The sequence below is a fragment of the Pipistrellus hanaki genome (genome assembly GCF_964339955.1).
Source record: "Pipistrellus hanaki genome assembly, chromosome: 2".
Lineage (NCBI taxonomy): Eukaryota > Metazoa > Chordata > Mammalia > Chiroptera > Vespertilionidae > Pipistrellus > Pipistrellus hanaki.
Window position 1 is genome coordinate 146,129,754 of NC_140504.1, and position 72,089 is coordinate 146,201,842.

Sequence of the window (72,089 nt, forward strand, 5' to 3'; positions counted from 1 at the left end):
CTTGTTTTATTGTTTGAGATCAACTATAGTCCAGATTAGGAAAACCAGTCTAAGAAGTTTTGATTTAATGTTATGTAGCTGAAAGGAACCCATTTTAAATCTCTGTGAAAGAAACACCAAGTCATGATTTTATACCAATTTACCATAGTAATTAATTTGCAAACTCTCAGCTCTTAGAAAATAATCCTAAATCAAATATAAAATTAAAATAGAAGGAGCATAGCACTATAAGCAAAATGTTTCTCTTATTCCACAGATTGTTATTTTGCTGTTCAAATTAATTTACGTGTAAGTAGGTTCAAAATGTCATTATTCAGAAGTAATTAATTGAGGATCACATTTATAAAAAGCAAAAGGCAAACATATTCATTTTATGTGTTCACTGATCACCTTACACCGTGGTTATAATAATTCAAATTCCTATTCTGAAAGTTAACAAACATGCTACAATAACATGAACTCACGTTAGCTTGAAATGCGAATAGGCATGAATATAATGCCAGAAATAAGATTTTTAAAATGTAACACAGAACACAGCATTTCCAAATACTATCACATAATCAACACAAAGAGCAAATTATTACCATTTAAATATGGCATACCTTTTACAAAATTATGCGTTTTTAAAGTTTTCTGTTGTGATTTCTCTTTTAAGAATTAGAAACCTTAGCAGCTTTTACTCCAGCTTCCAAGTTTAGCCTTCAGCATTCTCTTCATATATCAATAGTAAAGCACTGGCCACTAGGGGGCAGACTTGACCACGCCATTTAATATGCCTCAATTTAAATTTTGAATTTGAGCTACTGTATGATCTTGAAGTCAAAGGTGTATTTTTCTTTAAAAATGAATATCACAACAAACAAAATTAAACTTTGATACTTTAACTTTCAGCTTATTTCATTTTCTTATGAGCTACCAAGTTTAAGTCTTATCTTTGTTATTAATACAATAAAATTAAATTCAGTAAGTTTTCAGTTTGCTGTTATATAGGATTAACAATGTTTATCAGAACCTGATTCTATGTACCTACGTATGTACACTGATAATCTAATTACATATACTATCTGATTTAATTCTTAATTAAGAGCTATCATCCTCATCCATAAAATGAAGAAATTAGAAATTTCAAAAGATCAGAAATTATGAGACAGAGTAGAGATTCAGACCCATTTTGTATAGCTCCCAAGTTTTTTTTTATGATATGAATCTTATTTTTTTTCTGTTTTAATTATGAAATACTAGAGGCCCTGTGCACGAAATTCATGCACGGGGGCTGGGGGGTGTCCCTCAGCCCAGCCTGCACTCTCTTCAATCTGAGACCCCTGGAGGGATGTTAAACTGCCATTTAGACCCTATCCCACCAGGCAGTTGGACATTCCTCTCACAATCTAGGACTGTTGGCTCCCAACTGCTCGCCTGCCTTCCTTCCTGATTGCCCCTAACCGCTTCTGCCTGCCAGCCTAATCACCCCTAACCACTCCCATGCCAGCCTGATTGATGTCTAACTGCTCCCCTGCCAGACTGTTTGCCGTCCACTTCTCTCCTCTGCCAGCCTGACCACCCCTAACTATTCTCCCCTTCAGGATTGATCACCTCCAACTGCCTTCCCTTGCAGACTTGGCATCCCTCTCACGATCCAGGACTGCTGGCTCCTAACCGATCACCTGCCTGCCTGCCTGATTGCCCTTAACAGCTTCTACTTATCATTCTGATCACCCCTAACCATTCCCTTTCCAGCTTGATTGACACCTAACTGCCCTCCCCTGCTGGCCTGGTCACCCCTGAAGGCCTGGTGCCTCCCAACTGCCCTCCCCTGCTGGCCATCTTGTGTCCACATGGAGGCAGGATCTTTGACCACATGGGGGCAGCCATATTGTGTGTTGGAGTGATGGTCAATCTGCATATTACTCTTTTATTAGATAGGATAGAGGCCTGGTGCATGGGTGGGGGCCAGCTGGTTTGCCCTGAAGGGTGTTCCAGATCAGGGTGGGGGTTCCTTTGGGGCGTGGGGCAGCCTGGGCGAGGGGCCTGTTGGTGGTTTGCAGGCCAGCCAGCCCCTCCCCCGCTCCACTGGCAACCCAAGTGGAGGCCCTGGTATCTGGAATTTTTTTATCTTTTACAATTGAAACTTTGTAGCCTGGAACAGAGCCAAGCCTCCTGTTTGCTCCCTGGCTGTTGCTGTTTCTGTTGGATTTCATGTATCTTCTATAATTGAAACTTTGTAGCCTTGAGTGGAGGCCTAGGCCAGCCAGGGCAGGTGGAAAGCTTGGCTTCCTCAGTTGTTGGAAACTCTGCTCTCTCCAGCTCCGTGACTGCTGCCATTTTTCTTGGGATTTATCTTCTATAATTGAAACTTTGTATCCTTGAGTGGAGGCCTACACTTGCCAGGGTGTGTGGAAAGCTTGGCTTCCTCTATTGCTGGGGAAACCCAAGCCTCTCAACTGCTCTCTGTGGCTGCAGCCATCTTGGTTAGGGTTAATTTGCATACTCGCTATGATTGGCTGGTGGGTGTGGCTTGTAGGCATGGCTTGAGCAGAGTGATGGTTAATTTGCATATTACTCTTTTATTAGGTAGAATAAAACACATGCAGAGAAGTCCATAATATACAAACATACAACTTAAATATAACTGTGTAGCAAATATCAACTTTACCACCACCCTGTTCAAAAAAGAGGACATTTTTAGCTCCTTCAGAAGCACCAGGTAAGCTGCTCACTCTTCACGATCCCTTCTTGAAAAGCAATTACCGTCTTCATTTGTATAGTCATCATTCCTTTCTTTTATTTAGAACTCTGTGAGATTCACATAAATCTATTCAACGCATATAGATTCATTCATGGCTGTCTTCTTTTGTCATTATTAAAGGGACCTTGCATGGTTCTCCTTGTCTTCTTGCAGTTCTGCCACACAATAAGAAACCCAACCCTACCCTATCCCTCCACCCCTGTACCAGGTGACTGTTTCTCCAATCTGGGCCTCAAAACGCACACCTGTAGAGTGGAACAGCCCCTACCAACTAATTCTAACAGCAGTAGCCGGAAGCAGAACCCCTTAGCTAAGCCCATCCTGGGATAACCTCTCTGCAGCCAACCCTCAGACACAGATAATGAGAAATAATTCTCTTTCAACACAATATTTTGGAGTAATTGTGTAGGTAGCAAGAATCAATAAAATATAAGGTCCCTTCTTTTTATTGCTGAAAGATCAAATTTCTTATATCTCTCCTTTAAAATATCTAATTGAGTAATTAATTTGAACTTGTGGACTTAAGTTAAAATCTTATTAAAATCATGTTATAGATTTTGAAATTTAGAATAACTTCAAGTTTATTGGGATTTTGGAGTCAAAATATTAGATCTGTAAAAGTCAGTTAGTACTCAAGAAGGTTTAGTAAAGCAATTGAACCACTAAAATGGGAAATTAAATATATTAATTTCTGGATAGTTTTTAAAATTTGAAAAAGTATATTTCCTTAAATTGTTAAATGGCACAAAATATGTTCAAACATTCTTAGCTAACATTCTTTTAAAATTCTCAATATATATTATTTTTCATTATTATTATTTATTTTTTAAATTAAATTTATTGGGTGACATAAATTTCATTGTGGTTTTCTATATTACAAGATTTGTATATTGTACTGTGTGCCCTCCACTCTCTCAATATATATTAAAGCTAAGCATGTACATTCTATATGACAAACAATTTGGTCCTATTATATATCTAACTGAAATGTTTCTATATGTCTTCCAAAGAAATATGTATTGGAATGTTTATAGTAGCACTATTTGTAATAGCCCCCACACTAAAACTATACAAATGCCCATCAATGCTAGTTTAAATGAGAATAAATATTTTTTATCTATGTGAAAAAAGATGAATCAAGTAAATACGCTATCACATGAAAATCAGACTCCAAAAAATAAATAGTGAATAACTTATATAAGAGATAAAGACAGTCAAGAGTAATCTATACAATTAGAAGTTAGAATAGTGAATATTACCTAAGACCTAGGCAATAACTAATCTGTGGCATAAAAAAGACTTTCAGGAACTGACAATGTTTTGCTTTTTATTTGAGTTCTAGTTTTATTGATTTGGGAGACTGGAAGACCAAATCAATAAAATCAATCTAGCAAACCAACTTGTCTGTCATCAGTTGAAAAAGAAACAAACAAACAAACAAATAAAAACACTAAATTTCTTAATCTTCAGCTTTGTAGCCCCTACACAAAACCTACCTGCCTCTCTCATTACTATAAAAAAAAAAATAAAAACAAACAAAAACAGTCCATTGGCAAATGGACTGTTATAAACTTCAGTGCTCCAGACAACTCTATTTCCCTAATCAATCTTCCCAATGCTTCTAATTGGTGAACCAACCACATTATCAAAACTCAATTGGCAAAATTTATGGAAACCCTCCAAATGCCTAGGCCATTGGCATTGCCGTTAATCCTTCTAAATCTTAGATCCAACCCTTTTGGAGCTCATAAACTCTCAAACTTCGAAATAATTTTTGGGCTCCCTTACATCTAATGCCTGCCTCTTTTGATCCACAACTAATAAAAGCAAGCATCCACTGAAAAGAACCGGGCTTCAGTAGAGCAATCTTCTCAGTGTAGGAGGCAGCTGATCAATGACTTTAGTTTCATAGATTATTAGTCAGTATGCAAGGAGTTGAAAACTTCAAACAACAACACGCTTTATAACCTTCATATCTTTTTCCCCCCCTTTTTGCTTATCTCATTCCTAATGCTACTGCTAATTTTGCCCAATTTCCGTGTGATGTCACTTCAAAAGGAAGACTCCTTCACACAGTCCCCCACACCCTGTTTTGATGAATCCATAGCAGTAGTCTTATGGGCACTACCTGGTTTGTGGGTCGCAAATGACACTCTCAATGGGCCTATGAATGCCTAGATAGCTAATGGATCAGAGGCCAATGCTCACTGAGAGCTTGATTATTCGTATTGGCATCCATAATAAATCTTAAGTCTCACATTTATCCTGTCCTTGGTCCTCTCCACCAGATCTTCACAGCCACCCCAAGTGGAAACTTTCAAGAGGTATTCAGACTTATTTCCTCAGGGAGAGTACTCTTCCCTCATGCCAGTGAATCTATGATCATAAGTCTCTCTCTGACACTGGGAAAACTTGCCAATTCCACCACCAAGGAAATAGCTGCTGATTATTTAGTCAAACTAGTTTTACACCATAAAATAGCTTTTGATTATTTACTTAGGAAGTGTATGTGCCATAGCAAAACCTACCTGTTGTGCTTGGATAAATTCCTCTGGGAAAGTAGAAACTTAACTACATAAAATTAGGCAATAAACCAATTGGTTGCAACAATCTTTACCTGATGACTCCTGGTCTTTCAATCTATTTAGGTGGTTACCTTTAGGTTTGGGCTTTTGATTTAGGGGATTAAAACCATTTTACAAATGGGATTTATTATTCTGTTCCTCATTTTGTGTGTGTATGTAATAATTTTATCATATATATAATTGATTTCAGAAAGGTAGGGAGACAGAGAGAGAAAGATAAAAGCATCAATGATGAGAGTCATTGATCGGCTGCCTCCTGCAAGCCCCACACTAGGGATTGAGCCCGCATGTGCCCAGGCTAGAAATCAAACCATGACCTCCTGGTTCATAGGTCAATGATCAACCACTGAGCCACACTGTGTGTAATCATTTTTAAACTCTGTGCCTGTTTGTTAATCAAATCTCTGTAGAAGCAATACACTGAATAGGATGATGTTAGCATAATACTTCAAGATGATTTCTGATACTTGCAAGATGTAAACATTAAGTGGGAAATGCCTAAGAGTTCCCTTTTCTACCTTCTTTGTTATTCAAATGTGGCCTTAAATGGTTTCGAATCATTCTGTTCTTTTCTTCTGACATGGACATGACAACCAGGAAAGGTCCTTCCTAGCACCAATACAGACACTTAGCACTAAATACAGACAAACCTGACTCTTGATCACCAATGCTTTCTAAGAAAGATCTTGATCAAAGGGAGAAAAATGTGAAAATGGAACCTTCATTAAAAATGTACTTAGGGCCGAAACCGGTTTGGCTCAGTGGATAGAGTGTCAGCCTGAGGACTGAAGGGTCCCGGTTTCAATTCTGGTCAAGGGCATGTATAATACCTTGGTTGCGGGCATATCTCCAGTAGGGGGTGTGCAAGAGGCAGCTGATAGATGATTTTCTCTCATCAGTGTTTCTAACTCTCTATCCCACTCTCTTCCTCTCTGTAAAAAATCAATAAAATATATATTTTTAAAAAATGGATTTAGGAAGCCATGAAGGGAGAGCTCTCATGCACTTACCCCACAACATTTATGTAACCAGCACCTATAGCTTATACAATCAAGAGGGGGGAAAAAATCCCCTCCCTGTTTGCCTCCTTAGTGACCAGCAGCTTAGCTTCCTATCGGAGCAATAGCAGTCAGCTGACTACTAGCCAGCCATATGACACCCCTCATCCTCGTCCTAATTTTCTCCTAAAACTCATAAAAGCTGACCTCTTTTTTGTCTCCTCAGACTTGCCTATGGTTTGCCACATGTGTAACCTCTGCTATCTCAAACTAAATTGTTGCTTAAATAGCTGTTTAATTCTGAGAGAGAGAGAGAGAGAGAGAGAGAGAGAGAGAGAGAGAGAGAAGCTTTTGAATCCCTAGATTCGACCATCTCTGAGGCACGTTCAGTTCAATCCCAGCGTTTTCTATGGTTTGGTTCCTTAATCCAATACTATACTACTCTTTTTTTAATTTTTTTTTTTTATTCACGTATCTCAGGTTGCGTTTTGTCACGTAGCTAAAATAGTTGTAATTTCAGCTCTAACTGGTTTGGCTCCATGAATAGAGCGTCAGACTGCGGACTGAAGGGTCCCAGGTTTGATTCCGGTCAAGGGCATGTACCCTGGTTGCAGGCACATCCCCAATAGGGGGTGTGCAGGAGGCAGCTAGTTGATGTTTCTCTCTCATGGATGTATCTGGCTTCCTATCCCTCTCCCTTCCTCTCTGTAAAAAAATCAATAAAATATATTTTTTTAAAAAATGCTTAAAATAGTTGTAATTTCAGAGCAATCAAATTATAGTTTCTTTCAGCTGTGGTCCTAAGAAACTCATTAATATTAATAGCCACATACTACAAGAGAGGCTTGGATATTAAACAAAACATGGCTTTGGGTTAAAGCATAAAGCATTAATTGAGGACCTAATGAGATACTTGAGAAATAAAATAAGAAGGCAAAAATAGGATGACATGGGTAAAGATCAAAAGATGCTGATAAGCCATCTATATATATATAAGGCTAATATGCTAAGTGTTCCTCCCTCCATCCGACCAGTCGCTATGATGTGCACTGACCACCAGTGGGCAGACACTCAATGTGGGAGCTGCCAAGTTGCAGTGACTTGGCAGTGGTGGTTCTCGGGTGATGCACCCGAAAATCAGGGAGGCAGGGAGTTCGATTCCTTGCAGGGCTGCACGATTTCACCTTTAGCCATAGATTATGATGTTGCTGGGGCACTGTCGGCCCCACACCTGATTTACTGCATTTGTGTTCCACACCCTGTATGACAGCAATTTTTCAGTTTCCTCTTGCACTTTGGGACTCCTTGGGGGATATTGGAGAGCAGGTTTTGGCACAATCCTCATAGGCCAGGCCGAAGGACCCCACCTGCTAGAGGGACCCCACTTACTCTTCAGATGCCTTTCTATTAATGGCTCTGCCCCAGGTGTGGCTAGCCAGGGAGGGACTAAAGGAGGTCAGCTCCAGAGTGTGTCTAGCCCATTTCACCCAGTCCCACACCACTGACCACCTTCTAATTAATTTTCTTTCAATGTGCATGAATCTGTGCATCAGGTCACTAGCATCAAAATAAATTTTTTCCAAAATTATACACACACACACACACACACACACACACAGATTTTATAAGAAGAAACTTTAATTTTTCACCAGTATAGAACATATATCCAAAAAGATTATGATTGTTTTTTACAACTTTAAATTCAGCTGTTCCAAGTTATTTCTATGTATTATGAATTTTTTATGCATCTTCATCCAAGCCATAAGTAAAATATGGCTTTTTGCTCCATCTATTTGTCTTTTTCCAGTTTTCCTGGCTAATGCTTTTCTCTGATTGCTGAGAAAAGAGAAACAAAATATTCTTAATACATTATTTAGAAAATGCAACCAGAAGGAAGAGGAACATTGGCCTACTAGAGGTCTAAGCCAATCCTGACTTTGGAGTGCATGCACCATGAGGAGAGAAGAAATGGAGAAACCAAGATGGCACAGAGTCAGGACAGCAAAGTTAGTTTGAGGGTTTCCCAATAGTTTGTGAATAAGAGAACTAGAGAGGATATGATATTCTAATATGATTTCTCACAACTAAAATAATATTTGACAATAAACTGAAACTCTATCTCAACTTTGATTAGAATAGTACAGTGTGTATTTGCACAGATTGGTACTAAAGAATACACATAATGCTAAAATCTGAGGCATGCATATGAAAGGTACTTCCCTCTACCTAGCACAGTCACACTTCATTGACAGGCTTCAAAGGAGGGAGAGTTTTCAAGTCAAGTCAAAGAGACAGAAGCATAAGATCTTAAGGAGAGGCCAAATAATCAAAGATCACATCTGATGAGGATTACTCACAGAGCAGTAACTCACAGACACAGAATTGTCATGTACCCAATAGATCCAAGCAGGAAGTAGCCACAAAACTGACATCTTCAAGTTCCTATACCACCCAATGCATTTACCTGTTTTTTCTCAAGAGGCAGATCCTCTAAGAAGTCATCTGCTGCCCACAGCATCTGTCTCAGTGCAGAGAGGTTCAGAACGTCCTTAATAGGGTCCAGATTCCACTCTGAGGTATAATTACTGACCACCAAGATGTCAGAAAGAACAAATCCAAGTTTTTTGTGGACTTTCTCTCGCTGAAATACAGAAATTAAAACCCAGAAATCTCGAAACAATGGAAAACACTACTTAATGCCAATATAAATCATCAAAGCAATATCAAAGGTAGGCACTTGGCAACATTTTTCCTACTGTGAGAAACAGAGATAGAGATCTGGCCCATAACACACTTTTTTTAAGAACTTCCCAAGTCAAGCTCTAACATCACTGCTAATTGTCAGTTAGAATACATATAACAGAGATTCAATATGAATTAAAATATTAAGGTAACATGGTTCTATATAAACTACTTTGAAATGGAAGCATTTTAAATATACTTACATTAAAGTCCATAACTTCCATGTTTTCTTTTAAAAGTTATTCTTAGGATAAGGTGATTTTACTAGTTTAATGCTGATATTTAATTTACTTTTTCAAATTTTATTTTTCAATTACAACTGACATGGGATAATTTTTATATTAGTTTCAAGTTCATGGTGCTGATGTTTAATTAGACTAGTTTATCTGTACAACCAGATTGCCTGGGATCAATATAGGGCTCTGTCACCGCTTGGCACTGTCCATAAGCGTCCGTTGGCAAATGTTTTGCTCTGTGCACTTGTGTTTTCTTTTGACTCTAATCTATTCTTCACATAGGTGTCAGATGAAGTTTGTGAAGCAGACTTTGTTCACATCACTACGCTTTCAAAATGTTGCTATGCTTCCCCATAATGCACCTGGTTAAGAAAAATCACCTCATGCAAATGTTTCTTTCTCACTTTATCTTTCCTTACAATGATTCAGCCCTCCACTAAACTGAACACTCTATGTGCCTCCTGAAATGCTTTTTCCTACATTGATGAATTCACTTATGCTGTCCCCTTGGCCTGAGTTTTTCCCCCTAAAAATACTCCTCCACTGTAAAAGTCATTTCCTAGTGCCACCCCAGGAACAAAATCCCTCCCTCCCTCTTTCCACCCCCCACCCCAGCCCTTTAGCTCAATATTTTCCTAATCTAAACTTTCACCACATTTTATATTTCATTATTTCAGATATTTATTATACTCAATAATATCATATCATATTCTTTTGTCAACTTTTTCCCCTCCAATTCCCCTATCCCCTCACCTCCACCTATAAAGCTGCAAGCTTTTTAGAACAGGGAAATTATTTCACTTATCTGTGTATCTGATTAGAGACTATCACACGATCATTGCAGGTAATCAACAAATATTTGTTGAATTGAACCTCAATGAATTATTTATAATAAATACAAGTTACCTGTCAACGGAAAGATAAATAGTTAATATTTAAAACTTAGAAAATAAGTCTGAATTATCCAAGCAATTGTTTCAAACCTTAAACTTCACACATAGCTATTTTTATTATTTATACAAAATAATATCATGTGATTATAGTGACAAACCAGAAAATGTGTTTACAATGACATCGTTTAATACCTTGAGTTTCACAGGCATACATTTGTATATGTCTATAAGATCTCCTCTCGTAATCAGATCCATGGTATCCACACAAGTGAGTAAAACCACAGGTGCCACACCTATGCCAGATAGATAGATATTGTTTTTATTATCATAGGCAGCATCAGTATTTTTTCAGTTCATCAGCTATCAATTATGCAATAAACCAGTGGTTGGAAAACGGTGACTCACGAACCATATGAGGCTCTTTGTCACTTTGAGTTTTTAGCAAAGGCCAACTTAGGAGTACCCTAATTAAGTTAATAACAATGTACCTACCTATATAGTTTAAGTTTAAAATATTTGGCTCTCAAAAGAAATTTCAATCGTACTGTTGATATTTGGCTCTGTTGACTAATGAGTTTCCGACCACTGCAATAGACTAACAATTTCAGAAATTTGGGAATGTTCCCTAACCACCCCCTCACCACTTTCTCCCCCTCCACACACATACACAAAATCCCTCTGAACTACTCACTGGTACCTGGAATTTTCCTAACATAGGAAGTCCCTTTATTGTTTCCCATGATAAGAAGTCAGGCTTCAAATGAAACCACTCCTCGGAATAGGTAACTAAAATGTATGCTACAGTATTACTCATTGATTTTATATCTTATCCAACTGTTGTGTTTTTATGAAAACTATAGAAAAGGCCAAAGGACTCTAATAAACAAGATGGAGAAGAGGCCTCAAGGAAAAAATATGTCAAAATACTGCAATTAAACTTCTATATCCCAATGGTAGCCGGCATATCTCTGCACACCACCCTTTCAAGGTTTAAAATTTCAGTGAGCAAGTAAGCCAATCATTCCCTGCTTCTAACATTATAAAAGTTGTGATAAACTGACTCTTTCCCAAACAGAATAAATAATAAGGCCAGGAAAAGCTGGTGTGGCCTGGCCTGCGAGGCTCAGTGGTTGTGCATCCATCTGAACCAGAAGGTCAAGGTTTGATTCCCAGTCAAGGCACATGCCCAGATTGCAGGCTCCATCCCCAGTAGGGTGCGGGCAGGAGGCAGCCAATCAATTATTCTCTCTCATCACTGATGTTTCTATCTCTTGCTCTCTCTCTGTCTTCCTTCCTCTCTGAAATCAATAAAAATATATTAAAAAAGAAAAGACAGTGGGGGGGCACTTTAATTCCCTACTCTTGCTTACCTTCTCCAAAGCCTTTATGCTACCTCTCTTTACCAAGTATCTTATTTTCCTCTCTTTTTCTTACTAAAATGATTCTTCCTCTTTCTAATTCTTTAAGGCCCAAGAGGAAGTTTAGGACTGTTGGTAAATAAATGCATGCTAAGATGCAGTGAGGACTGTACTAAACTCTACATATATATTAATTTGTTTAATCCTTACATTAGAACCTCCATTGTTACACTAATTTTATAGATTAAGACACTGTGGCATAGAAAGTTTAAATCACTTGCACAAAGACATACAGCTAGTGAGGACTTGATTTGGATGAACCACACTGATGGGCCAGGGAATATTTAAATATGCATTTTCATAAGTTCTTCAACCTGTTCAAATCTATTCTACAATATACAGTAGTCTAATCAGTTAGCCTTAGAAGTACAGTGGAATAAGACTCACCACACTTTATCACCTTCCTTCGAGCTTTCTTAACCTTTGCTACCATCTCATCAGAGAGTTGCTCAATAGAGTTGGCATCAAACACAAATGCCACACAATGGATTCTGTTCTCCAGCGATAGGAAGTTTATATAGCTCTCATGATCTGGTGTGATTGGTTTCATGAAGTTAAACTGTATGGTAAACATAAAGGAACATATTAATTCAACAAATATTTATAAGCACATACTATGTACCAGGCACTGTGCAAGTGAACAAAACAGTGAACATAAACAAGTCTTTAATAGAATGTAGCTAACAATCTGGTAGAGGAGACGTCATTAGGCAAGTAGATAGCAGTCCTTTCATGTAGGAAAAGCTTCTGTGAAGAAGGGACATGTCATATGAAGGTTAAAAAAAAAAAAAAAAAAAAACAAAAAAAAAAACCACACACACAGGTGAGTTTATCTGAATAAGGGAATAACAATATGACAGAAAGTATCCTAGACAGAAAAAGCAAGGTGGACAAAGGTGGAATTGGTATCATCAGGCAGAGTGCAAGGGGGAAAGTGGGACAAAATGAGATGCATTTACTCTTAAACTAGAAATCCTTTGCTGGTGATCTGTCCCACAAATGTATGTACAAGGCTATTAACTTCAGGACTATTTGTAGCAGCAAAATTATGTGACATCAATGACATGTATTATTCTATCACTTCTCTAAAAAAGAGGAAACCACAAATCTGTATTTTCTAATATATTAAAAAATTGAAGTAAATCATAAATTTTTATATGGATACTTATAAGAAGCAGGAAGAAATGCAATTTAACTGATAGAGAATGAAGATGGATTCTTTGAATACACCTTATTTTGTAGTTTTGACTTTAGAACCATATAAATTATACATATATATATATAACAAAATTAAATTTAAAAAGTAATCTCTAAATTGAATTAAATATGTGAACTTTTGCATGCAACTGGGGTCATATCTAAAAATACAGAAAGAAACTATGTCTGACTGACTTTAAAACACAGTAATTTGTATACACCTACTACATGATATGTGCTAAACGTAATATGAAAAATATGCTAAAAATTTTAAATTGTTTCTAATTTTTACTTGCTATTTTTATTCTATTGATATTAAATATAATTACAATTAGGTTATTCATGGTAGTGTTAGATAATTATTTCTGAGATTAGAGTGAATATTATGTAATATACAGCAAATGAGTGGTGACATATTTTGTCATCTCTGGTATCCTTGAGACTAGAGATTTTCTGTTCAGATAAAGCAGATACTGATGCAAGATAAAAGATGCAGAAAACTGATCATTGTCTCTAATAGAGAGATGTGGTCAGGGAATCCCGAAGGCTGGTCAATCTTAATTGCTCTGAAAGGTTGGAGCTATTCACTCATTGTTTAGTTGAGACATTGGTAGTTAAAGCAGCCTTTATCTGTTACTCTCATGTAAATTCTTGATGATTGGCTATTATTGGAATTTCCTGCCTATAGAATATGGGTGTATCGCATAACCTTAATAAAAGAGATAGCAAAACCAGAGCAGGGTGTAGTCCTCCCCCTAGAGGTAGACTCCCTCCTGGCCCCCAATATTCCCAAATTAATACTTTTATAGTCTCTTTCATTTGTGTGTGGCCTTCTCCAGAACCCGAACCCTGAACCAGAAGCCTAAACCACGCTGGCTGTGAAAGGGGTTCCTACAAAAAGAGATTAAGTAAAAACTATATAATCCTGTATCTGAATATAGTTAGATAGATAGATTTGATATTTTTAGATTTGTCCACTAAAAAAAGCAAGAACCAACAATCCACTAAGTAGTAATGAACAGTTCTTATGACCCAAACCAAACCAAACCAATATATCTTAGAGAAATAACTGGTTCGAAATCTGGACTGTAAAAATACAAAATATGGTTTATATTTATAGTCATATAAAGACTCAAGAGATATAACAGATTTTTATGTCAATAGGACTCAGAATCCAAATTGCAGGAGCTCCTAGTACTCAAAGATGCTACATTTGACATCTTTATGTAGATAAACTACAGTGCATTGAAACTCACCAAGTATGTTCAATTCATGAGTTCATAATGATAATAAAATAATCACTGGTCAATATTGGCAGATGTAAAGAAACCAACTAATTATTCCTGAAGTTTATAAAAAAAAATCAAGCAGATATCTTGACCATCCATATTAATGTTATTAACTGTACCACTAACTAAACAAATAGTGGATGAGGGAAAGTTGTCTTTCAAATGTGAAATGAAAAAGTAATGATAGAGATAGAATATCACTGTTTTCATACCCTAATAAATAAAGGTATCTAGATGTTGAATGTTAACGAAACCTATATTACAGAAGTGAGAAAGTATAAAATTATGTAGCTTTCATGGAAGAGCACAACACCATCTTATGAAGCAGACCTGAAACTAAACGTGTGTCTACATTCATCTATCATTTTTCAGGGTACATAAAAACTAAAACTATATCAAGTGTGAAAACAGCACATTTCAGACTATGGGGAAGTATATGTCTATAGGATAACCAAACAGATTTCCCAAAAATCTCCCCTTTTCTATTGCCTGGAACACTAACAGTGCTCAGCATGAGGATCTTGAGAACAATTGGATAAAAGTCACATGTCAGTGCCCGGCTGGTATGGCTCAGTGATTAAGCATTGACCTTTGAACCAAGATGTCACTAATTCCCTGGTTGTGGGTTCAGTCCCCAGTAGAGGGCGTGCAGGAGGCAGCCAATTGAAGTTTCTATTTCACTATCCCTCTCTTTAAAATCAATAAAAACATATTTTTAAAATAAAAAAGTCACATGTTTTAGCCATCTTGGGCTGCCATAACAAATTATGATATTGTGTGGCTTACACAACAAATACTCACTTTTCATAGTTCTGGGGATCATGGTTTTGCTAACAGATTTTTATCTAATGAGAGCTCCCTTCCTAGTTGGTAGACAGCCACCTTCTTGCTATATCCTCATGTGGCTAAGAGAGACCATGTCTCTTGTGTGTCTTCTTATATAAGGACATTAATTCCATTCATGAGGACTTTACTCCATGATTTAATCATCTTCCAAAGGTCTACCTCCAAATATCATCACATTGTGGAGTATGGCTTTAACATATGAATTTTTAAGAAACACATTCAATCCATAGCACTCTATGATGAGGATCTCAGAACAAAAAATCAGAAGGACCTTGAAAATAATAATCTCAAAGAGCTGACACACTGGCACAAAGCTACCTACCTCCAGACTTCCTGCTACATAACAAAAATTACCTATGTAAGTTGAATATCCAAAAACAATTGAGTATGCAACAACATTCAGAATTGTTATGACAGCTATGATAGAAAAGACTTTTGGATGTTTTAATTCCTTGTAAAATATCAAAAAGAAACAAAGGATCTTGAACAACTATACTTTAAGAAAATAAATGCTGATGCACCAACTAGACTGGAGTCTTTTGTCCTAATAGTAGGCATTTAAAATATAAACTATAACTCCTTAATAATTAGCCAAATTATACCTGATATCTGTCAGGAACATGGCCCTTTAAAATGTAGGGTATGTCATCCAGGCACAGCCCTTCTTCCTCACTCAGCCCCACTGAGTCACACAGAATAAATGGCAAGGGCATGACAGTCTTCCCATCATTAATGGAATATGTCCTGTACTGCAAAGGAGAAAAAAAGAAACTCTAGGAGTTCATTTTTTAAATACACATTACACACACACACAAATATACACACACTAATAAAAGAGTAATATGCAAATTGGTCAGGATGCCCTCACAGTAACAACTGACCAGCAGGCTGAGTGGGGTGACCAGGCCAGCGCGGGGAGGGAGGATAGTGAGGGTGACCAAGTCAGCAGAGGGGGAAGTGGGAGCAACCAGGCCAGTACAGGGGGGCAGTTAAGGGTGACTAGGCTGGCAGGGGGGCAGTTAGGGGTGATCAGGGTGGCAGCGGGGGCAGTAAGGAGCAATCAGGCAGGCAGGCAGGTGAGCAGTTAGGAGCCAGAGATCCCAGATTGTGAGAGGTATCATGGATTGGGGAGGGTGTGGGCTGAGCTGAGCTGACCCCCACCTCCATGCACAAGTTTTGTACACTGTGCATCTAGTATCTTATATAATAAAAAGGTAATATGCAAATTGACCATCACTCCAACACACAAGATGGTCACCCCCATGTGGACACAAGATGGCTACCACAAGATAGCCAGAAGGGGAGGGCAGTTGGGAGGGACCAGGACTTCAGGGGAGGGCAGTTGGGGGCAACCAGTCTTGCAAGGGAGGACAGTTGGAGGTAACCAGGCCAGCAGGAGAGGACAGTTAGGTGTCAATCAGGCTGGAAGGGGAGTGGTTAGGGGGAGATCAGGATGATAAGCAGAAGCTGTTAGGGGAAATCAGGCAGGCAGGCAGGCGATCAGTTAGGAGCCAGCAGTCCTGGATTGTGAGAGGAATCCCAGATTGGAGAGGGTGCAGACTGGGCTGTGCCCCCTCCCACCCCATGCACAAATTTCATGCACCAGGTCTGAATATGTATGTACATGTGTGTGTGTATGTTTGTGTGTGTGTGTGTATATATGTATGTGCATGTGTGTATACGTATATATGTATATATGTGTGTGTGTATATATGTATACATGTATGTATATATGTATATAAATTGAGATAAAGTCTACTTGTAATGAAGTTGATCAGGAAAAAAAACAAAACCTTTCAAATCTAACTTGAACAAAGTAGCAAAGGCTGAATGACCTACAATGGACTCACCTGCTTAGATATCCCAGTTCTGTCAGAGCCAACCACAGCCTGGTGGGTTACATAGCCTCGGAAAATAGATTTTACTGAGTTGAAGAAGCTAGACTTCCCTGCTCCAATCGGACCCAGGAGCAGAATTCGAATTTGGTGAACCAGGTTCCCAGATGGTTTGTAAGTTCTTATGGCAGATAATAAGTTCTCCCTGAGCCTGTTTAGATAAGACCATTTTAACAGTTAACTGAGATTAGATCACAAGACCTTACCATAAATTTTCCTTGATTTTTTTTATTTACTTATACATTATTATTTATTTTTGATTATCAATTTGCCTTCTTATATAAGAAGATATAAAACTATCCTACCTTAAATCTTATTATAAAAGAAAAAAATAGACTTCTAACTAAGGCAATTTGGACATAAAAATCTTTCAGATTTAAGCAACCAGACCATATAAACTTAGAATTCAATATCAACTATGTTAAACATGAAAATAAATTAGATAGATGATAGATAGATAGATAGATAGATAGATAAAGTATAATGTGCAAATTGACCAGACAGCAGAATGACTGGTTGGCTATGATGCTCACTGACCACCAGGGAGCAGATGCTCAATGCAGAAGCTGCCCCCAGCCCGCAAGCCCCCAGCTCACCTGATAGGGGCCTGATAGCCAACCTCTCAGTCCCTCCCCCCAACTGACAGGATCCAATCGCTCTATGGAGAACCAGAACCAGGAGTGGGTGGTGGCAGATGCAGGCAGTGCCTGGGCCCTGATTGCTCCGCCAATCACCCTACACACAGAGGGCAATGGCAGTGGTGGGGGAGGGACCAGTGAACAGGTCGGAACAACCAACCTCTTGGCCCCTTCTCCCCTTGGTCAGCAGGCTCCAATCGCCTGATGGGGAACTGGAAACCAGGGGTGGGTAGCATTGAACGTGGGCAGCACAAGGGCCCTGATTGTCCCTTCGGTCACCCCACACACAGAGGGAGATAGGCAGCGGCAGAGGGATCAGGGCCAGATGACAGCAGCCAAGGAAGATTGGCCTTGATCTCAGACCAGGCCTAGGGACCCTACCCATGCAAGAATTTCATGTGCCAGGCCTCTAGTCTATCCTACCTAATAATAGAGTAAGATGCAAATTAATCATCACTCTGCTACACCCACAAGCCATGCCTACAGGCCAAGCCCACCAGCCAATCAGAGTGAGCATGCAAATTAACCCAACAAAGATGGTGGTTAATTTGCATATGTGGAGGGAGGGAGGAGTGAACACTGAAGACAGCATAGAAGGAAGAGGAAGGGAAAGTGGAAAGCAGGGTGGCTGCAGCTGCTGAAGGGAATGCACTGGCAGCTCATGCGGGGTGAGGTGGAGCGAGGAACACAGCGGTAACGCCCACGGCCATGGAGGCAGCAACGGGAGGCAGTGGGGGTGGCGGGTGTGGTGGGTCAGGTGGGCAGGGCAGGGCATGTAGCAGTGGCATGCAGGGCCCCAGAGGCAGCAGCAGCTGGCGGAGCAGGTCAGGGCTCACAGCGATGGCAGCAGATGCCATGCACTGCTGAGGAGGCAGTGGCGGTTCTGGGCGAGGTGTGGTGGGTGAGACGGGCAGGCTAGGCACATAGTGGTGGTGGCAGCACGCAGCCACTAAGATGGTAGCAGTGGTGGCTGTGGGTGCGGTGGGATGGGTGGGATGGGTGGGATGGGTGGGGCACGGAGGAGAGGTGGAAGAGCGGAAGAGGTGGCAGCACCAGGAAGGAAGCCTGCCAGAAGTCTTGCAGGAATATTCCTGCAACAGGTCCCTAGTACATATATATAAAAGGCTAATATGCAAAGTTTCCCCTAGGGAGTTTGATCACTCGCTATGACTAGGGGGCAGTATGGAATGAAGGGAGGCTCAGGCCACAGCTAGCAGCTAGGGAAGAGAGGCCCCAGCCAGCAGCCCCAATTAGCTCTGATTGCTGGCCAGGCCTAAGGACGTTACCTGTGCACGAATTTCATGCACTGGGCCTCTAGTCAATAATAAAACTCAAAACCACAACATAGTAAGTGACTTTTGAAGTTTATGGAAGGAGATTATTCCTACCATGTTCTTGAAATTATAACCAATCACCTCTTCAATAGAAAATACCTAAAAGTTGAAAAAGCAACTACAAGAATCCTAGCAAATAAAAAAAATAAAAAAATAAATGCACATATACAGCTAAATAATTATTTTCCTTCAAGTATATCAAAAATTAGAAATGCATTCCCTCTATTGGTATTCTTTTTGTTTTCACATTAGTATTATTAAATGGTTTTATAATTATATAGTTTATTCTTGTTGATAGTGATCCACAAGTTATCTGTCATAATTTGTGCTATTAATTTTATTAACAGAACCTATAATATAATAAGTTTAAGATAATGAACAGAATAATGGAACTAAAAACACTGACTTACTCAGCAACCCCATTCATCTTCCTTGTGTCCAATAAATCTGAGGAAAGAAAGAATAATGAAGGTTACAAGTTGTTGAATGGTTGGCTGACTGAATAAATGTCAATGAATTCACTAGGAAAAAAAGTACCAAAATAGCCTTTCTGTGAGAACAGCACACTATATTGAAAAGCACTTGAAGAAAATTATGGCAAATATTCTGAACATCACCTCATTTGAAGAGGTGAGAGACAAGGTGAGCACCACATGACTACAGTAAGATTGTTTCTTACCCAATTACCCAGTAATAGTGTGTGGTCCACTCCAACATGGGAGGTGAGGGTGGAGATTCTTTCTGAATCAGAGAAACAAGGCCTAGAAGTGTGGACAGGTAAGGAAAACTGTGAATGCTCTACTTTCTCCTCAATAGACCAATGTCTGAAAGAGATAATGTACAGGCACACACGGGGGGAAAAAACAACCACCACACAGGCACAAGATTTTTTTCCAAAAGTTACTGTCAATAGCGGGGCTTCTGGAATTTATAATTTTATTACTGACTTCAGAAGAGTATGTGGGGCTCATGTCTATTCAAGCAGAGCACAGTGAGAGGTCCCGGGTGGGCTGAGGACTTCATTTGTACCAATGAGACTCAGGCCCAGAATTATTTTGGTGCTTTAAGGGGAGACTCTTATGGTGGATTTAAAATTGAAACAATTAGGTGTAATGATGCAATCCTCTAAAATTAGGAATACTGTGTGGGATATCCTATCTAATAAAAGAGTAATATGCAAATTGACCATCACTCTAACACACACGATGGCCGCCCCCATGTGGTCAAAGATGGCTACCCCCTTGTGGACACAGGATGGCTGCCACAAGATGGCCAGCAGAAGAAGGCAGTTAGGAGTGATCAGGCCAGCAGTGGAGGACAGTTGAAAGGGACCAGGCCTACAAAGAAGGGCAGTTGGGGGTGATCAAGCCTGCAGAGGAGGGCAGTCAGGGGCAACCAGGCCTGCAGGGGAGTGCAGTTGGGGGTGACCAGGACTGTAAGGGAGGAAGTTGGAGGCAATAAGGCCTGTAGGGGAAGTCAATTAGGAGTGACTGAGCCAGTAGAGAGCAGTTAGGGGCAACCAGGCCTACAGGGGAGGAAAGTTGGGAGGGACTAGGCCTATAATGAAGAGCAGTTGAAGTTGATCAGGCCTGCAGGGGAGGGCAGTTAGGGATGATTGGGTTGGTAGAGGAGGGAAGTTGGGGACAACCAGACCTGCATGGAAGGGCAGTTGGGGGGGACCAGGCCTGCAAGGGAGGGCAGTTGGGGGCAATCACAGTGCAGAGGAAGGCAGTTAGGGGTTACCGGGATGGTAGAGGAGGGCAGTTACGGGCAACCAGGCCTGCAGGGGAGGAAATCTGGGGGGACCCAGGCCTTCAGGGGAGGGCAGTTGGAAGGGTCCAAGCCTGCAAGGGAGGGCATTTGAGGGGACGAGGCCTTCAGGGGAGAGCAATTAGGAGTGACTGGTGCTGGCAGGGAAGGCCAGTTGGGAGCAACCAGGCCTGCAGGGGAGGACAGTTGGGGACAACCAGGCCTGTATGGGAGGGCAGTTAGGGGTGACCAGGCTGGCAATGGAGGACGGTTTGGGGTTGCTGGGTCAGCAGGGAAGGGCAATTAGGGGCCATGTGGCTGACAGGGAAGCAGTTAGGCATCAATTAGGCTGGCAGGGGTGTGTTTGGGGGTGATCAGGCTGGCAGGCATAAGTAGTTACAGGCAATCAGGCAGGCAGGCAGGCAGGCGAGCGGTTGGGACCAGCAGTCCTGAACTGTGAGAGGGATATCCGACTGCCCGTTTAGGCCCGATCCCAGGCAGTTGAACATCCCTCAAGGTGTCACAGATTGGAGAGGGTACAGGCTGGGCTGAGGGATACACACACCCACACACACACACACACACACACACACACACACACACACTGTGCACGAATTTCATGCACCAGCCCTCTAGTTTATAAATATAGCTATATGTATAGTTACAAAGAAAACCTTTTTTAAATTACAAGAAGGAAATAGTAAAGACTGAACTCAATGACTGTAATATAGTAAAACTAGAAAAAACTGGTTAAACAAACAAAAAAGCTAACTCTTGGAAATTTAAAAAGCATTCTCTCAAATAATTTTAACATCCAAAAGAAACAATGCACATAGACTTATTAATAATGAAGGTTAAGGGAAGAGAGAGAGAAATATCATCTTTTGACCATCAAATTGGCAAATTTCCTGAAGTTTGGCAAAGAATGCAGGAAAATAGGCATTTCTTAACATTCTTAGGGATACTATAGACAACTGAAGCTTTTGAAAAGTCTATCAAAATTTAAATGTGAATAATTCTTAAACACAATTGCAGTTCCAGAAAGTTATCCTAAAGTAATTTTGTCCACAGCTTTATGCATAAATACATCATAGGAGCATTGTTTACAGCAGCAAATGTTGGAAACAATTTAAATATTCTTAAGTAGAAAAAAGGTAAATGAATTTTCGTCTTTTGATATATGGGAAACTGCATCAGAAAGGATTGATTGATCCCAGCCTCTGCAGCAATTAACAGAAGCTCAAGCTCTATTTTTTGTGGGTGTTGGTTTTTTTGTTTGTTTTTTTGTTGGTTTTTTATTGTTGCTTCTTGTGTTTGTTTGTTTTGTTTTTTTTCAAGAGAATCTCACAATATTTGTGTTTGCTTCTCTCTCTCTTTCTCCATCCACATTTGCTCCTCCTCTCCTACCTCTTCCTCCATACAAACACACTTCAAAAAACTGTATATGCTACTTTGGACTATGATTGTGTCTTAGCCATCAATTTGTGGCCAGGTTTCAGTCTGAGTTGCCTAGAAATAAGGACAAGTAAAAGGTCATTTTTTCCTTAAGGTCAGCATGTAGAAGAGAACTCTAAGGTTATGTAACTTACCTTCACATCGAAAAGCTTCACATTCTTCCAAAGATATTATCTGATGTTGAAATACTTTTAATTTTTTTAATGTATCTAAGCTCATATTCACTTCTTTTCCGGGTAGATTAATCTGGAATTCCCTTTCTTTAGAAAAGTAAATAATATTGGTCAAATCACATGGTCCTATTTCACATCCTAAAATTTCAGTCTCTTCAAAGGCAAAAAGGAGGCAGGAATCTGTGGCTTTATTTTTGTCATTCTGGGGCATATATAACCCAAAAACATGATCAGAACTATAAATCACTATTAGAGTGGGTCCTTGACAAAAGCATCTTGAGTATATATCTTTACAACAAAATCCATGGACACTAGCCTTAAAGAGAAGGCTAAACTGCTTCCCTCCCAAATGGTTTTGCAGTTTCTTTTCTTGCAGCCACGTCAAACGAGTTTTCATGTTTCTCAACCTAGTGAATAATCAAACATATTTTCCATAAATATTAGAAAACAGACAATATATACTTTCACAAAACTTGCATTTATGCCTCATATTTACTCTACATGTCACATGGAATGTGTAAATGAGGGTGGACAGATAGCAAGAAAAAAAACATTCTAAATTATTATTTTTAGAAAGATTTTTTTAAACCTATTTTATTGATTTTGTACAGAGAGGAAGGAAGAGAGACAGAGAGCTAGAAACATCGATGAGAGAGAGTCATCGATCAGCTGCCTCTTGCACACCCCCACTGGGGGTATGCCCGCAACCAAGGTACATGCCCTTGACCGGAATCAAACCTGGGACCCTTCAGTCCACAGGCCGACGCTCTATCCACTGAGCCAAACCGGTTTTGGCTAGAAAGATTTTTTTTAAGGCAATTGTTTATAAGTGGCTAGGAAAAGTGGAAAGCAGCAGGTCTTTTACCTGTTTGTAGAATCCATACGGGGGCTGAGGCTGAGAGTAGTTGCTCTCTGGACAGCGAGGCAGGAACAAAAAACAAAAAAATAGCAGAGGCGTCAGAGATTCAGAGAAAAGGAAACAGAAAGTCAATGGGGCCCAGCCCAGTTGGCAGTATGCCAGCTTCCCTCTGTGAGTAGCGTAAACTAATCCAGTTCATTTTAGATGATACATTCCTATGAAAACAAACTGGGGGAATCAAAGAATCACTGTCAAATTTTTAAAAAATCACTACCTTTAAAAGTGACTTTATAAAAACTTTTAAGAAAATTCAATCAATTTTTAATGTGGACATACAAAGAAATGTCTATTCTAACTTCAGAACATATCTCAAATGCATCCACTTCTTTCCATTTGCACTCCCCATTTATTTTAAACCAACCTATTCCCTTTTGTAACTTGTTATTGTTATAATAGCTTTCTAATTGGTTCCATTACTTTTCTGCTTGCTCCCTTCCCATCTATTCTTCTTAAAACAGCCAAAATTAACTTTGTAAAATATAAACTAAATCATGTCCATCTCTAACTGAAGCTCCTTCCCTAACTTCACAATGTTGGGGTCAAAAAACTTATGATCCATATATCCTGTGGATTTGTTTTGCAGGGCCAGCATAATTCTTTTTCTTCTTTTCTTAAATTTTAAATTTGAAAGCTTTTATATGATTGAGCATCCACTCTTAATTGCCCATTGTCTTCACAAATCCCCTATTCCTGCTTCTGGCAAATTTAAATTCCCCACCTGGAGAAGAAAAAAATATAAGTTTTGAGTTTATTAAAAATCAACAGCAACATCAATTTAAAATATTTAAGCAGCTTTTGAGTATTATTTACTTAGACTTTAAAAAAAAAAAAAGCACTAGAAGTTATAATATGCTTATTATTTGCCAAACACTTTAAATGTATCTTAGTATTAATATTATTGCCAGTTTTCAGATAAACAAACAGAATTTTGGAATTAAATTATTTGCCAAAGATTGAACAGCAGAGCTAAAATTGAACTATAATCTAAGTGAAAACAGAGGAATGATGGATTTATATTGTTAAAAATGATAAAATTATACACTTGTTAAAAATAATAAAATTATACACTTGTTAAAAATGATAAAATTATACACTTTAAACATGTGTACTTCAATATTTTAATGATCTCAATTATACTTTACTATAGTTGTTGTTTTTTTAAATATTCCAAAACTTTCCAAATGACATGTTTTTTTCTGTATTGTAGGGAAGTTTGTAATAATATTAAACTGGCCAGTTTTAGGGAAATGGCATTCATAAATATGTTAAGTAGTGTATTCCATTACTATGAGAGTAACAGCTAAGAGATCACTGAATTTCCACTTGAATAGAAGCTCCTTCCAAAAAGTCATTAATTATCTGTTAACTCCAATGTCTCCAATTGGTGTTGCTAAATATGGTTCTTTCATTCATTTGTTTTTTCAATAAAAAATGAATACCTACTATGTATCTCCACTGTTTTGGAGGCTAGCCATATAGCAACAAACAAGACAGACTTAGTTTCTGTCTTCATGATGATATACCGTACATTTCTCTGGCAGGCAGGCAGACAACACAAATGTCTTCTAGAAAACACGTGTTTTGAGGAAAATAAATGAGAATAAGAGAAAAAAGAAGTGATAAGCGAAAGTATCTGCCACTTTAGATCAAATGAAGTGGAAGATCTCTCAAATGACATGACATTGGATATATGTCATTGGACCCAAATGAAATGAGGGAGGGTGTCATGGGAAAATTTAGGGGAAGAGTATCATAGGCAGAGTGTATTAACAATCTTGGGTGGCTGTTTGTTGCAATAGTTAGAGTAAGATTGGAGGAGAACTAAATCAGTGATCACCCTGGTAAAGAAAAGAGTATAGAACAATTAAAAGGCTGTTACAATATCAAGTGGGAGATTAACATCCTGCAGACCAGAGTGACAATGGTGGAAGTAGTTCAAGAGTGGTCAGATTCAAGATGTCTTTAAGGATAAAAGAAAGTCAAGAGAACTTATTTCTGGACTTGGGGTTGGGAGTCAGGAATAAAAGAAAAGGAAAAGTTTAGTGTGACCTCAATAATTTTTGGCTTGAGCATTGGTGGAGCTATTTATTGAAATAAGTACACTGGAAGAAGATTTTTTAAAGGGAAACCAAGTATTTTGTCTTCCTTGAAATATGTAAGTGTATATATAATACATGTAGTTATGTAGAGGAGATTTAAAAAAAAAAAAAAAAAAAGGAGAAGGGTCAGAATCAGAGATTAAATTTGAGAATCATCAACATATAGAAATTAGAGGCCCGGTGCACAAAATTCGTGCATGAAGGGTGATATCCCTCAGTCCAGCTGTACCTTCTCCAATCTGGGACCTCTTGAAGGATGTCTCACTGCACATTTAATGGGCAGTCAGACATCTCTCTCACAATCCAGGACTGCTGGCTCCGAACTGCTCACCTGCCTGCCTGCCTTCCTGATTGCCCCTAACCAATTCTGTCTGCCAGCCTGATCACACCCTAACCACTCCCATGCCAGCCTGACTGATGCCTAACTGCTCCCCTGCCAGCCTATTTGCCCCCAACTTTTCTCCTCTGCTGGCCTGGTCACCCCTAACTGCCCTCCCCTGCAGGCCTGATTGCCTCCAACTGCCCTCCCTTTCAGGCCTAGTCCTTCCCAACTGCCCTCCCCTGCTGGCCATCTTGTGGTAGCCACCTTGTGTCCACATGGGGGCAAGATCTTTGATGACATGGGGGCAACCATCTTGTGTGTTGGAGTGATGATCAATCTGCATATTACTCTTTTATTAGATAATATAGAAGCCTGGTGCACGAGTGGAGGCCAGCTGGTTTTCCCTGAAAGATGTCCCAGATCAGGGTGGCAGTACCCTTGTGGTGTGGGGCAGCCTTTGTGAGGAGCCTGTGGTGGTTTTCAGGCCAGCCACACCCCCTGGTGTTTCAAGCGGAGGCCCTGGTATCTGGAATTTATTTACCTTCTATAATTGAAACTCAAACCTCCTGCTCACTCCGTGGCTGGCAGCCATTTCTGTTGGAATTTATGTATCTTCTATAATTGAAACTTTGTAGCCTTAAGCGGAGGCCTGGGCCAGCCAGAGTGTGTGGAAAGCTTTGCTTCTTCCATTGCCGGGGCAACCCTAGCCTCCCGCTCTTTCCAGCTCCATGGCTGCCATTATTTCTGTTTGGATTTGTTTACCTTCTATCATTGAAACTTTGTAGCCTAGTTTTGTATCCTTCAGTGGAGGTCTAGGCCAGCAAGGGCAGGCAGAAAGCTTGGATTCCTCTGTTGCCTGGGAAATCCAAGCCTCCCTCCTGCTCTCTGTGGCTATAGCCTTCTTGGTTGGACGTATTTGCATACTTGCTCTGATTGGCTGATGGGTGTGGTGGAGTGATGGTTAATTTGCATATTACTCTATTATTAGGTAGGATAGTTAAAGCTAAGAGTGAATTTCAGTTAATAAGAGCAGTCCTATGGACCACTCCTAACCCCTCCCCAAAACATGTAGAAGTCATTGTTATTAAAATTGTCTATTTAAGATGATTAAGAAAGTATGACCAGAAAAGTAGAGAAAGGCCAGAAGAATGAATTATCCCAGGAGTCAAATGAAGAAGGAGGAAGTGGTCAGCTACATCAAATAATGGAAATCTTTCCTTCACAATCTCCACAATTTATATGTCTGGAAAGACTCTTTCATTTTTTAAAAAGGGATTTGGATGTTTTATTTATTAAAGTGATTGGGGTGACATTAGCCAACATGAACATACAGGTTTCAAGTGCAAGTTTTTATGCTATAAGATCTGTTTCTATCAGTCTCTTTCTGAACAGCTGGGAATTTGAGAAATTGTCTGTTCTCACCACAGGGAGCAGGCATTTGGATAGTGGTAATGACTCTCTGTGATGGTAATACTGAGAAGTGCTAGATGTGAGAATACAACTCTACTGCAAAGAAAAAAAGAAATAAGTAAAACTGCCAAAAAGTCTCCACAAAGCTAAGTTACACACTATGCTCTGTTGCTAGCAAGCAACCTGAGGGTCACCTTCTCTTCAGGCCACATGAATCTTTAAGAGTGAGCAGTTTCTTTCTTTTTTTTTTTTTTTAAATATATTTTATTGATTTTACACAGAGAGGAAGAAAGGGATAGAGAGTTAGAAACATCGATGAGAGAGAATCATAGACCAGCTGCCTCCTGCACACCCCCTACTGGGGATGTGCCCGCAACCAAGTACATGCCCTTGACCAGAATCGAACCTGGGACCTTTCAGTCCGCAGGCCGACGCTCTATCCACTGAGCCAAACCGGTTTCGGCGCAAGAGTGAGCAGTTTCATTCCCTTATTTTCATGCTCAGTGGAGAGAACCTCTTGCCAAACAAATTGCCTTTTGTTTTTCTCATCAGGGCCTGCTGCTTTATAGGCTGCTGTTAGTAAGGCAAACCTTGAAGCTGAATCCAGCGGAGAACCATGAGATTTCTGAAGAGCTGTGATTGAGGAGAAGCAATCTCAAGCAGAGGACACTGGGTAATACATAAGGCTTTCAGATATTCCCAAGTGTAAAGCAAAAGGTCACCACCATCTGAACACCTCCTATGGTCAAATCCTGATAAGCTCAAAATAGCAGGAGACCCTCTATTTTTCATTTTAAAGATTGCCTCAGAACTCAGATAGGAGCAGGAAGGTCTAACATAGTCTAGCAGATAGCTCTCAATGCAATGATAAGGCTGTGAATCTTAGGGTAATATCTGACAAATTCCCTGTATCATCAACTAAACCAAAATAAGCAAGGCTTAGCTCCTTCATAACAAAGAAACAAGACATGGGAATGGTAAGAGCAGTGATTTGGAAGTCTGTACTTACCTCAAATCCTTTCAAAAGATACTGTAGAGTTGGCATTTATTGAGACACAGTTTCAAACCTGTCTCCCACTGCCCCCCAAAACACACAATAATACAACAACTTAGGTAGTCCTTGCTCATAAATTATGTCATTTGGATGAAGCGGCAAGTTTAAGAATTTGATATTTCCCAACTCTCCTTTCCTTGAACCTTTGGAAGACAGCTGCTTTCTGTGAGCTTACAGGTGTGATAGGTCCCATTAAAGTCCTGTGTTGGGTTTCCCCTTCCATACTTCCACTGGAATTTAAAAGAACATTCTGTATTTGGGGAGTATTCTGAGTATCTAAGGTCTGTATAAAGAAGGTATGCTCCAACTATTCAGACAGTCTGAGCTAAATTTCGAAGCAGCGTATTCTTCTGGTTAATCTATAGATGATAGGCCATTATTAATGAAAGAACCACTAGTCACATTGACAAGACTGACATAACATTTCTTTTCTACCATGTGAGGTATGGGGCTTCCTCAAAGGGGGATAAAGACTTTGGGCATGTTGCTTGTCCTAGCTCTGACCCCCTCAGATATTACTCAGAATTCGCCCTATGCTGACCAAAACCGTTTGGCTCTCCCACTTCTGTTCTTTTCTCATACTTTTACCAGTTAGGTCCAATTTTTCTTCCCTCTTTCTTCCCAGGATGGATTACAGTCTTATAGTTTTGATAAAAACAGGAATGGTACATAGCTTTCCCTCTATCAACTTTTTGAGCTGTAGTAATTCTATAATTTCTATGCTTAGATTTATTCATGCCTGGACTCCTAAAGGTCCTCTATGGAAATTAAAATATCTGAACATTGTTTTAGAATATATTTATATATATTCACATATAGATAGATAGATAGATATAGTATGTGTGTATATATATATATATATATATATATATATATATATATATATATATATAAAATTCTCTGGTTTAAACAATCTAATTCTCATGAGAATAATGTGACTGACTGGAAAATGATAAAAGAACTGTATACAAAGAAGTACAGAAAAAATATAAAAGTTGCTATTTTAAGAAATTGTCTAGCTACACTCAGTGTCCATTTGAAACATATGAAATCACACCATGCAGATGAATTACCTTTTTTTTTCCTCCCTGTACTCCTCAGTCATTTATAGAGGGGATTTGAGAATCTCCTCTCTATAAATCTAACACTGAGAATAGAACTATTAATTATCAGGAAGAACAGGGCCTCATACTCTTTGAATACCACATAAGATTTATATCAGTATGCATATTTAAATAGTAGTAATTCACCCACATTTGAATTACCTCCACAACACAACACAACACCAAATGAAAGACAAATGAGTTCAAAGGCTTAAATGTACATTAAATATATGTTTCCTTGCATTTTTATTAATGTCAGATAGGCATTATTAAATGTACAAAAGAAATCAATTGTTTAAAAAACTAAAAAATATTATATTAACACACAGTGTTAAGCATAGCTTGTTAGCTTTCTCCCCCATCCACACTCCCATTCCTGCAATCTCTATTTAAAGTTTTGCTTGCAATGTAATTTCTATCTCAGAGCCTGGAACATCTTGAATCTGATTGTGAGATCATGTAGATGTATATAGGCTATAATCCTAACTCTATAGTCTGGCTGTCTCAGTGCCCTGCATTTTTTTCAAAGCCAGAGAAAGATTTTGCAGGGATTTACAATTGGTGTGTACATTTTCATCTTGCTTAGGTAGCAAAAAGCAGATCAACAACCTACTATCCTCCATAAATTGGCCCAGAGACTCTTCACATGAAGGATGGGAATTCCCACAGCTTTTAGGTTTCTATCAGTCTTGCTATGAAGTGACTACTTTAGCGTAAGATTGAGTTTTGTACCTTGAACCTTTACTATTTACTTAGTAAATATAACATGATTACTCATCAACTAGTCTCTAAACCATTTGGGTCTTACGTGAGCCCTCCAATCAATTTTGTCATTTTAGTTATGAACATGCCTTTTTTTTTTTTTTTTTTTTTTAATGAAGCAACATAATTTTTAATTACTTTGGGGTTGCTGTTGTTTCTTTTTTAAAGAAACACACCTCATCCACCATAACTATTCATCTTGATATTTCATTAAGGTGGATGCTGGGTGAATTTGTGCAATGCTATAAACTTCGGTCAGAAACAGCCATTTCTGGTTTGTTTGTTTTTTTCTGCTTTATTAAAATACTAGTGGTCCAGTGCACAAAATTCGCAAACAAAGGGGGGTTCCCTCAGCCCAGCCTGCACCTTCTCCAATCATGGATCCTTGCCTGACATCCCTCTCACAATCTGACTCTGCCTGCCTGTCTGATCACCCCTAACTGCCCTACTGGCCTCATCTTGTCTCCACCTGCTCTCCCCTGCTGGCTTGATCTTTCCCCCAGCTGCACTCCCCTGCCAGCCTGATTTCGCTCCCAATCGCCTCTGCCTGCCTGATCACCATTAGTTGCCCTACCCTTTTGGCCTGATCTCACCCCCAACTGCCTTCTCCTGTCTGTCATGATCTCACACCCAACTGCCTATCCCTGCCAACCTGATCTTGCCCCCAACTGCCCTCTCCTGCTTGCCAATTTGGTTTTGATTGGTCCGTTTCCATGACAGTCAGCATCAAAAGCTCCATCTCCTAGGCAGCCATTGGCTCCTCACAGTTCACCCAGATTTGGTTCTGATTGGTCAGTTTCTATGCCAGTCAGCATCTCCAGGCCTATCTCTTGGCCTGATCAGAGAGGCGGGACTGATCAGTAGCCCCTGAGAAGGCCGAGAGAAATAGAGGTGCAGCTGCTGGCGAAGCCTGGAGAGAAAGAGTCAATGGCTGATCAAAAGCTGCCATGGAGGCTGCAGATCACACCCTGCCTCTCTAGGCCTCTCTCTGGGCCTGATCTGCAGTCCCCTTGCCACAGCAACCAAGAACTGACTACAGGACTGACTTCTGGTGTTCGGTCAGTCATTACGGACCCTGGGTTTTTATATATTAGAATAATTTATATATAACATCATGCAGTTTAAAATTTTCAACATGATGATTTGATACATATAAACATTGTGAAATAATTACCATAATAAGGTAAGTTAACACATACATCACCTGAAATAATTATCTTTTTTGTATGTGTGTTGAGAACATTGAATGTCTACTTTCTTATCAACTTTCAATATAATACACTATTAAGTATAATGTTAAGTATAATCACCATGCTGTATATTAAATCCCAGAACTTATTCATCTTAAAACTGCAAATTTGCATGCTTTGACCAACATCTTTCCATTTCCCCCATCCCTCAAGCAATAGCCATTCTACTGTTTCTATGAGTTAATCTTTTTTTGATTCTGCATATAAATGAGATCATATGATATTTGTCTTTAACTTATCGATATTTCACTTAACATGATGTTGTCAAGGTTCATTTATGTTGTCACAAATGAAAAGATTCTATTCTTTCTTATAGTTGAAAACAAATTCCATTTGTATGTGTGCGCATGCATCACATATTCTTTATTAAATGGACACTTAGATTGTTTCCATTTATTGACTACTGTAAATAATGCTGCAATGAACATTATTGTGAATTGGGAATACATACATATTTTTTAATTTGTATTTTCTTTTATTTTCAGATTAAATTCCCAAAAGTGGAACTGCTGGATTATATGGTACCCCTATTTTTTTTAATTTTGAGAAATCACCATAATGTTTTCCATTGTGGCTATAGCAATTTGTATTCCCACCAACAATAGACAAGGTTTCCCTTTTCTCTTAATCCTCACCAACACTTAGTTTTTGTCTTTTTTATATTAGCCATTCTAACAGGTATGAGGAGGTATCTCATCATGGTGTTGATTTGCATTTTCCTTATGATTAACGATGTAAAGCATTTTTTCATATATTTGTTGTCCCATTTGTATACCCTCTTTAGAGAAATATCTGTTCAGACCTCCTGATCATTTTTAACACACATTTTTATTGAATTTATTGGTGTGACATTGGTTAATAAAATTATGTAAGTTTCAGGTATATAGTTCTATAATACATCATCTGTATATTGTATTGTGTGTTCATCACCAAAAGACAAATCTCCTTACATCCCCATTTATCCCTCCTTTATCCTCTTCTACCTGCCCCTACCCTTCTTCCCTTTGACAATCATACTGATAACTATAATTTTTTTCTTAATCCTTTCACTTACTTTACCCAGCTCCCAGCCACATCCCCCACAGCTATCAGTCTGTCCGCTGTTTCTATTAGTCTGTTTCTATTTTGTTTATTTTGTTCATTAGATTTCACATATTATTGAAATCATATAATATAGCATTTCTATTAAGATCAGGACGTCTGCTTTCACTTCTCTTATTCAACATAGTACTAAAAGTTCTAGCCATAGCAATCAGACAGGAAGAAATAAAAGACGTCCAAATTGGAAGGGAAGGAAAAAAAACTATCATTATTTGCAGATGACATATTATCATATATAGAAAACCCTAAATACCCCTCCAAAAAACTTCTAGAACTAATAAATGAATTCAGTGAAGTACCAGGATACAAAATTAATATTCATAAATCGGTGACATTTTTATACATCAATAATCATTTCTAAATCAGATTGTTTTTCTGCTATTGAGATGAGTTCTTTATATATTTTGTGTATTAGTCCCTTATCAGATGTATGATTTGCAAGTATTTTCTCCCATTCAGTAGGTTTCCCTTTCACTTTGTTGATGGTTTCCTTTGCTGTGTAGAAGCTTTTTAATATGACATAGTCCCATTTATTTATTTTCTCTTTTTTGAGACCACCTTCCAGCCATCTTTTCCAACTAAAATTTCAAATATACATTTAATTGCATTGAAGTTTTAAATGTTCCCAAAGTAGGACACAGCCATTGGATTAGAAATTGTGATATCATTTGTCTACCTCTGTACATTTTAGTACAAAAAAAAAAAAAAAAGGAAACTTTGGTAGCCTCAATGTTAGTTCATCTGGACAGTTCCTTATTCTTTATCTCTTGCTCTTTTCATTACTCCTCTTCCTTTCAGAATCTTCATCTCCTTCATAATGTTACCCCTTCAAATAAGAAATTTCACCTTGAATCAAATTTTGCATCTAGCAAAATTTTCCTCTGCCAAGATTTTTGCTGAATCTACTCTGGAAATAGATAAGTTATGACCTCATCATTGGTGAGGAGAATGGTGGCTCTTTAATCTTTCCCAAAGAACAATGGTTATGGCTATTTCCCCCTGGATTATATGGAGACAAACAAACCTTATTTATTGATCTGTTGCTTTCTAGATTCATGTTATAACCATTCTTACTGCCACTTTACTTTCACTCCTAAAATCTACTTCTGGCTCTGCTCCTCAATATCTATGATGACTCTATTCCTATATCATTTACCTTTCCACTGAATCATGCCTCCTGGACATTCATTTGAGCACAGCTTCCCCTGCAGTTTTGCTTTAGGAAAAAATATTTTTCCATAACTATCTCTAAGGAATTCTTCCCTTTGTAATACCCAGGACTTCTCAAAGAAGAAAATAATCCCGAGTAAACATAAATTTTCTGCTTTAATATAAATAACTACTGAAGCAAAGCATATTTATTTGAAAGGTCTAAGAAATTTGGAAGAAATGGTGAAGAAGGCTTTAGGGGTAAAAAATTGAAACTATATTTTTAAATTATTTCATTTACTTATCTATAGTCCTAACTTCTACAGCTGCGTGAAGGATGTCAGAATCATTTATAGCACTTGTATAAGATAAGCCTCTTATTGACTTGCATTAGTAATCTTATTTTAATGTTCTGCTTTGGAGACATGGTTAGAGTGGTTTGCAATTCAATTAGTGAATATCAGGCATGGGTCCTTTAGAGGGAAAAATTTTATTTTTTTCACAGAAAGAAAAATCTAATTCTTTAAGAAATATTTGTTTATTTCAATTAATGTAAATTCATATTGTCATTCAGAGGTAAGTGGAATATTCTCCCTCCTTTATTTCCATTTCTTCTTTCTGGCGTTTTATTCTTTTATAGTCTTCCCTTTTATAATGAGAAAAAATTTAAGCATATACTATCATTCTGGGGAGGTTGAAAGAGATGCATAATGATGGACATGCTTGCTTTCTACCAGACACTGTGTGAAGCTCTGTGAATACAAGACAAGTAAAATCCAAACCTGGCTTTTTAAATAATTCACTGTTTATTTAGGGAAGCAGATACAATGTAATCATTGTATAATCATTATTCAATATGATTACCATGCACATGAAGTTTTAAATGAAGTGTTAAGGATGAATAGATAAGGAAATAGTTTTGCTGGGGAGGTTTAGGATCATGTCACAAAAATTAAATTGTAAGTAGTGAAGAAATATGAAGGGTGGTTTGCAATAGGGATATCTTGGTCCACCATTGCTTAGAGTTGGCCTTAGGCTTGAGGTCTGACTGATCCTCAAATGAGCCATCAGTTAGATGCTGTCAGGTACAGAAGGAAAAGTATGATGAACACAAAGTTCCAAGGAGACTGTCCGCAGAGATTGACTCTAAGTGAGACAGGCCAATCCAAGACTGGGCCAAGTGTCAGAAATAAGGCAACTAATCACACATGTCAAGCTGGGACATTCTAGCAACTTCATCTGAAAACAAAATTAAAAAGAGTCCAAACAAAACATACATGTTAGTACTAGGGCAGGTAGAAGGACACCAGCCATCTCACAGGTGTAGCTTAGGGTTTTTCAAAAAGAACCAGGGTTTAATGAGAGGAGCATGAAAGGGCCAGATTACCGGACACGCCTCTGAGGCAAATCCTCTAAGTAGTCATCTGCAGCTCTTAACATCTGCCTCAGCGCAGAGAGAATCAGAATGTCCTTTAAAGAGTCCTGCTCCCATTCCAGAGCATAATTTTCAACCATCAGAATATTAGAAATAGGAATTTTTAGCATTTTTTGGATTTTCATTATCTGTAGGAGAAAAATAATTTAATAAGGATCAGTCTTACATATAAAATTTGACTGAATTTAAATATAATTAAAAAAAGAAACCAAAACAAAAACAATTAACAAATTATCTTCAGAATATAATTGTAATTCAGATAAATACAGTTTTAAAATGAGATTTAACCAGGCAATTGATCTTTTCTTTTAAATATATATTTTATTGATTTTTTACTGAGAAGAAGGGAGAGGGAGAGAGAGTTAGAACCATGAATGAGAGAGAAATATCAATCAGCTGCCTACTGCACACCCCCTATTGGGGATGTGCCTGCAACCAAGGTACATGCCCATGACAGGAATCAAACCTGGGACCCTTGAGTCCGCAGGCCGACACTCTATCCACTGAGCCAAACAGGTCAGGGCAATTCTTTCTTTATTTACCTGTGAATGTGTAGTATGAGAACACATACACACACAGAGTAAAATATTATTATGACAATAGCTGATTACAAACAGTGTTCTTTACCTGGCTTTGAGAAGTCATAGAAGTATTCATATTTAAAAAGTCTTCTTGAAGAACTTCGTGGTAATTTTTCACTTTAGTCAGCAAGGCTACCTGTGGTATACCTAGATCAGGTAGATAAATCAGTTATTTTATATCATAATCAGCAATGTGTCAGCAAGGTAATTAAATATATATAAAACCAGTTCTCTGTAGGATGGTTTTAAGATTTGGAGAATGAACTATTCCATAGGCAGTATATGTCTCAATATGGGACCTGAATTTCTTCTACTAGGAGAAATAATATTTTTCTTCCAATATGAGAAATCATTACTAAATTCACACTGTGTTGTAGTCATCTACTATTCTATTCAAATTCTGTATTTTAAAGTGTTTTTGGAGGAGTAGCTGATGGATCTTGACAACTAAAAGGAACCCAAGAAAGAGATAAAGTGAAGAGCATTGTGTGTCTATCTTTATAAAAGCAAAATAGACTGTTTTTATATTTCTAAAGACCTCTTGCCTTTTCCCTCACACCACAGAGATGAATAAATCTCATTTGACTTCTAACCTAATCAAAGCTCTCCTTTAGTAACAATCGCTTCCCCAGAAAAAATAAATTATAAAATTAAGATTTCCAGGCTGCCTCTGGACTATTTTTTTTTTTTTTTTTTTTTTTTTTTTACTTTTTTTTGGACTTTTTTTGTAGAACTTTTTAGAATTTCCTCCTTACAGAAATCTTGAGTTTATTCATGTCCCTTCTCTTTATTCATGTCCCTGATGAATAACTATCGATAGTAAAGTTGGCTAATTAAAACCTATCCTTTAATATAGAGTGTAGGACTCAATTGATAGGTATAATTTTTTTCAAACTTCTGTTACAATACAATTCTTCTCTTTCCAAATTTTTTAAAATTTATTTTATTTTATTTTATTTTATTTTATTGATTTTTTATAGAGAGGAAGGGAGAGAGATAGAGAGCTAAAAACTTCGATGAGAGAGAAACATTGACCAGCTGCCTCCTGCACACCCCCACCGGGGATGTGCCCGCAACCAAGGTACATGCCCCTGACCGGAATCGCATGAAGGAGCCAGATTCGAACCTGGGACCTTTCAGACCACAGACCGACGCTCTACCACTGAGCCAAACCGGTTTCGGCTTCTCTTTCCAAATTAATGCAATATCTTCTTAAAGGCTGTAAGTCAGCACAATTACATGCATTAAGCATCACAACCCAATATGATATGCAGCCATAAGCCCTTAAAAACTTAATTTCAAATCTGAACACTTCTGTAACTTAGTCTTATCCCATATTCACTATGCTTTTAGATCTGTTAAATGCTTATATATTTACATTGAGTATATTTAATGTTTAATACAATCTTTAGATGCAGAACTTACCATTCCCATTTTACAGAAAAGGAAACTGTAAGTTCAGTGCACTTGAGTTAACTTTACAAAGATCAAAAAGTATGACTTTTTTAAAAAAGAAAAAAAAAATCTAGCTTTAATTAGGCTCTTAGTAGTTCTTTCCAAAAATCGGGACTTTTTTAAAACACTGTGGGATGCGGGAAAAATTGTTCAAAATTGGGACTGTCCCACCAAAAGCGAGATGATCTGGTCACCTTACACTAAGACCATGGTCTATACATTATCTTTATTTTTATTTTTTTAAATATATTTTATTGATTTTTTACAGAGAGGAAGGGAGAGGGATAGAGAGCTAGAAACATCGATGAGAGGGAAAAATATTGACCGGCTGCCTCCTGCACACCCCCCACCGGGGATGTGCCCACAACCAAGGTACATGCCCTTGACCGGAATTGAACTTGGGACCTTTCAGTCTGCAGAGGCTCTATCCACTGAGCCAAACCAATTTCGGCGTGGTCTATACATTAAACTGCACAGATTTTTTTGTTCAGAATCAAAATATAACTAGTTTTTTTTTTTAAATTGATATACTAAACAGTGAGGCTCTGGAGTATAAGTGCTCAAACAAGTCTTTACATTAAAATTTGTGGAAGTTCAATGAGAAGACTTCTAACCAGATCTGGATCAACTAGAAAAGACAAATGATTCTTCCCACTTAGTACAGCTAAAAGCACTGGATTATATATAAGTTGAATGCAAAGATGAAAAGGTGGAGAGAAGAAGACAGACTCGCTAAGGACCTTGGGATCCAAGGAACAATGTGGTGGTGAGTTCTCCAGGTTTTCTTTCTACTTCATGTATCCCATATTAACTGCTGGAGAAGCTTGCAACTAGAAAATGCTTATAGGAGCTGGCAGAAGAAAAGAAAAAATAATAGAGGAGAAGAGAGGGGAAAGGAAGGGAGGGGAGGGAAGTCTGTTCTTTCTAGCCAAAACAAGAGAAAAGGCAAGACCTAGAAAGACAGAAAACGTTCAGACTACAGCTACACTACTTCAGGCCCATCCATGGAAGCAACTCTTCCCTTGTAAAACCTCCGCTCTCTGCTAGGGTAGTATCATAGATGAAGAGCAAGTACTAGGTTCCCCTTAATGGTGTCAATGGAGGATGCTTGGGAATCCAGGACTTCCATCTAAACCACAGAAATAATATGCTCTTCTCCCTCTGCACCAGTGACAGAGGAGGCCAAGCGAGAAACTGAAACTTTAACCACCTTTCATCTACCCAGCCTTAATGAGACTCCTATCCCCCTGTGGTATAAGTGTAAACCAGATGAGATCAATATAAAATGCTCTTCCTCCTTGAAGGTGTCAGACAATGCTTAGTGAGAAGCCTGTACTTTCACTCCTATAAGCACAAGATGAGGAGAGGTGTGCTAAAACACAGACTTAAATAAGATCCAGAGTCCCATAGTGCAGTACCCAAAACATCCATGGTGTAATCAAGAATTACTTATACCAAAAAGAAGAAAATCTAATCTAATTGACATTTGTGGGACATGCCAAAAAATCAGCAGCATACACATTATGTTCAAGCACCTATGGAACATTTATCAAGGTATAGTATATCCTGAAACATAAATCAAACTTCAAAAATTTTTAAGCAATTTAAATCAAACAGAGGATGTCCTTTAACCAAAATGTTATCAATCTCAAATTCAGTAACAGAATGGTAACAGGAAAAACTCCAAGCACTTGAAAGCTAAGTAATATACTCTAAATAATTCAAGAGTCAAGTGGATGTCCTAAGGAAAATTTTAAAATGCATTGAATCAGATGATAATTAAAACATAGCATACCAAAATTTGTGGGACATTACTAAAGCAGTGCTGATAGCAAAATATGTAGAACTCAATGCCTGGAGTTGAAAACAGGAAAAGTCCATAATCAGTCATCTAAGTTCCCAACTACCACAACTCACCTAACATAAAGTAGGTCATTTTAGTAGTCCTATGACTGTTTTAAAATTGAATTTTTAATTTTAAAACTCCTGAAAAGAAATCTCCAGGCCCAGATAGTTTCATTAGAGAATTTTCCTAAACATTTAAAGATAAATTAATACCAATTCTACACAATATCTTTCAAAAATAGTAGAGGAAGGAACACTTTCCAACTCATTTTATAAGGCTAGTATTACCCTGCTACCAAAGCCTCACCAGACCAAAAAGGAAACTACAGACCAATATCCCTTAGGAATATAAATTTAATAAAATATTAAAGAAGAAAAAAATGTTCCCATGATTATGTCAACTTATGGAGAAAAACTATTTCAATACCCATTCATGATAAAAAATCAAAAATAGGAGAATTAGAAATAAAGAACTTCCTCATCTTGATAAAGAACAAATATATATATAAAAAACTCATATACTAATGTTCATAGAAGCTTTACAATAGCCAAACACTAGAAGTAATCAAAATGTCCTTTGATAGAGAATGATTAAATTGTAGTATATCTATACCATGGAATGCTACTAAACAACAAAAAGAGATGAAGAATAGATATACACAACAATTTCTATGGACCTCAAAGAATATGAAACTGAGTGAAAAAATTGTTTAAAAATGACATACTGTATAATTGCATTTATATACCGGTAATATTAGAGGCCTGGTGCACAAAATTCGTGCACTGGGGGAGGGGAGTGTCCCTCAGCCCAGCCTGCACCCTCTCCAATCTGGGAACCCTCGAGGAATCTCCAACCGCCTATTTAAACAGGCAGTCAGACATTTCTCTCACAATCCAAGACTGCTGGATCCCAAATGCTCGCCTGTCTGCCTTCCTGATTGCCCCTAACTGCTTCTGCCTGCCAGCCTGATCACTCCCTAACCACTCCCTTGTCAGCCTGATTGATGCCTTACTGCTCCCCTGCCAGCCTGTTTGCCCAAACTGTTGTCCCCTGAAGGCCTGGTCCCCCCCCAAACTGTCATTTCCTGCAGGCCCAGTCACCCCCAACTTCCTTCCTCTGCTGGCTTGGTCACCCTTAACTGCCCTTCCCTGAATGCTTGATGGCCCCCAACTGCCCTCCCTTGCAGGCCCAGTCCCTCCCAACAGCCCTCTCCTGATGGCCATCTCCTGATGGCCATCTTGTGTCCACATGGGGACAGGATCTTTCACCACATGGGAGTAGCCATATTCTGTGTTGAAGTGATGGCTAATCTGCATATTACTCTTTTATTAGATAGTATAGAGGCCTGGTGCATGGGTGGGGGGCCAGCTGGTTTGCCCTGAAGGTTGTCCCAGATCAGGGTGACAGTTCCCTTGTGGTGTGGGGCAGCCTGGGTGAGGGTTCTGTGGTGGTTTGCAGGCCGGCCACACCCATTGGCGACCCAAGCAGAGGGTCTGGTATCTGGAATTTATTTATCTTCTACAATTGAAACTTTGTAGACTGGAGTGAAGCCAAGCCTTCTGCTTGCTCCATGGTAGCAGCCATTTCTGTTGGGATTTATGTATCTTCCATAATTTAAACTTTGTAGCCTTAAGAGGATGCTTGGGCCAGCCAGAATGTGTGGAAAGCTTGGCTTCCTCCATCGCTGAGGGCAACCCTAGCTTCCTGCTCTTTCCAGCTCCATGGCTGCCACCATTACTGTTTGGGTTTATGTATCTTCTATAATTGAAACTTTGTAGCCTTGAGTGGAGGCCTAGGCTGGCAAGGGAAGGCGGAAAGCTTGGCTTCCTCCATCGCTGGGGAAATCCAAGCCTTCCTCCTGCTCTCTGTGGCTGTAGCCATCTTGTTTAGACTTATTTGCATATTCACCCCTAATTGGCTGGTGGGTATGGAATGTGGGCATGGACCATGGTTTTAGTGGAGTAATGGTTAATTTTATTAAATAGGATTCTTAAATAACAAAATTATAGAATGAGAGAAGAGATTGGTGATGGTCAAAAACTGGGGATGGTGGGGGATTAGGAGGTATCCTAAGGGGGATTTTTGTGGTGATTGAATACTTCTGTATCTTGATTATAGTACTAGGTCACATGAACCTACACAGGATAAAACAGCAAAGAGCTATACACACAAATTTACACAATGTCAAGTTCCTGGTTTTGATCATCCTAATCTAGTAACATAATGTGGCGAAATGATTCTCCTATCAAGCCAAAGGAAAATAACACATGACAAAAAGTTATAGCCATTTTAGTCTTTCAGGATTGAAGAGTAGGATTTAGGGCCTTTCCTTCAGTCAAGGGTGTGCACCAATCAACCCAGGGTTTAGGAAATGGGTGAAGTGTACATGTCAGCTCTCTGTATTACCTTTGCAACTGCCTATGAAGCTATAATTCTTTCAAAATAAAAAATATTAATAAGTGAAATGGTACTCACCACAGCTTAATATTATTTTTTGAACTTGTTTGAACTTTGCCACCATTTTAGAGGAGAGACTGTTGATACAGTTGATATCTAAAACATAAGCCACACAGTGAATCCTGTCCTTCAGTGATGGAGAGGTGATGAAAGTAGGATGGTCACATGTAATTGGTTGCTGGGGACTTAACTGTTAGAGGAACATAAGGTAACATTTAGACAGTCTCCGCTGAATCCTTTAAGACAAAATTCATGTTTCAAATGTGACCATCATTAACCTCCAACCCGCATTTTCCCTTCCGGCAGCTTCTCCTCCCGCAGATTTATTAATGTTGCCTTCCATATTTCCTTCCAACTGAGAGCATAATGAATTACATCTTTGTTATAGAAAAACCACTTTGTTATTTTGGTGAAAAATTATCCATAGTTCACGTTATCCAGAAAAACTATCATTCTCAATGTTACACATCATTTAAGACTGCTCTCTAAGCATTCTACATACTTAAATAAACTAATGAATAGAGAGAAAAGGAGAGATAAAACTGAAAATCTCATTAAAAGTAAAATACTATAATTTCTTTTCATTTTTCCAGAAGGAAAAAAACTAAAGTAAAACAGAACAAATACCAAATTTCAAATTCATGTTAATATTGCCTTACCACAAGACAATGATCGTTCTAGGATTAGGAGAAAAGATGACAAAACATAGTAAGAGATTGATTCATTATGTTTTAAATTTATCTTTATTACTGAAAGTTGTTACGGAGCGAGTCCCCAAGAGATGGACCACCGGAGTCAATTTGATTAAGCATGCTAGAATTTATTACAGATTCGAATCCGGGCTCAAACCTTGGCTGACGCAGCAGCCGGCAAACACCCAGGCAAGAGCCCAGATGGAGGGGCAGTCCCTCCAGGGCACTCACACAAAAACACAGACAAACACACACCTACCGCGGCCAGTCAGGCTCTCCGGACCGGGGTCCCTCATGGTCCTGGCTGGGGATACCAGACGAATTCCCTAAGGACCACCAGGGAGCCGAGTCTGATGCAATAAACAAAAGAGCCATCTCCATGCTAGCATGGGCTGTCCCACTCAGGCCAGCAGCATGGCGGAAGAGGAAGAGAGCGAATATCGCCCAGTCCAGGGGTTTTACTCAGGTCGGTGGTGATGTCACTGCCTCAGCCAACCCTGATTGGCCCCTCAGGACAAAGAACTGGCCAATCAGTTATCTGTTCCTAAATCCTAAAGACTAAATTCTAAAGACTGGGGACAGCCAGCAGGGTTGGTTCCCAGTCACACCCTGCTGTACATTGGAATGTGGCCCTATCTTGCCCATAATACAAAAGCAGAACTAAAGGTTATCTATAGTTTCTACCCCTGAAGCTTCTGAGTCCATTCCAAGCTACATTCCAATCTCCTGTAACTACCCTATTTTTTAAGCAAGTAATCAAAGGTTGAAGTCATATAGCAAGGTTAAAATTCAAACAGCAGTTTTTACCCAAGTATGATTGCTACCATATTTCAAAAGTATTACAGATGTTCTCCCTTTTTTTCTCCATTGGTCCCTTCTGCCCCGCTACACATAGTTTTAACTATGTATTTCATTGTTAGACTGAATTGGTTCATTTTTCTCCCCTGTAAAAAATGAAGGTATTAGTATGCTCATAATTTTTCTTTCTACTTTGTTCTTCCTCCCTATGTCTTTATGTCTTCCTAAATTGTGATCTCCATGAAGATAAGAATTATGTTCTTATTTAAGTGTTATGTTTCTAGCAACTGGCATAGTGTCTGACACAACTGAGGTTTTAAATAAATAGTTTTTAAAATAGTGTGTCTCAAATATATACATACATGCATTAGCAGCTGATACCTCAATTTTGAAAATTGAAATGTATTTTAATGTACACTGCCTTTATAATTATTCAAAGTGTTTGCATACATTTTTTGGGAAACCCTGTATGAGTACATGGCTACGATTTTCAATCAAGCACAATTGAGAGGCAAAAGAAATCACTATTTAGAAATTGAGGCTAACTATATTACATCTAGTACTTAAAAGAAAGATGATAATGATGGTTAACTTTTTGAAAATTTATCTTTTTTTTCTCATTTATCTTTTCAGCCACCCTATAAGATAGACATTATTATTACCTACAATACATTTCACATATGAAAAAACTAAGACTTACAGAGACAAGTATATGACATGCTTATGGGTACACATCTAGGTAGTGGCAGAGCCAACCTTTAGATCTAGGGATTTAAGGAGTATTTAAGTAATGAATACTAAGTATTTACAGTATAACATCATGCTTCAACCAAAAAAAAAAAATTAGTTGTTCCAATGTTTTGTCTAAGTGATTAAAAAAAAAATCTGAAATTAAACTACTGCTTTACTATAAATATACATAATAATAAACAGTGATATACTATAATAGTAAACACAATCTCCTCCTGACCTTTTAATGGAAGTAGAACCCGGCCTTTTGGCTACATTTCTTAATACTAAAGAAGAGCAATGCCGAGACCGGTTTGGCTCAGTGGATAGAGTGTCGATCTGCGGACTGAAAGGTCCCGGGTTCGATTCCGGTCAAGGGCATGTACTGTTGTTGTGGGCACGTCCCCAGTAGGGGGTGTGCAAGAGGCGGCTGATCTATGATTCTCTCTCATCGATGTTTCTAGCTCTCTATTCCCTCTCTCCCTTCCTCTCTGTAAAAAATCAATAAGATATATTAAAAAAAAAAAAAAAAAGAAGAGCAATAACTCTACTTATATGAATACTTACTCATTTAAAGTACAGTAGTGTTGTGTAGTGTTGAAATCAACTTATGATAGTTAAAATTCCTTATGGAGTAAAAAAAATCAACAAAAAGCATAATGAAATTATCTGAAATGTTTTAGAGCACTAGATAGTTCTTACGTGATATCTGTCGGGCACACAGCCTTTTAAGATGTGGGGTATGTCGTCCATACACAATCCTACTCCCTCTTTCTCATCCAGCCCCATGGTGTCACACAACATAATTGGCAGAGATCTTCCATCTTTCCCATCTTTAATAGAGTATATCCTATACTGCAAAAAAAGGGAAGGTGTAAAATTGCATTCTTCAACCAGTATTCATGACAGAGACTGGTTAATATTTGAACACTGCTGGCCTCAAACATTTTTGTTTCAGAATCACCTCAGACTCTTAAAAATTATTGAGAATTCTACAGATATTTTATGTGAGTTATATTTATTAATACTTGACATAAATTAAAACTGAAAGAATTTTAAACATTTCTTAAATCATTTAAAAATGATTTAATATTACATAACCTAAACAAGATTTCTATGGGGGGAAAAATTACTTTCCAAAAACATTATTCAAAAAGAGTGGAATTCATTTATTTTTTACATTACTTTTTAGTGTTTGATTAAAAAAAAAAAAGATAGCTGGATTCTCATATCTATCTCTGCGTTCATTTTGTTGTAATATATTATTTTGGTTGAAGTATATAAAGAAAATCAGGCCTCATACACATGTGGTAGGAAAGAAAGGAAGTACTTAATTTTACATTTTTCAGAGAATCTTGTATATTCCTCATTCATATACAGAAAGTTCAACAAGTGGTAAGTTCTCAAAGATTAGCTGCAATATGGAATTTGTGACTTTTCATACTCTGTTACATTAAGTTCACTGATCTATCTCACACTGAAATATATTTTACCCACAGATAATTTTGTAACCTGATGCATTGGTCATTTAAAAATATCAGTTCACTGGCTGGATTACCTAGATTTTCCAAATATTAGCTCATTTCATTGTACAATATTAAAACATCATATCTCTTAAAACCACTATTAATCTGATCAGGTAACTGTTAGAAAGTTATCAAGCTCAGCATGGTGGATATATGTTTCTTAAAGTTCTAATATTTTTGTTTACACCTAAAATGTTATTGGAAACAAGCACTGTTGGTTTTACTTGTAGTGATAGGCTTGCTCTGTGCATTTTCCAAAAAATAACTACCAAGTATACAGTATGAATAAGCAAGTATTTCATTTTCTTTTTTATTAAAATTTTGTTACATGAGAAAATTTCAGCTCACAACTCAATCACATCCATACCTTTACTCATCAACCACCATACTTTAATTAATATGCATTGGAAGCACTTTATATATACTTCTCATTTCATTACACAAAGTATTAAGATGATGCATATCAAAAAACAAAATGTGATTCTTGAAAATCATAGAAAATGCTTTCAATTATTGAATATGGCACTAAAATGAGCCATTACTGTTTTATGATAAATTTTGCACTGGCAGTAGATAGCATATAAGTGATCAGAAGATGACAATATTAGGTTGTAGTGGTTTTAGATAAACACAACTTGGTAATGAAATTTTCTATTTATTCTTTTTTTATTATTCTTTGTTTGATTATATGGTAACATTTTTACAAACATAAAATGGAAGTTTCTAGGTAAATATTGCATCATACTTTGAAGATCTTTAGAGTAACAGTTTTTAAATGGTATTAGTATTTATTTCCTTAAACATATCTTCCCTAATAATAGACAAAAATGTAAATTTACCATACCTCCACTACACCCACAGCCAATAAGAGTGAGTATGCAAATTAAGCCAACAAAGTTGGTGGGTTAATTTGCATATGCAGGTGCGGAATGGCTGGGAGGGGAGGGATGCCTGCTATGAGGAGGAGGGAGAGTGGTGGAGGGAGCTACAGGGGCAGTGTTCTGGACAGAAGCAAGGACTTGCCAGCTCCTGGGCGGGCTGGGAGTGGGGATGTGCTGGCTCCTGGGCAGCTGGGAGTGAAGCCAGGGGAAGGAAGGCCTATTCTTGTATGAATATTGTGCAATGGGCCTCTAGCTTGTTTATAAATAAGATGGTGTTTGTAGGAAAATTTTGTTTTTTGAACTTGTCTAGATCCTATCCATGTGAGTGGTTTTATTTTATACTAGAGACCCAGTGCATGCTCCCTCTCATAGTCTGGGAGCCCTGCGATCTCGATCTCAATGGGCCTTTAGTTTGTTTATAAATAATATAGTATTTGAAGGTTGACCCACCAAAGGGAATTATTATTTTGTTGCTCATTATTATTTCTTAAAAAATTATCTTATGTAATGGGAAATTCTGTATTACGTAATTCTCATTTCTTTTTTTTATAAAAAGAGAAAATCATTTCAATCCAGATAAAGCCATGTGGGACATGAGCAAATATACAATAAATATAATGATTGAGGATTTACACAAAGTTTTTACAATGTGTAAAAACTTTACAGTTTTATTGCCCCCCAAATCATTCTTCATATAACTACTTCATATAACTACTTCCCATCCATAAAAATGGAAAGCCTTGCTGTATAATATAACTTCATGGAGGTAGTTCTCATTCAACTTTTACTCTTGTTTTACAGTTGATTTAGCATTTAATTATTTATTAATTAAAGGGAGGTTATTGGTCTGAGAGAAAATGGCAAAAAAAAATCAATAAACCTAATAACTATAATTTATAAAAATCCTCAGAAAATTCAAAGATAACTTACCATTTCAGTAATGCTAGTGACATCAGACCCCACTGCGGCTTGGCGAGTCATATGGCCTCGGAAAACAGACTTCACTGAATTGAAAAAACTGGACTTTCCAGACCCAACTGGACCCAGCAAGAGAATGTTAATTTCTGAAACCAAATCTGTATAGGGTCTGTAGCCTCTGAGCTCTGCTAGGAGCCCATTTCTGTACCTGTTAAAATATGGTGGTTAAATACAATAGCCAAACTTCCATAAAGACCAGCACAATTCTTCCAGAGCTTCTTGACTCCAATTTAAAAAAATGTCTTAATTACTTAGTTATTATGTTTATGTTAACATCTTCTATCATATGATTTGAATGATCTAGGTAATGTACTTTGTGCTTGAAGGAAATGCATTTGTCTATATCTGACTAAAGTTAAACATTGACCAGAAACCAAATCATTGTCAAACTATTAACTTTAGACCACATACATCTATAAGAAATAACAACAGTGAAAATGCATTATTATTTTCAGTAATATTATATTAAAAAGAAATAAAAATAAAATATATGCAATGCAGATATATTTACATATAATTGGGGAAAGATGCCTTGATTTTAAAAATTTACTGACATTCTCCAAAAACTTTATTCATACAGAAAAATTTCAGACATTGTCTAAAATAGTCATCTATACTTTGTCTAGAAAACTTTGAATATTACAGGTCAAAAGTAAAACCTGAAGTTAAATTGTCATCCACTTTTTAAAATTTCCTATAATTGGTCATGTCTTGTTTTGTTGTTATTATTCTAAATTGCATTGAACATATTATGTCAATAATATCATAATGCATTTTTATCACTCCAAATGATTTTTATTTTGATAATTCTTTAATAGTGCCATATATACAATTATTCTAAACTAGAGGCCCTCAGCCGGGCCATCTCACAGTCCAGGAGCCCTCTGGGGCAGGAGGCGACCCAGCGATACCCCATCACATTTCTTCTGCTGCCACTGCCAGCAGCACAAGCCTCAGCCAGCCCTGGTTACCTAGGCCTTGGGTGGCCCTGCTGGGCTGGGCAGCCACCATCTGAGGCTTGCCTGCACCTCAGGCTGGCCCTGGGTGGCTGGGGGGCTGAAGGGATGGGGCACCGCCACCTTGTGGCCATAGGCACTGCCACTTCTGAGAGTGTGGCAGTCAGTTAGCATATTCCCTCCTTATTGGCTGTGGGAGCTGCCATCTTTGCGACAACATGAGGGTCAATTAGTATAATCTCTCTTTATTAAATAAGGTGAAATGAGTAATTAGGTAGTCCAACTTACTGTGCAACTCCTGTTATCCTCCTTATGTAGCCTTTATTAATTCCTATAGGAAATAAAACAGCACCGTAATTTTTTAAACTTCTTTAGATCTCTTTTTAAAGTCTTATTAAATGTGGTCTACCTTCTAAATAAGGCATTAAGTGTGCTTGCATAACCCAGAGTTGAGCTATTCAATGAGGAATTAGTGCTGGCAACATAATAAGAAGAGGAAAGAGTACCTTCTCAATGTGGCAGGATATTAAGAAGCTGGAAAAATCCCTGGACAAGTGGAATGTGGAAACTGAGGCAAGATAATTAAACAAGGCCAAATAATTTTAACAACTTACAGCCAGCTAGTAAATTGCAAGGTTTTATCTTCCCTAACCAAGGACTCTTGAAAACAAATGGTTTATACCTCTTCTCCCTAAACAGAGGATACATAGCTTAAATCTCCTTGGTCAGGGAAATAAAGAACAGAGAACAAGATAATGCCATTTGTGCCAGATAAACCCAAGGACAGATGAAGTCAGGGAAACGAATAGCAAAAGCCTGATTAAAGCCACATATACTCAATATAAAATTAAAACAGTAAACAGACTAAAGAAAAATCTTAAATACCCCTATACCCTCATTTTGATCTATCAGCATATTTAAAACATACCTGGAAAGCTAATGAATATTCTACTGAAACTCTCCCCTAAGATTTTCACCCACAGAAAAGAGATAAAAACCCTCAAGACAAAGACCCGGTGTGGAGCATGGACTTTTTACTTCCTCCGAAGGGTTCCTATGAGGTTTGCAACCAGGGAAGCAGCAGGTAATGATAGCTCTTCCCAGGTTTACTCCCCACCCCCTTCCCCAATCCTGTCTCCAAGGCCCTCTTTTTCTCTGACTTTTCAGTGAATTAAAAGCATCTCTAACTTGACTCACTTCTATCTCTGCGGCCTTCACTTTCCAGTGAGCTAAAAGTAGTCCCACCTTGGCTCACTTCTTCCCTATAACCTTTCTAGAGAGCCAAAGCAGAGCATCGCTTAAGCAATCCCTGTTGCTTCTTCAACCCAAATTCTTTTGTTTCATTGCCCCAGCTTTAATAAAAACACACACTCAAAATAATCCGGATTTACGCTGTGAAATACTTCCTACACAAAGTCTCAAGAACCCACACACTACAGGCCAGCTAGCAGCAGACACACTCCATGCCAGTCCCATCTGGTAACATCAATACATTAACTCACTCTGCAAACTTTCACATAAACATGCCTAGAAATTTTCAGACTAACCAAAAATCAAAATAGACCTGCTATCTATCTATCGTAAGGTCTGTCTCTCTCTCTCTCTATCTTTCTCTCACCCCCCCAACCCCTATTTCCATTTCTGTCTCTTCACTTACATTTACCAATTTAGCTTGCTCAAAACTGCCTATACTTTCCAGTATCCTAGGTTTCCTTTGGAGTTTATGAAAGAGAAAATTGATGGCAAAAAATCCCTCTCACTTTTCCTTTTGCTTATAGATCAGCTAGAGGCCCAGTGAATGAAATTCTTTCACAGCTAGGGTCTCTTGGCCTGGGCAGTGATCAGAGCTGATCAGGGCCTTCTGGCTACCGGCCTGGGCCTTCTTTCATTCCGTACCACCCCCTGGTTGTTAGCTAACATCATAGCAAGTGATTGGTCGAACTCCTGTGGGGACAATTTCCATATTAATCTTTTATATAGAGAGATTATAACCTGTCAAACACAAAGACTGGAGTGAAAATGTAGAAGTATCTATCATACCTTCAACGCGGAAAACTTCACATTCCAAATAATTTGAGGAAGTGAAATGTTGTATTCCTAATTCAATTTTTAATGATTGATGAATAAAAACTTTGGACTCATGTGGAATTAAGGAGAAAATGATTTCATTAGAGGAATAAAATGCCAGTTTTCCAGAATCAATTTGTGCTTCTACATTAAAAACTTCAGTTGTTCTAGTGTTATTAAGTGAAAAATAGAAAGAATAATTTTGATTTCTACAATTTTTATCCATTTTAGGATAGTGCCCAAATAAAAATGCCCCAACAATACAGTTGGGCAAGTAAATCACTGTTATAGTGGATCCTTGATGATTGCACATATCAAGCATATTTTCAATGGAACATTCATGTACACTAGACTTATAAAAAAGACTCAAGGAAACATTTCCAAGCAGCTTTTGCAGAATCTTTTCTTCATTCCATGTCAATCTGGTTGTCATTTCCATTGTTCTGTATCTAATGGGAAAAACAAAACAAAAACAATAACAGGTTAAGAGGAACATATACCCTGTTTCCCCGAAAATAAGACAGTGTTTTATATTAATTTTTACTCCCAAAGATGCGCTAGGTCTTATTTTCAGGGAATGTCTTATTTTTCCATGAAGAAGAATATGGTACACATTTATTGTAAAATGAAAATAAAGGAAATTTATTACCTGTATACGGTATGGTAGTATGGTAGTTGTCAACACAAACCAGACAAACTGTGAATCCTACATTATCAAGAATTTACTCATTTATTCAATGACAATCATGTCATCATCTTCTGGAACATCATCATAACAATCCAATTCCTGAATTTCCTGGTGAATTTCTTGTGACTCCATTTCTTTTAGAATCAGTGGACCAAATCTCTCATGTTTAGCCTAGGGGGGAGCCTTATTTTTGAGGGGATGCCTTATATTTCACTCAGAAGGAAACCTATAAGTAGGTCTTATTTTCAGAGGATGTCTTATTTTCGGGGAAACATGGTAGCATAGTGATTTAAAGTAGAGATTTCTGCTTCTAGTTCCAGTAGTTATTTTTTCTCTGACCTAATTAAAACAAGTAGCTGACACACAGGCCACAGTTCCCCAGCCCATGAATTAAAAGATAGAAATGAGGAACTCATACAGAAAAGACCTCACAAAGAAAGAAATTGAAATATGAAAAGTGTTAACAGTTACGGAGGTCCTAGAGTGGCAAAATGTAACATGAGTCATCATGCCAATTCTTACAATGAGAAAATTTGGAAAAGCAAGATAAAACTGTAAAATATATATAGATCTGAAAGCATTGGAGACCTAACAAAGCAGTGAAGAATGTTTTATTTTTATTTTTTGCAAAGATTTCTAAAAGAAGTGAATAGAGAACTAAGCTTGGCTTTTGGGAGCACATTTTCCAGAGGTGCACTTATCGACTATAGAAGAGGTACCTAAATTGCTGAGCAATTAGCCCAAGTGCTCACTAGACTCATAAAGCTAAGGAAATATGGCATGCCATGGAAATGCTTAGCAACTCTCCCTCAGGGTTAGGATTCTGAAGAACACGGAATAAGTGAGGGTGGGTGGACTGGAAGTAGACAGATTTAATTTCATTTGCTAGTAATCTCCATGTATGACAGGGTTAAAATAAAGCATCTGGATGCATGATGCTTGCAAAATAAATCTTGTCTAAGTAAAGAGAACATTGGTTTAGCTTCCAATTATCTCTGCAATCTTTTTTTTTTAATACCAAATGCCTCATACTGATCATAAACACAGGGACAAAACAAAACAACATGCTAGAAAGCCAAGTAAAAAAAAACAACAAACTTATATTGGAGTTACCCACACAGATTTTTAAATAAATATGCTTGGCTTATTCAGATAATTAAAACATAAAATTTAATGGTTGACAGCACAATGGAAAAAATTAAAAAGAAAAAAGAAATTCTGGATTTAAAAAATCTATAAACCTGAAATTAAAAACTTGAAGAATACATTTAACATCAATTTATACACATTATAAGGAAGAATTGGTCAGAAGAAAACACATCCAATGGAAGCAATGAGATAAAATACAAATATGATACAACTATAAGGACATTCTACTAGAGTTAATTTTCTCTCTACAGTCCCTGTGCTTAAAATTTTTCATTATTCATATGCTTTCATATGAACAACAGAAGTATGATCATTAACACCAATTTCATTCGGAAATTCCTTTTCTAAGAAAGAAAAGCAGGCCATTTTCTTCACACAAGGAGAACACAGTGGATGGCAGGAAGTCGCTTACCCATTTTTAAAAGCTGGATCAGGCTTAAATAAAGTGCAAGCTGCTCCATCTGGCTTGGGTATTTGAAACATTCTGGAGACAGAAAGTTCTGCTGAGATCCTTGACTTCCTGGTCTGAGAGAAAGGAAACTGAAACTCAAAGCAGCAAACAGCTGGCAGCATGCCACGTGTCATTAAGTTTCTTTCTCCCAACCTTAAAGAGACAGAAGAAAACAAAACAGAAAAGAATAAGATTCCCACTGAGCACATGAAAATGATCTTTGATTCCCTATATACCCACATATAGGCATTATTGAAATGGCAAATATTAATTTTTAAAATTCCAATAAAGCTAATAGATAACAATAGGTTATATGAAGTAAAGGACTAAATCTGCTATTTGGAAGATATGGTAGTAGAAAACACCCAATCAGAACCATAAAGAGAAAAAAAAAAATCTATAAAAATTACTATAATTTAAAGGGCCTCTGAGATAACAAGTGTACCAACATTTGTATCATAAGGTTACCAGAGCAAGGAATTGAAGTCCCATTTGAAGAAATAATGACAAAAAAAGCTTCCTATTTCTGGTGAAGAAATTAGATATACAAGCACAGGAAGTACAGAATCTCAAACAAGATAAACTCAAGATATATCAAGATACATCATAATCAAAAGATCAAAGGTTACAAAGAGAGAATCTTAAAAACAAGAAAAAAAGCAGTTACCTATTCAGGAGCTCCCATAAGACTGATTTCAGATGATTTCTCAATGGAAACTATGCAGGCTAGAAGAAACTGGCACAAAATATTCAAAGTGATGAAAAGTAAAGAGCTATTAACAAGATTACTCAGCAAAGCTATCATTTAGAATTAAAGGACAGATAAAGAGCTCCACAGAGTAGAAACAGATAAAGGCGTTTTACAAACCAGTATTACAAGAAATGGTAAATGGTCTTTTTTAAGAAGAGAAAAAAAAAGATAACAATATGAATAATAAAATGGCAATAAATACATATTTATCAACAATAACTTTAAATGCAAATGGATTAAATGCTCCAAAAGACATAAGATGGCTGAATGCATAACAAAATAAGACGCATACATATGCTGCCTACAAAGAAATTGGAATGCAAACTGGTAAAGCCTTTTTGAAGGGGAATTGAACAATATGTAAGAAAAGTATGCATGTCCTTCTCTTTTGGCCAATAATCCCACTTCTAAGAATCTATCTTGGAAATACAATGCAAAAAATACATATACACAAGGTTATGCATTGGATCATTGTTTATCATTGAAACATATTGGAAAGAGCCTAAATGCCCACACATAAGAGATCAGTTGAAGAAATGATGGTACAATACACAGTAGAGAACTACGCAGAATATACTGTTAAGTGAAAAAAGTAAGTGCAAAAAAAAATAAAGAATATTTATAGTAATCCAACTTTCATGTAAGGAAATTGAAAATATACACGTTTCTACTCATTTGTGCAAAAGATATCTTAATATAAAAAAAACATATAAAAACCCAGGAACCGTAACAACCAACCAAAGATTTGAGCAAACACTGGAAGTCAGTGCCGTGGCAACCCAGCACTGACTGCTGAGGGGGCTGTGGATCAGGCCCAGAGAGAGGCCAGGAGAGAGAGCCAGGGTCTGATCTGCAGCCTCCATGGCAGCTGTTGATCAGCTGTTGCCTCTCTCAGGGCTTCACCAACAGCCACACTTCTGTTTCTCTCCAGGCCTCCACATGGGCTGCTGATCAGCCCCGCCTCTCTGATCAGGCCTGGAGATAGGCCCAGAGACACTGACTGTCATAGAAACTGACCAATCAGAACTGAACCTGGGTCAACTGTGAAGAACCCATGGCTTCCTAGGAGGTGGAACTTTTGACACTGACTGGCACAGAAACTGACCAATCAGAATCAAATTGGCAGGCAGGGGAGGGCCATTGGCAGGTAGGGGAGGGCCATTGCTGGAGATCAAGCCAGCAGGGGAGGGCAGTTAGGGGCAATCAGGCAGGCAAGCAGAGGCAGTTAGGAGCGACCAGGCAGGCAGACATAGAGATTAGAGGTGATCAGACAGGCAGGCAGAGAAGTTAGGAGCAATCAAGCAGGTAGGCAGGTGAGTGGTTAGAAGCCAGCAGTCCTAGATTGCAAGAGGGATGTCCAACTGCCAGTTTAGGCCCGATCCCTATGGCTTAAACCAGCAGTCAGGCACCCCCTAAAGAATCCCAAATTGGAGATGGTGCAGGCTGGGCTGAAGGAACCTCCCTCCGTGCACAAATTTTGTGCACTGGGCCACTAGTACAGGAATAATAAAGCAGAAACTAAAGAGATTGGTTAGTAGCAAGTAGGAAAAGGATAAAATAAAAAGGTGAATAAGAAAGAGGTAGTAAGTATAGGGAAACAGCAACACTTCTCAAAGTAAACCCTTTTGTATGGCTGTTACTCTTAGAACTATACTAATGCTTCACACTAAAATAAATAAACAAATCATTAAAATCATTAAAATCAATGAAAATATAAGGGGAAATCAAAACACAATAGAGTAGTTCCAGTTTTTAACTGCAGTTTTTCTTTCTACTGGTTCAATTACCTGGAGTCAACCATAGTCTAAAAATATTAAATAGAAGATTCTAGAAATGAAAAATTTCTAATTTTAATTGAATGCCTTATTGAGTACCTCACCTCATCACAGTATGTAGCCATTGTATCATCTCACATCATAACAAAAAGGGTGCGTATTTGATAAGATATTTTGAGGGAGAGAGAGGATGTAGGGGAAGAGAGAAAGACCACATTCATATAACTTTTATTCTAGTATATTTTTATGATGATTCTGTTTTATTATTAGTTATTATTGTTAGTCTCTTATTGTGCCTAATTAATAAATTAAACTTTGTCTGACATATGAATATATACATAGGCAAAATATACAGTATATATATGGTTTGGTGTTATCCTCAGTTTCAAGCATACATTGGGAGTCTTGGAATGGATCCCCTGTGCATAAAGGCAACTACTCTATAGACAATAATGAATGAACCGATTTGTGTGCCTATAATTAATATAACACTGAAGGAGAGGAATGGGGAGGAAGAGAACTAACCTAAATAACTACAGAAAACAGTATTTTGACTATATACTCTAAGGATAAAGATATAAGGAACTGTAAAACACCATATTCTGGTTAATAAATGTATTAACCATAAGGATTCAGGTTAGGAACTTTGAAACATTGTTCATACTAAAATTGAAGAAAAACTATAATAAATACATTGTAAATAATAAGTTCTAGGCTTCTCTTTGTCAAAAACATTACAGATAAGAAAAAGAAGGCTAGCAGGAATCCTATGATGATGTTTTGGAATTGGTATAAGCACACATACAAAGAGATAGATAAAGAAATAAACACAGATGTTCGTTTGTGTGTGGATTAGGATAGAAACATATATTTCTAGAGCTGTCCACCGAGAAAGCAATGGCACTGTAGAAGTGAGCATGTTTAGTATAAGATCTTGGTTTCTAAATACAGTCATGTACTGCTTAAATATACATTTTAAAAATAAATTTTTATTGTTCAGATTATTACAGTTGTTTCTCCCCCATAGTTCCCCTCCACCCAATTCCCACTCCACCCCATGCTTTTACACACACACACCCCCCATTGTCCTCATCCATAGGTGTAAGATTTTTGTCCAATCTCTTCCTGCACCCCCACACCCTCTTCCCCTAGATAATTGTCAGTCCACTCCCTTTCTGTGCCTCTGATTTTATTATATTCATCAGTTTATTCTGTTCATCAGATTTTTTATTCACTCAATTTTTAGATTCACTTATTGATAGATATGTATTTGTTGTCACTTTGTTCCTAATTCTTATCTTTACCTTTTTCTTCATCTTCTTAGAGAATACCCTTCAGCATTTTATATAACACTGGTTTGGTGGTGATGAACTCCTTTAGCTTTTTCTTGTCTGTGAAGCTCCTTTTCTGACCTTCAATTCTGAAGGATAGCTTTGCTGGGTAGACTAATCTTGATTGTAGGTTCTTGCTACGGTATTCATCAGTTTGTATATTTCTTGCCACTCCCATCTAGTCTGCATAATTTCTATTAAGAAATCAGCTGACAGTCATATGGGTACTCCCTTGTAGGTAACTAACTGTTTTTCTCTTGCTGCTTTTAAAATTTTCTCTTTGTCTTTTGCCCTTGTCATTTTGATCATGATGTGACTTGGTGTGGTCCTCTTTGGATTCCTCTTGTTTGGGGTTCTCTGTGCTTTCTATTTCTTTCACCAGGTTGGGGAAGTTTTCTGTCATTATTTCTTCAAATATGTTTTCGGAATCTTGCTCTCTCTCTTCTTCTGGTACCCCTATAATTTGGATGTTGGTACACTTAAAGTTGTCCCAGAGGTTCCTTACACTATCTTCATATTTTTTTAATTCTTTTTGCTTTTTTGCTTTTCTAATTGGGTGTTTTTTTCTTCTTTGACTTAATTCTTAGGGTTCTCTAGTCAGCTGTTGAATCTCTATATATTATTCTTTATTTCAGGTAGTGTATACTTAATTTCTGATTGGTCCTTTTTCATATCCTGAGGGTCTCACTAAATTTCTTGGAGGTTTCTAGAAGATTCTTAAATAACCTTATAACTGTGGTTTTGAACTCTATATCCAATATTTTGCTTTTATCCATTTCTTTCATTTGTGACTTGTTTCTTTGTCTCTGTATTTTGGCTGCTTCTCTGTGGGTAGCTACTAAGTCTCCTTGAGTTGATAGAGCAGCCTTGTATGGTTGGTGTCCTATAGGGCCCAGTGTCTCAGGCTTCCCAGTCACCTGAGTCGGACACTCTTGTGCACCCCTTTGTGGGCTGTTTGCATAGTCTTATTGTTGTTAACCCTTGATTGCTGTTGATATCACTGGGAATTGACCTCCAGGGCAATTAGCTGTGATGACCAGCTGTGTCTACACTGGAAGATCTGTTGCGCAGGAGACACCCTTATGGGGTAGGACTTGCTTCAGTAGGACTTTGGTGCTCACTGAGTCTGCCCCTTGAGTGTGTCTCTTATGGATATGAAGAGTTTTAATCTGGTATGGTCTCACTCTGAGTACTGGTTATACAGGCTCTTGGATCTCCAAGGAGGTGCAAGGTCAGCCACTGTCTGGGGACACCCAACAGGACTACAGAGACATCTGCAGATTCCTCCTCTTTGCATGGGGTGAAGCAAAGCTACTGCTGCTGCCTGGCAGTGGGCCTTCTTTTGGAATCTCTGACCCAGTTGCAGTTTGTTTTAGGTGAAAGGACCAGCCATTCATATGCAAAAGCTGATGTGCACAGCTTGGGTGGGGTGGCAAATTGGGTGGGGTCCTCTAGTGGGAGTTACCAGGATGGATTAAATAGCTGTGGCTGCCCTGAACCAGAGAAGTCCCCAGTTCTATGCATCCTGCAACCCTGTGCAGGAACAATGATTGCTGCAAGTACCTCTAAGAGTAAGCCGTTCTCATGTTCCTGTCCAGATGCTTAGAGTTTACCTGTCTCGATGCCAGACAGTACAGTTTCACCCCGTATGTGCCTGGGTCCCCCAGAGTATCTCCCAGAACTGGAGTTCAGAGCAAGAGGGAGCTTGTATCTCCCTCCTGGTTAAAAGAGCAGCACATCCAGGTGCCAGCACTTTCTGTGCCTCTGCACCTTACCCGTCTCAATGCACTTTCTTCACCTCTCTAGTTGTGGAACCTCCACTCAGCCAGCTTTACCACGGCTCTGGGTGGTAGTTTTTCTGCCATTTAGTTGTGATTTTTATGTGGTTGTGAGAGGCAGCAAGTATAAGTGATTACCTATGCTGCCATCTTGGTTTCTCTCCAATAGAGGTACATTTTAATAAATGGTGCAAATATCATAGAGTGTACTTCAAAAACCCAGATGGAATAGTCTACTGCACATCTAGGCCACATTGTAGAGCCTATTGCTGTTATGCTACAAACTTGTATAGCATGTTACTATATTGAATGCTGTAGGCAATTGTAACACAATTGTAGGCTCTTGTGTATCTAAACGTATCTAAACATAGGAAGGTTCAGTAAAAAATATGTATAAAAGATAAAAAATGGGCCGAAACTGGTTTGGCTCAGTGGATAGAGCATCGGTCTGCAGACTGAAAGGTCCCAGATGGGATTCCGGTCAAGGGCATGTACATTGGTTTGCCGGCACATCCCCAGTAGGGGGTGTGCAGGAGGCAGCTGGTCGATGTTTCTCTCTCATCGATGTTTCTGACTCTCTATCCCTCTCTCTTCCTCTCTGTAAAAAATCAATAAAATATATATATTTTTAAAAAGATAAAAAATGGCACACCTGTGTAGGCACTTACCATTAATGGAACTTGCAGGACTGAAAGTTGCTCTGGGTGTCAGTGAGTGAGTGGTGAGTGAATGTAAAGTACTAGGACATCACTGGCACTGCTGTGGGCTTTATAAACACTATGCACTTATGTTATACTGAATTTATAAAACAATATGAAATTAAATCAGGCACAAGAGAAAACAATGTAATCAAAAGTCACAGTAAACACAAGATATATGAAGCTGCTGCCAGTGTAACACAGTATACTGATTTACAGCAAACTTCGTTTTTACGAGTAGAAAGATACACTCTAAAATAATAATAAGATAGTATAGGAGATACATAAATCAATTACAGTTGTTGGTTATCATTATCAATTATCATATACTGCACATAATTGCAAGTGCTGCACTTTTATACCACCTGCAGCACTGTCGGTTTCTTTATACCAGCATCATCGTGGCTACATTTATGACATCCTTAGGTGATAAGTATTTTCAGCTCCATTTTTACCTTATGGGACCATTGCCGTACATACAGTGCATCGTTGAGCAAAGCATCATGAAGTTGTGCATGACAATATCATTCTCCAATAAAAAGAGCCAGAGCTCTTTGGACAAATGTTTTATTCCAGGCCCAGGACAGGAAAAATACAAAACGAACCTGGAGCTGTTGTAGAACAGCTCTGGAGCCAGGTCCCTCTCTGGCTGTACATCTCTGCTCTGCTCCACATTGGTCTGCTTTACTCTCATTGGTCTTCTTTACTCTGCTCTAGTGAGAGATCCTTGGTGTTTCAGCTCAGCCAGGGAGACACAGTCTTCACTCTTCAGTGGAAAGGGAAAGTGCAATCCCAGAGACAGAGGGGAGCTGGCTTAAATGGACAGAAGTCCCTGCCCCTGATCCTTGCTTGGTCAGAAGAGGGCCACTCTGATTGGCTAGAGCTGCACAGCTTTGATTAGATAGAGAAAGCTTCAGTCCTATTGGTTGAAATAAGAAACCAGGAACTCCTTTATAAGGGCTGGCTCAGATGGCAGAACTACAGTGCTGGTAGGCAGTTGAGTGCAGAGGCAGAAAGTTCAGTGCAGGCTTCTCCATGAAGTGCAGTTTGTGTGAGAGCATGTACAGACATGGTTACTAGACCTTTTTAAAAAACAAAATTTTAGCCCAGTTAGCCACCAGGATACCTTCTTAGTATGTACACCCCGCCTCAGGGATCATAGTCTATTGTGATATAAATAAATAATTTAGTAAATTAAAAAATCAGTAACAAAGTATAGTTCTGAATTCCAATTAATAAATGTGGGGAAAGTGGGGCAAACAAAACAAAAAAAATCAACCTTAGTTAAACTCTAATCATTTTTGTAGGAAAATCCACCAACGTAAGAAAATTAATGAGTGTAAGTCTGAGGAGAAATAGGATATTTACAGAGTCTCAAAGTTATTAGTGGACACCGAATGCTGTTCAAAACAAACACGGAGATATTTAATTCACGCAAAAAGGTCCTTGATGTTTGGTACTGTCCAAAAATGTCCCTGGGTTCAAAGAGCCCATAACATTTATTTCCACTTTTGCTTTACAGGATTCATGCATTAAAAAATACTATCATGTTTATAGGTCCCAAAAAGTGTGTTTTGGGTGTACTACTACTAATAATCCTTGTTACCTATGTAGTTTCACTGGTAATAGTAGGTGGGGTTAGATAGTTGGGTCAGCATGGACCAACTGTCTCCACTGATGTTTTGAGTAGTACCAAATGTCCTGCAAGGTTCTAAGTTTCTTTCCTATGATATTTATTAATTTTGAAAAAAAAATAGTAATTTAAATTAAAGAAATATTGTAAACACTACCTTAACTAAGTGAATGAGGTTAACATCACCAGAATAGACATAATTAATATCAGGTTCTCCTAGTTATCAAGCGCTGAGAAAGGCACACGACTCTGTCTTGCAAAATGCATCCCCTTTATTCAATCATTATAAGACATTAGAAAAACTCAGATTGAGGGACATTTTACAAAGTAACTGACCAGAATTCTTCAAAAATGTCAAAGTCATGAAAGACAAACAAAGAATAAGGAAATGTCACAGACTGAAGGAGACTAGAAAGACAACTAAATATAACCTATGGTCTTCAATGGATCCTGGGACAAAGAAATTAGTTGGAAAATTGATGATATGTAATGATATGTAATATAACACCAATGTTAATTTCTAGTTTTGACAATTATAATATGATAATGGGAAATGTTAATATTAAAGGAAGGTGGGTCAAAGGTATTTGAAAACCTTCCATAGTATGTTTGTAACTTTTCTATAAGTCTAAAATTATTGCAAAATAAAAATTTAAAGGAAAACTTTTAACAAAGAAAATCCCAAATATGGTGGCTTTGCTAATGAATTATTTTCAAATATTAGAGAAATAAGAAATACCTTTACACTAACTCTGTAAGAACACTTTCAAGCTCTTGAGATCAGGTTAGCCTATATACAAAACTTAATAAGGACATTATAAGATAAGAAAGAAAAAGAATAAACCAATATCAATATATACAAAAATCTTAAATGCAATACTAGCAATGAACCTATCAATAAATAAAAAGGATAGTAAATAACAATAACAGGTATATCACAGTAATGCAGGATGTTTTCACATTAGAAAGACAATATAATTTGACATGTTAATAAACAAAAAGGATAAAAAATAATGTGATAATACAAATATAAGAAAATACTTAATAAAATTTTTCACCTGCTCATAGTTTAAAAAATAAATAAAATTCTTAATAAACTAGGAATAGAAGGAACTTCCTTCATCTAAAAACAGTATCTGGTAACTAATAAGTAAATAAGTAAGTAAGTGAACAAGTAAATAAATGCCTAAAGCATGAACTATACTTAATGATGTAATACTGAAAAATTTTCCTAAGAGTAAGAGCTATTACCAACTCTATTCAATATTGTACTGAAGTTCTTCAATCTAGACATGCAATAAGTCAAGATATAGACATAAAAGTCATAAGAATTAAAAAGTAAAAAATAAACTTAGATATTTGCATAAGAAAATATAGAATAGACAGGCATACTGTTAGCATTAATATGCAAGTTTAGTGCAGTCAGTGGATAAAAGGTAAATTGCAGCCCTACCCAGTTTAGCTCAGTGAATAGAGTGTCGGCCTGTGGACAAAGGGCCCAAGGATCAATTCTGATCAAGGGCACATACTTCAGCCGAGACCGGTTTGGCTCAATGGATAGAGCGTCGGCTTGGGGACTGAAGGGTCCCGGGTTTGATTCCGGTCAAGGGCATGTACCTTGGTTGCGGGCATATCCCCAGTAGGTGGTGTGCAAGAGGCAGCTGATTGATGACTCTCTCTCATCGATGTTTCTAACTCTCTATCTCTCTCCCTTCCTCTCTGTACAAAATCAATAAAATATATTTTTTTAAAAAAAGGGCACATACAATACTTCAGTTGCAGGCTCATTCCCAGCCCAGGCCCTGTTTGAGGAGCAAGCAGGAGGCAACCAATCAATGTGTCTCTCTCACTTCAATGTTTCTCTTTCTCTGTTTCTCCTTTTCCCACTCTCTTTAAAAATCAGTGGGGAAATAGTCTCGGGCGAGGATTAAAAAAAAAAAAAAAAGGTAAATTGCAAAAATCAATTAGATTCCTATAGAAGAACAGCATCAAAATCAATAATAAAATAGTTAAAATGTCATTTACAAAAACATCAATATACATGAGAAAGTTAGAAATAAATCTATCATATGATGTATAAGAATAGAATGAACTAAATGGCAAAAATATACCATATTCAGAAATGGGAGGACTTTATCATAAAGCTATTATATCTGCCTAGATACAATCAGGAGAAAGAAACCATGTGGTAATCTGGTCTGGGAAAGTTTAATATAAAGAACGATTTGCAGCAGCAGCAGAGTATTGTAGCAATGAGGAATTATCTAAAAGTAAAAACTAAGAACTACAGTAGTTAGCAGATTAAGGAATAGTTTTACCCTTTAGGTGAATGGGACACGTAGGAAGAGGTCCCAGCAAAGATAAGAACCAGACCTTGGTTATGGCCATGGCTCACTAAATAGCAAAGAAGGGTCTGTGCTGCTGCATTGGTGGAAATTGCTAGAAATGTACCCTCTAGAGAGCTGGGAAAACTGAGCAGAGAGGTGTCCCACCGGAGTCATGCTGCTATGGAACCACCCATGGGGTGGACAGGGGAAGGACTTTGGGAAGTATACCAGGCAAAGCTGCAGGCTGCTGAATACCAGCCACCATCCCCTGCAGACCCTGGAGAAGCCACGCAGGCTTCAGTACTTGCAGAACCAGGAAGTAACCCCTTCTCTTGCAGTGTCTCTCCAGTGCCCTCTACTGACAAAACGTACTTCATGCCATCTGGCAAAAAATAAAGATAAAAATTAAAAATTAAAGGGAGCATTTTCATTTTCAAAGGGTAGGCAACAAAGGGTAAATTTGGAGGTAAAACGCAATAAGTTCGTAACTGGAACAGAAGAACACCAAAACTAAAGGACTCGCTATTATAAAACTATTATAAAGCTGTCATAAATATGACAATGTGTTACTGATGAAAGAAAGACAAACTGACCTATTGAACAGAAGTATAAACATAGGCAGCAAAATCTTAGACATCTCTCATAGCAATTTGTTTGCCAATTCCAATACATCTACGGCAAGGGAAACGAAGGAGAAAACAATCAAATGGGACTGCATCAAAATAAAAAGCCTTGCACAGCAAAAGAAACCAACAAAATGAAAAGGGAGCCCACTTATGGGAGAACATATTTGCCAACAATACATCTGATAAGGGACTAATATCTAAAACATATGAGGAACTCATACAACTTTACAAAAGGAAGACAAACAATCCAATTTTAAAATGAGCAAAGGTCCTAATTAGACACTTCTCCAAAGTGGACATACATATGACCAAGAGACATATAAAAAAAAATGCTCACAGTCACTAATCATCAGAGAAATGCAAATTAAAATAACAATGATGTATCACCTCACACCTGTCAGAATGGCTATCACCAACAAAACAGAAAGGTGAGGATGTGGAGAAAAGGGAACCCTCCTGCACTGCTGGTGTTCCCACAGACTGGTGCAGCCACTGGGGAAAACAGTATGAACTTTCCTCAAAAAGTTAAATACAGAACTGACATTTGACCCAGTGATTACACTTCTAGAAATATATCCTAAGAAACCTGAAAAACCAATCAGAAAGAATGTATGCACCCCTACATTCATAGCGGCACAATTTATAATAGCTGAGATCTGGAAACAGCCCAAGTGCCCATCAGTAGATGAGTGGATAAAAAAACAAAACTGTGGTACATTTATATCATGGAATACTGTGCAGTTATAAAAAAAGAAGGATCTCTTACCCTTTGAGATAGCATGGAGGGACCTGGAGAGTATTATGCTAAGAGAACTAAACCAGTCAGAGAAAGACAAGTATCACTTCTTCACTCATATGTGGAATCTAAAGAACAAAATAGATCCAGCGACACAGAAACATGGACTAATGAATCTCAGAGGGAAGGCGGAGGCAGGTAACTTACATGCATACTAGAGGCCCGATGCACGAAATTCATGCAAGAGTAGGCCTTCCTTTCCGTGGCTGCCGGCACCAGGCTACCCTCCTGCCACTGGCAGGCACCCAGGACCCGGGCTTCCCATGCAGCCCCGGCTTCTTCTGGAAGGTCATCCAGAAGGACGAGCCTGTCTAATTAGCATATTATGCTTTTATTATTATAGATATACATAACCCTTGGACCCAGACAATAGAGTGGTGAAGGCCTGGGGCAGGAAGAGGGGTTTGGCTAGAAAAGGTCAATGGAGGGGAAAAAAGGATACATCTGCATTAATTTCAACAATAAAGATACATTAAAAAAAATGTTTTTAAATGAAAAAGAACAACCAAGTCCTATCCAGTTTGGCTCAGTGGCTAGAGTGTTGGCCTGCAGATTGAAGGGTCCCATGTTCGATTCCTGCTAAGGGCATATGCCTGGGTTGTGGGCTTGATTCCCAGTAGGGCTCATGTAGGAGGAAGCCTATCAATGATTCCCTCTCATCATTGATGTTTTTATTTCTCTCTCCCTCTTCCTTCCTCTCTGAAATTATATATATATATATATATATATATATATATATATATATATATATATATATATATATATATATATTTTTTTTTTTTTTTTTTTTTTTTTTAAAGAGCAACCAAGTGTTGGCTAGAGTGTGGCACATGGCCATTCTGGTTGTGGAAATATAAATTACTACAACTACTCTGAAAACTACTGGGCAATTTCAAAGAAAGCTGAGCATATGTGTACCTCATGACACAGCAATTCCACTACTTGTGCATTTTCATATTCATATTCATATTTATTATAGGCCATGCACAACAATGTTCATAGCAGTACTGTTTCTAACAGTCCTAGACTGAAAACTACTCAAATGCTCATTCACAAAAGAGCACATAAATACTCAGCAATGGAATGCTATACAGCAGTAAGGACAAAAGAACTGTATGCACAACACAACATATATATATATATAGATAGATAGATAGATAGATAGATAGATAGATAAATCACATAAAGTAAAATAAACCAGATACAAAAAGGATATATACTTTATGTATAGTGTATGATTTACCAAAGTTCAAGCACAGTCAAAACCTACATATGGTATTTAAAAATCAGAAGAGCAGTTGCCCTTGCACGGGTAGTGACTACAAGGGACAAGGGAAAAGCTCTGAGGACAAGTAATATTCTTATTTCTTGTCTGGGTGCTGGCTACATAACTTGTTCACAGATATGTTGTAATTCATTGAGCTATATATTTCATATATTGTTTTTAAGAAAGAAAAGCAAACAAAAACAAACGTGATGGCATCAAATCAGTGAATGTGGCCAAATTAACTTACAACCCACATGTACGGGGTCTGTGATAAGAGAAATCTAACGAGTTCTAGTTACAATCCTCCTTCGGATAAATGTTCTCCTGCCACAAGGTGGTTCTCTTGCTACACTCCTCCATTTGCAGCACTCCATAGATCCTCTTGGTGTTCTGATGCATTTCACCCGTGTATTTCTTGGGTTCAACAAGACAGGCACTCTGTGCTGAAATCTGTAAATCTATAGGATATAATATAAAGCATGAAGTCTCTCCATTATTACTCTGAAAACAGTCATCCAAAAAAGTACTGCACAAGTTCTTCCAAAAATTGTGCTATTGTAGAAAGTACATCCCAATTTAATGTTTACATTTACCACTGGTCGTTTTTATACTTTATTCTTGTTCTGCCTCGGGGAACCAAACGTCTCTGTTTTTGAACAGAGTATAAACTTCTATTAAGGAACTGAGGTATTTTTTTATCAACTACATCTTATCTCTAATGATTCCTAAACTGACAGTTGGGGAATACCCACAGATGGCTTTATTCTGGGTGTTGTCACGTTTAAACCATGTTGCAGGACTTCATTAACCCTTAGGTTAATCCTTATTAACTTTCCGTTAAATTTATACCATCGGGCCCTGACCAGGTTTCTTAGTTAGTTAGAGTGCAGTCCTGACACAACAAGGCTGTGGGTTTAATCACTGGTCAGGGCACATACAAGAAGCAACCAATAAATGCATAAATAAGTGGAATAATAGATGGATGTTTCTCTCTCTCTCCTCTTTCTCTCTCTCCCCCTTCCTTTCTTTCTTTCTTTCTTTTCTTTTTTTTTTTTGTAGCAAAGGTCAATCCTTTTTTTAAAATAAATTTTTATTGTTCATATTATTACAAATGTTCCTTTCCCCACCCCTCTCCATTGCTCTCCTCCACCAGGTTCCCACCCCACCCTCTGCCCTTTCCCCACCCCCCATTGTCCTCATCCATAGGTGCACAGTTTATGTTCAGTCTCTCCCCACATCCCCCTCTCTCCTTTTCCCCAAGAATCGTCAGTTCACTCCTCTTCCATACCTCTGATTCTATTATATTCAACAGTTAATATTGTTCATCAGATTTTTTTTTAATTTCCTTAGTTTTTAGATTCACTTGTTGATAGTTATGTATTTGTTGTTCATAATTTTTATCTTTATTTACTTTCTCTTCCAAAAGAACCCCCTTCAGCAATTCATATAATTCTGGTTTGGTGGTGATGAACTCCTTTAGCTTTTTTTTATTAGTGAAGCTCTTTATCTGGCCTTCGATTCTGAGTGATAGCTTTGCTGGGTATATTATCTTTGGCTGTAGGTTCTTACTATTCATCACCTTGAATATTTCTTGCCATTCCCGTCTGGCCTGCATGGTTTCTGTTGAGAAATCAGCTGACAATCGTATAGGTGCTCCTTTATAGGTAACTACTTGCTTTGCTCTTGCTGCTTTTAATATTCTCTCTCTGTCTTTTGCTCTTGGAATTTTAATTATGATTTGTCCTGGTGTGGTTCTCTTTGGATTCCTTTTGTTTGGAGTTCTGTGCGCTTCCTGGACTTGTAAGTCTAATTCTTTCACCAGGTGGGGGAAGTTTTCTGTCACTATTTCTTTCAGTATGTTTTCAATATCTTGCTCTCTCTCATCTTCTGAGACCCCCATAATTCTGATGTTGGTTCGCTTGAAGTTGTCCCAGAGGTTTCTTACATTATCTTCAATTTTCTGGATTCTTTTGCCTTCTTGCTTCTGCGGAGGAGTGTCTTCTGGCTCTTTATGTTCCAAATCTTTGACTTGATTCTTGCGATCTTCTATTCTGTTTTTAGGAGTCTGTATAATATTTTTTTTTTATTTCAGACAATGTATTCTTTATTTCTTGTTGATCCCTTATCATTTCTTGTTGATTCCTGATTAATTCTAGTTGATCTCTTTTCATATCCTCATAGGTTGACCTTTGACCTTTTCTAGGAAATTCTTGAAAAACCTTATAAGCGTAGATTTGAACTCTATATCCAGTCACTTTTTGTCCTCCATTTCTTTCCTTTGTGATCTATTTCGTTGTCTCCGCATTTTCGCAGCTTCCCTGATGGGGCGGGGTTTCAGGGTGGAGCCTACAGCCCTGGCTTTCGTCAGCCCCGCCCTATGTGGTTCCTGAGTCTTAGTAATCCCCAGGGTTCTTCAGTACTCACTGCAAGCATCTCTGAGAGTGAGGTGCCCTCGGTTTTCGCCTGCCACCAAACAGTCTAGGCTCTCCCCCAATGAGCCTGGTATTGGGGTTCAGTTCAGTTGGAAGTGGAGTTGGAGGTCGCATTCAGAGCAGTCCGGAGCTTTTGTCTCCTTCCTGCCAGGCAATCCCGAGGCACAGCCAACTGTTCCTTCTCTGCGCACAATGTGAGCACCTCCGGGACCTCCTTTCGCCACTTCCCCAGGGTTCCGCCTTACAGCCCAGCTCCCTCTGTTTGAGCCTGGGTCCCCGGGGTCTGGCCTAGAACTGGGATTCAGAGCAGTCGGAACTGGGCCCAGCACAGTCAGAGCTTTTATCTCCTTCCTGCTAGGGAACGCCAGCCAGGCACTCAGCTGCCCCTCCTCTCCAGCTCCGTCCTCTCCATGCACGCCGCGTGTCTCTGTACCTTAGGCTTTTATAGCTCCTCCACTCTTCCTTCTGGTTTTCTCCTTGCTTCTCATTGTAGAATTTCAAGTCAGTAGACTTTCCTGTAGTTCTGGGTAATGTCCATTTTATATTTTAGTTGTATTTTATTGAAATTGTTGTGTGTGGCTGCGGCTAGGTGTTTACTTGTGCAGCCATCTTGGATTCTCCTTCCCCCTTCCTTTCTCTCTAAAAATAATAAATGAAATATATATTTTTTTAATTTAGAGAATCATTTCAACTACCATATTTTTAACCTAATTCTCTTATCAAACTAGATTCTATAAGTCTGATATTATCATAAATGTACTGAATACCTTCATACCTCATAACATACCTAGTATTGTGCAATAAATCAATAATATTCATTTAATTGATTTGATGAAATAATATATTCAAAAACAGAGCAATTGATTCCAAATAATTGTAGAGTTAATTTAAATTTCTCTATGTTGTGTTGTAGAATATTTTAATAATATTTTTATTTCCCTTTTTCTCCTAATGTCCACCTAAAATCCATATATCCTATGACTACAGAATTAACTGAGTCTTTATGACTAGCAAACCTACTTCACAAAAAGAATGAGATTAATCTGGAAGGACCTGATTTTGAATAATTTATTATGGTACCTAATGATCATTACCTTGCTTTATAAGTTTGGTCACTTACTCATTCAACATTCATTCACCAAACATTTATGAAGTGTCTGCAAGGCACTAGGTTCCTTCTAGAAGCTGGGGATGGGGACCTTAAATGTGACAAAGTTCCTGCTTTCAAGAAACTTTGCTTTCAGTGGGAGTAAAATGGAAAATACGTAAAAATAAGTTAGCAAGCTAATGTCACATAGCAGTAAGTCCTGATAAGCTAATAAAAGCAAGTAGTGGAGAATTATAGGGAAAAAAGATACATTAGGTAGGGTGGTTAGGAACGAGCTCTTTGAAGAAGGTTTTTTTAAGTTGAGATCTTAATTATGAGGAATTAGCCATGAAAATGAACAAAAGAAGAGTTTTAAGAACAAACAAATAAAAACCGAAAGAGGATCTAGTGCAACAAGATGAGGAAAAGGAGGAAGGTCAAAATAATGTAAAGGAAGTAAGAGCAGAAGTATGAGATGAGGTAGGTAAGTTGCCAAAGACCAGAGCAGATATAGACTTACCAGCCATGTCCTGGACACTCTGTGTTTACTTCCAAGTGTCATAGGGAGCCAACTAAAGTTTGCAATGGATGATCTGATTGACAGATTAAAATCCTTACTGTGCATGCTAGGAAGAAGATAGACTGATTTCTAGATAAGGTGGCAAAAATGAGTGATTATCCAAAAGAGTTATTATAGATTGGCCTTGGGTGGTGGTGGTCAGGATAAAAACAAAGAAATAAGAAAAATATTTTAGCCCAGTCTGGTTTGGCTCAGTGAAAAGAGCTTCGGCCTGCAGACTCAAGGGTCCCAGGTTCGATTCTGGTCAAGGGCAAGTACCTTGGTTGCAGGAACATGCCAATAGGAGGTGTGCAAGAGGCAGCTGATCGATGTTTCTCTCCCATAGATGTTTCTAATTCTCTATCCCTCTCCTTTCCTCTCTGTAAGAAAATCAATAAAATATATATTTTTTTAAAAAGAAAAATATTTTGGAGGTAAAACCAGGAGAACTTGCTAATGGGTTGTATATGGAACTGGCAGGAAGAGAGAAACAAAGAGCAATTCCTGATGTTTTTCTTAAGCGATTAACTATATGGAAGCGTCATTTTCTGAACCAAGGGAAACTAAGGAAAAATCAGATTTGGCACAGAAGTCCAAAAGGCCCTTCTCAGATGTACAACATTAGACGTTAAACAGCCGTGTGGCATTTTTTCAGTTGGCTGTTAGAATTAGGAGAGTAGTAGAGCTCCTCAAGGCACCTGTCACTTCATAATTTGTTCATCCTTTCGTCCCCTTCCCTCTCTCTATCTGCAAGCTGATTTTTTGAAAACTCCAGCAGAATGCCTATCCCAGGTTGATTTTAGATAATGTTCAGTAATTCATTCCTCTACCCTCACAGCCTAACAGGTCCCCAGATAGCCATTTTTAAAAAGAAGAATGCAAAACTTCTGCCTTATGTGTTCTATATGTTTTTATCTCATTCCCTTCCCCAAAGAGTAGAAAGATCTTTTGAATCAAGAACTGTTTTTTGTATATTTTATATTACCTGAACAAATGCTAATATTTATGTGAAACAGATTACTTAAATAGAGATTATATAAACAAAATGTTATAATTCAAAAAACATATTTTAAGCCAGCTCAAACACCAAATCTTTGGGAATTTTTTGAAGAGACAGATACTTATTGTTTGTCTACTTAAATTACTTTCTCCACTAACCTGAAAAATTAAGTCAATCCTAGCAACCAAACTAGTTTTGAAAAACAGATAGAGATTTACCTAAACTGAAATTTGACACCACTTAACTATCATTCTCACCAGATGATTGCTTTCTGATTTAAAGAAAACCACTTCTAAAATTCCATGTTTTAATTTCAGTTAGAATGTAAAATAATGAGAAGTTTAAGAGAGAAAAGAACAGAGGGAGAGGGAGACAGTCAGGGAGAGAAAGAAGAAAAGAAACAGTTTATGGATAAATACATACATTGGTTTGTTTATAAACATATAGGTCTGCTGGAAATTAAAGTTTTGATAACTTAGAGCAGCTGTAAATAAAATATTTATTTTGCTTTTATGGTTTTTTCAATAAAATATAAAAATAATACTTAGTCAATAATGAAAGTATATTTTAATGATAATACCACAGGCAACAAATACATTTTCTTAGCAGGGAAATCATCTACAAAATAAATGTTTAAAGAACTATAAATACAATTATCTTTTCTTTCCATTTAATGGTTATAAAATCATTTAGTGTTTAAAATTAAAAAGAAGCGTTTCAGATTCCACAAGATCAGCAAATCATTGTTCCCTGAAAGTTTTAAAAAATGGAGATAACAATATGTGTATGTGGTTTCTCTTATTATTATAATCTGATTTTCAATTCAGTGATAAATAGTATGTAGTAGAAAACAGCATAGTATATTGAAAATAATTCTTTGCAGCCAGTAGGACTTGCATTGGAATCTTTAGTTCCACTTAGTTCTGTTTAGTTTAATCAAGTATTAATCCTATCTCATGTCTACTGAAGCAAATAATCAAAGTATTAGCTTATTAAATCTCCTGAAAAAGTTCCAAGAAACTTGAATAAAATATTCAGAGAATTGTATTGATCAAGCTTTACTTTTTTACTGTTCTAGGAAGCCAAATTTTAAAATACTACATTTGTATTATTCATATGGTTCCTATTATCTTGCATTAGATTCCAGTAAATCTAAACTATACCACTAAGGGTCAAAAAATAGAGAATTAACAGCTGGTACAGAAAAGCAGGACTAGAGAATTGGGAAGAGAAATTTTAAAGCTATTTCCCATTATTATTAATTAACCATATCTTTTAAAAAATATATATTTTATTGATTTTCTTACAGAGAGGAAGGGAGAGAGATAGAGAGCTAGAAAGATCGACTAGCTGCCTCTTGCACACCCCCTACCGGGGATGTGCCCGCAACCAAGGTACATGCCCCTGACCGGAATCGAACCTGGGACCTTTCAGTCCGCAGACCGACGCTCTACCGCTGAGCCAAACCGGTTTCAGCTAATTAACCATATCTTTATTGACCATCTCTCATGTGCCTTGTCCCTGAGCTAATCACTGGGGAGAGAGTGGTGTACAGAATATATGAGGGCCCTGTCCTCACAGAGTTTTTCACCTAGTGCAGGACACAGATCTTGAAAATGCATTCACACAAATATATATATTATATATATGATGATAATGATAGCTACTTAAGTCTCCATTTTTTCCCCATTACCCAATAGAACTATTTATTTTATGTTTGCATCAACATAGTCACAAAACTATAAGGTTGAATCCTGTTGGATGGAAAATTTGCAAGTTTTAATATAATGGGATCAGACCAGACATAACAATGAATAGAGAAAGAGGAGAAGCAATATTGTCATAATCATTAAATTGTAGTGACCTAAGGCCAAATAGTAGCCAATGGCTTTGAGGCATAAATAAAACATCTGTTTTCTGATATCCTCTTAGATCTTGGCACTCTAAAGAAATGTGCAGTGAAAATACTGCATCTGA

At 37.9% G+C, this 72,089-nt stretch overlaps 1 protein-coding gene across 2 annotated transcripts; it reads right to left on the bottom strand.

The window, feature by feature from the left end:
* Positions 1 to 7,949: 7,949 nt before the first annotated feature.
* IFI44L (interferon induced protein 44 like) lies at positions 7,950 to 52,164 on the bottom strand. 2 transcript variants are annotated; one of them, XM_084872181.1, is made up of 10 exons: positions 24,557 to 24,650; positions 23,060 to 23,106; positions 22,156 to 22,601; positions 19,228 to 19,264; positions 16,801 to 16,996; positions 15,553 to 15,699; positions 12,006 to 12,177; positions 10,393 to 10,493; positions 8,794 to 8,970; positions 7,950 to 8,165 (listed from the first exon to the last, which is right to left on the bottom strand). In XM_084872181.1, exons 2-10 carry the CDS (start codon positions 23,074 to 23,076, stop codon positions 8,070 to 8,072), a joined length of 1,389 nt encoding a protein of 462 aa, XP_084728307.1. In that variant the 5' UTR covers positions 23,077 to 23,106; positions 24,557 to 24,650; the 3' UTR covers positions 7,950 to 8,069. The 2 variants fall into 2 exon arrangements, with proteins under 2 accessions (XP_084728307.1, XP_084728306.1); XM_084872180.1 differs by lacking the exons at positions 7,950 to 8,165; positions 8,794 to 8,970; positions 10,393 to 10,493; ... (5 more) ...; positions 23,060 to 23,106; positions 24,557 to 24,650 and adding exons at positions 33,837 to 34,115; positions 34,751 to 34,926; positions 35,426 to 35,526; ... (4 more) ...; positions 49,738 to 50,213; positions 52,014 to 52,164.
* Between the last annotated feature and the right edge of the window lie 19,925 nt (positions 52,165 to 72,089).

Excerpts from the sequence above, each read along its gene's own strand:
- IFI44L (XM_084872180.1), bottom strand. The coding sequence starts at position 52,084 with ATGTTTCAAATACCCAAGCCAGATGGAGCAGCTTGCACTTTATTTAAG. Across the intron at positions 41,328-44,058 it reads GTGTGCCCGACAGATATCAC|TTAAGTCCCCAGCAACCAAT; the intron begins GTAAGAACTATC and ends TTCCTCTAACAG. Across the intron at positions 35,527-41,155 it reads AAAAATAATATTAAGCTGTG|GTATACCACAGGTAGCCTTG; the intron begins GTGAGTACCATT and ends TACCTGATCTAG.